The 72089-nt window shown below is 45.7% G+C and overlaps 1 protein-coding gene, 1 long non-coding RNA gene and 3 pseudogenes across 2 annotated transcripts; all 5 read left to right on the forward strand.

Annotated features, from left to right (window-relative positions):
* Nucleotides 1-15344: 15344 nt before the first annotated feature.
* Nucleotides 15345-16902, forward strand: LOC123135436 (transcription termination factor MTERF8, chloroplastic-like). Its single transcript, XM_044554512.1, has one exon. The coding sequence runs from the start codon at nt 15498-15500 to the stop codon at nt 16647-16649; it is 1152 nt and encodes a 383-aa protein (XP_044410447.1). The 5' UTR covers nt 15345-15497; the 3' UTR covers nt 16650-16902.
* A 1941-nt stretch (nt 16903-18843) lies between these two features.
* LOC123135437 (7-deoxyloganetin glucosyltransferase-like) lies at nt 18844-20558 on the forward strand (annotated as a pseudogene).
* Nucleotides 20559-24670: 4112 nt separating this feature from the next.
* LOC123138642 (7-deoxyloganetin glucosyltransferase-like) lies at nt 24671-26236 on the forward strand (annotated as a pseudogene).
* Nucleotides 26237-34244: 8008 nt separating this feature from the next.
* On the forward strand, nt 34245-35603 carry LOC123133174 (uncharacterized). Its single transcript, XR_006465179.1, has 3 exons — nt 34245-34449; nt 35119-35317; nt 35396-35603. It is a non-coding gene; the product is annotated as an uncharacterized lncRNA (long non-coding RNA).
* A 9629-nt stretch (nt 35604-45232) lies between these two features.
* Nucleotides 45233-46807, forward strand: LOC123135438 (transcription termination factor MTERF4, chloroplastic-like; annotated as a pseudogene).
* The last annotated feature ends 25282 nt before the right edge of the window (nt 46808-72089 follow it).

The raw sequence follows: 72089 nt of genomic DNA on the forward strand, positions 1-72089 counted from the left end.
TTTATATCCGGGGTAGTACACCGTTTTGGCGTCCCCCACAACATCATCACTGATAACGGCACGAATTTCACGGCCGATGAGGTTAAACTTTGGTGCAAAAATATGGGCATCAAGCTCGACTACGCTTCAGTCTATCACCCCCAAACTAACGGCCAAGTCGAGCGAGCAAATGGTCTAATCATGAGCGGCATCAAACCTAGATTAGTGCGGTCCCTCAAGGAATCTAACACGCACTGGGTAGAGGAGCTCGACTCCGTACTCTGGGGGTTGCGGACCACGCCAAACCGAACTACCGGATTCACACCATTTTTTATGGTGTACGGCGCAGAGGCAGTTCTGCCCTGCGATATAATTCATGACTCACCTCGCGTGCGCATGTACGAAGAAAGAGAAGCCAAGCTGGATCGGCAGGACGGTTTGGACGCCTTAGAGGAGGAGCGGGACGTGGCAAAAGCTCGTTCCGCATTTTATCAACAGCAGGCTCGAAGATATCAAAGTAGAGAAGTACGGGCCAAATCTTACAATGTTGGCGAACTTGTTCTACGCCTGCCGGACAAGAAAAGGACAAACTTAAGCCCAAGTGGGAAGGTCCCTTCATCATCGACCAAGTCCTAACCGGCGGAGCATACCGTCTATGCAACGCATCTGACAACCGACTCGAGCCGAACCCATGGAACGTAGCCCGTCTCCGAAGATTCTACGCCTAACGCCGGACTCAGAGTTCGTCTCACTCCTCCGTCCACCTTTTTACATTTTCACTGTCTCTTGTCCCCCTCCTTCTTCCCACTTTTTTTTTCTGAATACCTTGGATAGGCTGATTTGCGCATTGTTCGCACACAGTTGATGTGCTCCTAGCACTCATTATACATGGGGGCTTCTTTAACAGAAGCTTAATTATACGGGCTTCATGCCCAACACATGTGTCATACTTCCGCATGTACCTTTTTTCACCATTATATGCATCGATATGACTTAAGTTTTGGCCAAGCTGGGTTGCCTGGCTCCTGTGCTTACCCCTACGTTCCCGATTGTTCGGCTAGGAGGTAAAGGGAGCACCTCTGCGATTGTTACTGCCGGGTCAGCCGGATGTGTACCTCAGACTGGGTGAAGCCGAAAGCTAGCGTTCTTAAGAGAATATTCGGTCGGTGACTTGAAAGATGATTTATTACTTATTTATTTGCCCCCAGATGCTTTCTCTGCTATTTTCGCAGTCCGGACATGCACTTTAGGGCATGCCTCCCAGGGAAAGGAACCCTTAACGGAACTATTCTCCCTGGAAGATGTTTCTTACTAACCATGTAATATAACATAGCTAGTTGGGCACTTGTCTGATAAAGCAATTATGACCCCGACGCCTTGTCTCCATGCATGCCCCGGTTCTTCTATAACCGTAAGGGTATTCGGACACACTCCGGACTGTTGGGTCCCGAGGTTGAAGCGAAAAGGTCCGCAAAGACAAACGATCTACAATCCGGCTAGAAGGCATTTTACATGTCATTTCAAATTACATCGTCAAACTGACTGATTGTACTCCTCTTCAATCCCATCTAACAGGCTGTCTAATTTACAGTCCTGTTGGGAATATTTCGCGGCCAGTTCTACTTGGCCGTACATCAAGCTCACAGGGATCTCCTTCCCATCAGGCCCCGCAGGTCCGACCTCGGCCATGTGGTTTGGGTCAGCCTTCGGGTACCGCGTCTTCACCATGGCCCAGGCCTCCCTGGCGCCCTGACGGCAGGCCGATATCTTCCACAGACGGAGGCGTCGCCGTGCTCCCTGAAGCTTCTCAGCAAGCCCTCCAAGGCCCTCGGGTAGGGAGACGGATGGCCATAAAGCCTGAACGACGCCACTCATCGCCTGCCGAACACGTTCGAGCAGTTGCACCAGCTCGGGAAGTTGGTCACCCGTTGAACCAGGCATTTCCTCCGCAGGGCGACCTGTGAGCACACCTAAAGACACATTTCTGTCAATCGACTTCCTCGCCGAATTCTTCTTTTCAAAGGAATTTGCTCAAGCACTTACTATAAATGCCGCGACGAAGCCGCTGATTCTCCTTCACGGAGCCAGACAGCTGGGCCCGAACACCTTTCAGCTCTTCTCCTAGCTGGGTGTGGGCATCTTGGAGCTTGTTTCTCTCCTGCTGCACCTTCATAAGCACCCTCTCGCCGGCCTTTAGCTGACGCAGTAGCTGTTGCTTGTCCGGATCTAGTCCGGCGCCCTCTGCAATATTATTGTCAGATTTACGCACACGCCACACTTTGTTAACTACTTATCTTTTCGAAGTACGTATTACCAGCGGGGGTCTCTGTGGCTCCCCCTGTGGTGGCTAGTGCGGCCTCAAGTTGGGCCTTGCACTCTTGGAGCTCCTTGGACAGGTGGGTATTCTTCTCCGTAAGATCCTGCATAATAAATGATCCTTAAATCAGTTATTTTAACTATTTTAAGTCTCGGGAGCTACTAGCATATATAACTATTAAAATTACTTACCCGTATGTCCTTCACATACTGCTCCGTGGCTCTGGTTAAACCATCTTGAGCAGCACGGAGGTGCGCGTTTCCCGCATCAAAGGCATTCAACGCCTCCGGGGAGAAACACGCGTCACGAAGAACTGTCCGGCGACGCCTGTGATTCATGGCGCTCTCCACCTCAGACCGGGTGGCGGACAGCCTGTCGGCATCCTCCGTCGGAGGAGCATCCGGCTCTTGCCTTGTGTTCGCCTCCACTTCCGGACCACGCGATGGAGCATGGCTGGCGGAGGCTTGATTGGCAACCTCTCCGGATACTGTCCGACGAGCGCTCTTTCTCCTGGAAAAAGTTATGAGCATTAATATAGGGATCCTTCCCTTAAAAACAACGGTGCGCCGTACCGTTGCGGCGATGTTTCGATTCGCGTCGCACTCCTCTTCCGCCTGGCCGAACTAACCCTTGCTGGTCAGCCGCCGCAGGTTCGGCTTCCCGCCTTAAAGGCACCTCCTGCGATGCACCATCAGTATAGGATGGTCAGAATTGAGCACGGATCAAATGATGGTGTCAAGACCTCGGTCGTAGTCACCTGGGAGGCCGGGAACAAACCGGGGTAGTCAGCCGTAATGGCGACTAGAGCATTGTCCATGCTAAGTTGGTGGAACACCCCGTCAATCAGCTCCACCTTTATGTCCGGATCCTCTTCGGAGGTCGGATCAAGGGATCGTTCCGGATCCTCGGGCTGTGGAGTTAGGCTTCGTATGCCCTCCACGTCCCGGCGCAGCTCCTGCGTCGAAATCACAAAGTAAAATACTTGACTTTGGAAGTATGGATCGGGTAGATAAACGTCCGCTTACCCAGCTCCGAGGGTTGTTCATAGAGAATCCGTTCAATGGATTCATGCGGAGAAAGTCCTCCTCCTCCCCCTTGTACATGCCGGACAGGATCTTTGCCAGATCGGCTGCCGAGCTCGGCCCTTTGCGGCCATGACGTGTGGCGTCGTCTTCCCCGTTGAAATCCCACATAGGGTGGCCCCTATATTGGAGTGGCTGCACCCCTCGCATAATGCACGTGGCCATGATTCCAATCATGGTCAATCCGGAGTGGGCCAGTAACCTAATCCGGCCCATCAGATAATGGACGCTCCCATCCTCCTCCCGTTGAGGGCTCCGCGGGCGCCAACTCAGGCGTTTCTTCAAGAGAGCATTGCTGAACTCCGGGAGGCCGATCCGAACTGGATCCGGCAGAGGGGCATCCTCCATGTAGAACCATTCCGAAGGCCAGTCTTCAGACGCCTTCTTCGGGGTGCCGGATAGATATCCGGTCCCAGCGATGCGCCATATTTCGGCTCCGCCCACTTGATATATCGACCCCTCATAGGAACGGGGTACGAGGCAAAACAATCTCTTCCATAGCGCAAAATGGGGCTCGATGCCCAGGAACAGCTCGCAAAGAGCTACAAAGCCCGCGATGTGCAAAATGGAGGCAGGTGTGAGGTGGTGAAGCTGGAGTCCGTAGAACTCCAGGAGCCCCCGGAGAAACGGGTGTATGGGAAATCCGAGTCCCCTTATTAGATAAGGGACGAAGCATACCCGCTCTCCTTTGGAAGGGTTGGGGACGCTCTCCGCCTGCTTTCCACCCTTGAAGGTGGCCAGTCCGGCTCGAACCGGAACCATGAAAGCTGGGGGAAGATATCCCTCGGTTTGGAGCGCCACTAACTCACTGTGTGGAACGGAGCATCTCCCCCAATCTCCTGGCTTAGGGCTGGAAGCGCGAGAGGAGGAGCCGCGTCGACTATCCATGATGGAATGGGTTTTTGTCAGAGGCGCTTCGATGAGGACTTGCGGATGGAGGATGGTGTGAGCTGGATCTAGATCCTCGCCTCTCTTATAGGCGGCTCATTCGCATGGCTAGGGGGTAAAATGTAAAAATACCCTAGCTTTTCGCATTCATACGACACGTGGAAGAAGGCCATTATTGGGCGTAGAAGCCAAGGAGCGCAACATTTATAAGGAAGCCGGACACTATTCGACAGGAACATGAAGTTCGGAGGAAGAACCCGCCTTGCAATGCCGAAGACAACATGCGCGCCGGACTCGTCGTCGCTGAAGCCCGGTTCGGGGGCTACTGAGGGAGTTCCGGACTAGGGGGTGTCCGGATAACCGAACTATCATCATCGGCCAGACTCCAAGACGATGAAGATACAAGATTGAAGACTTCGTCCCGTGTCCGGATGGGACTTTCCTTGGTGTGGAAGTCAAGCTTGGCGATACGGATATGTAGATTTCCTACCATTGTAACCGACTCTGTATAACCCTAGCCCTCTCCGGTGTCTATATAAACCAGATGGCTTTAGTCCTTAGGACGAACAACAATCATACCATAGGCTAGCTTCTAGGGTTTAGCCTCCTTGATCTCGTGGTAGATCCACTCTTGTAACACACATCATCAATATTAATCAAGCAGGACGTAGGGTTTTACCTCCATCAAGAGGGCACGAACCTGGGTAAAACATCGTGTCCCTTGTCTCCTGTTACCATCCGCCTAGACGCACAGTTCGGGACCCCCTACCCGAGATCCGCCTGTTTTGACACCGACACTTACCTATCAAAAAAAAGGTAATTTCACCACTTAATTTTGATGAATCTATGGTGGAAATGAGGTGAGGAGGAGGAGGCAGCCGAAAGCTTGGAGAAGGAGGTGGAGGGAATGAAGTGGGGAAAATGAGTGAGTAGGTATGTGGCTGTCCAAAATATCTTGTTGGGGTCCCAGGTTACTAATGGTGCACCACCAGCAAATGCGCCATTAGTAACCCTGGTTACTAATGGCGCACCTGCAGGTGGTGCTCCATTAGTATTTTTGCAGAAAAGTAAAAAAAAATACTAATGGCGCACTATGGAAAAGTGCGCCATTAGTAGTTTAAACTAGTAATGGCGCACTGTGACATGGTGCACCATTAGTAGTTTTGCAAAAAAGTAAAAAAAAATATACTAATGGCGTACTGTCTGCCCGGTGCGCCATTACTAGTTAGAACTAGTAATGGCGCACTTCGTCCTGATGCGCCATTAGTATGTATGGAAAAATGGGGAAAAAATTAATACTAGTGGCGCACCGAGTGTATGGTGCGCCATTAGTGTCTTCCACACTAATGGCGCATCGACAATAGGTGCACCATTAGTATATAGTAGTGGCGCACTACTTACCTGGTGCGCCATTATTATCAATCCTATCTATAGCCCTTTTCGTAGTAGTGTAAATGATAAAAAAGAAATTTTTGATGTGGAATGCTACCTAGCATAATTCATAATGTAATTTTTTTATTGTGGCATGAATGTTCAGATCCAAATGATTCAAAATAAAATCTTATAAAACATAAAAATAATAATGCTTCAAAGCATACTAACAAATAATCATGTCCTATCAAAATAGCATAGCCAAAGAAAGCTTATCCCTACAAAATCATATAGTTAGGCCATGCTTCATTTTCATTACACAAAATACTCCCATCATGCATAACCCCGATGACGAGCCGAGCAATTGTTTCATACTTTTTAACGCGCTTCAGATTTTTTAACTCTTACGCAATACATGAGCGCAAGCCATGGACATAGCACTATGGTGGTATATGGTGGTCGTGAGGACAAAAAGGAAGAAGATAGTCTCACATCAACTAGGCGTATTAACGGACTATATGGAGATGTCCATTAATAGATATCAATGTGAGTGAGTAGGGATTGCCATGCAACGGATGCACTAGAGCTATAAATATATGAAAGCTCAACAAAAGAAACTAAGTGGGTGTGCATCCAACTTGCTTGCTCACGAAGACCTAGGGCACTTTGAGGAAGCCCATCATTGGAATATAGAAGCCAAGTTCTATAATGAAAAGTTCCCACTAGTATATGAAAGTGACAACATATGAGACTCTCTATCATGAAGATCATGGTGCTATTTTGAAGCACAAGTGTGGAAAAAGAGATAGTAGTAATTGTCCCTTCTCTCTTTTTCTCTCTTTTTATTTCTCTTTTTTTCCTTCTTTTTTTCTTTTTTCTTTTTTTTCTTTTTTCCTTTTTTTTCTTTTTGGTGGGCTTCTTTGGCCTCTTTTATTTTTATAAAGTCCGAAGCCTCATCCCGACTTGTGGGGGAATCATAGTCTTCATCATCCTTTCCTCACTAGGACAATGCTCTAATAATGAAGATCATCACACTTTTATGGATTTACAACTCAAGAATTACAACTCAACGCTAGAACAAGATATGACTCTATATGAATGCCTCCGGCGGTGTACCGGGATATGCAATGAATCAAGAGCGACATGTAAGAAGATTATGAAGGTGGCTTTGCCACAAATACGATGTCAACTACATGATCATGCAAAGAGCGATATGGCAATGATGAAACGTGTCATAATAAACTAAACGGTGGAAAGTTGCATGGCAATATATCTCGGAATGGCTATGGAAATGCCATAATAGGTAGGTATGGTGGCTGTTTTGAGGAAGGTAAATAAAGGGTTCATACTACCGGCGAAAGTTGTGCGGTAATAATAAAGGCTAGCAAAGTAAAAGGATAAGTGTGCATATGTCCATGGACTCGCATTAGTCAAAAAAGAACTCATATACTTATTGCAAAAGTCTACTTCGACCTCGAAGCAAAGTACTACTACGCATGCCCCAAGAGGGATAGATTGGTAGGAAAAGACCGTCGCTTGTCCCCGACTGCCACTCATAAGGAAGACACTCAAAAGAGCACCTCATGCAACAAATTTGTCACACAACTTTTACCATACGTGCATGCTACGGAACTTGCCAACTTCAACAAAAGTATTTCTCAATTTCATAATTATCCACTAGCATGACCCTAATATTACTGCCTTTATATCTCAAAACAATTATCAAGCAACAAATTGATCATAGCATCCAATTCAATTTATATGATAGTTTTTATTATACCCAACTTGGATGCTCATCATTCTAGGACCAAATTTGTAACCAAAGCAAATACCATGCTGTTCTAAAAGACTCTCAAAATAATATAAGTGAAGCATGAGAGACTAGCAATTTCTATAAAATTAAGCCACCACCATGCTCTAAAAGATATAAGTGAAGTACTAGAGCAAAAACTATCAAGCTCAAAAGATATAAGTGAAGCACATATAGTATTCTAGCAAATTCTAATAAAATAGGCTTCGCCAAAAAGGTGTGTACAGCAAGGATGATTGTGGTAAACTTAAAAGCAAAGACTAACATAATACACGACGCTCCAAGCAAAATACATATCATGTGGCGAATAAAAATATAGTTCCAAGTAAAGTTACCAATGAACGAAGACGAAAGAGGGGATGCCTTCCCGGGGCATCCCCAAGCTTAGGCTTTTGGCTATCCTTGAATATCTTGGGGTGCCTTGGGCATCCCCAAGCTTAGGCTCTTGCCACTCCTTATTCCATAATCCATAAAAGCTTTACCCAAAACTTGAAAACTTCACAACACAAAACTCAACAGGAAATCTTATAAGCTCCGTTAGTGAAAGAAAACAAAACCACCACATAAGGTACTGCAATGAACTCATTCTTTATTTATTTTGGTGTTAAACCTACTGTATTCCAACTTCCTTATGGTTTATAAACTAATTTACTAGCCATAGATGTATTGAAATAAGCAAACAACACACGAAAAACAGAATCTGTCAAAAACAGAACAGTCTGAAGAAATCTGTAACTAACGCAAACTTCTGGAACTCTAAAAATCCTACCAAAATAGTAAGTACTGGAAAAATTGTTTATTGATCAGCAGAAAAAAGAATCAATGCAAAAGCACGTTTCTGTGATTTATTGATTGTTTTCTCATGAGCGCAAAGTTTCCGTTTTTCAGCAGAATCAAATCAACTATCATCGTAGGTTATCCTACAGGTTCTACTTGGCACAAACACTAATTAAAAGATAAAACAAATCTAAACAGAGAGTAGATGCAAGATTTATTCCTAAACAGGAGCAAAAACAAAAAACATAAAGAAAAATTGGGTTGCCTCCCAACTAGCGCTATCGTTTAACGCCCCTAGCTAGGCATAAAAAGTGAAGATATATCTAACGAGTGTCATCTTTGGTACTAAATTCATAAGTAGCACGCATGATAGATTCATAAGGTAATTTTACTTTCTTTCTTGGAAAGTGCTCCATGCCTTTCTTTAAGGGAAATTGGAATCTAATGTTCCCTTCCTTCATATCAATAATCGCACCAATCGTTCTAAGGAAAGATCTACCAAGAATAATAGGGCAAGAAAGATTGCAATCTATATCAAGAACGATAAAATCTACAGGCACCAAATTTCTGTTTGCAACAATAAAGAACATCATTGATCCTTCCCATAGGCTTTTTAATGGTGGAATCCGCAAGGTGCAAATTTAAAGAGCAATCTTCAAGATCATGGAAACCTAGAATATCACATAAAGTTTTCGGAATCGTGGAAACACTAGCACCCAAATCACACAAAGCAAAACACTCATAATCTTTAATTCTAATCTTTATAGTAGGTTCCCACTCATCATTAAGTTTTCTAGGTATATAAACTTCCAAATTAAGTTTTTCATCATAAGATTGCATCAAGGCATCAACAATATGTTTGCTAAAAGCTTTGTTTTGACTATAAGCATGAGGAAAATTAACAACGGATTGCAACAAGGAAATACAACCTTTTAAAGAGCAATTATCATAGTCAAATTCCTTGAAATCCGAGATAGTGGGTTCAACATTATTAGAAGTTGAGGATTCTCCAATCTCACTTTTACCAAATTTAGCATTAAGATCTAAAGACTCCGAATTCTTGGGACGCCTTCTAGGCAAGGTTAATTCATCATCAGTCCCATAATCATCAAAATTCATATTGCAAAATATAGATCTAATCGGAGACGCATTAATAACTTTAAGATCCTCATCATTATTTTCACGGAAACTAGAAGAACACGCTTTTATAAAGCTATCTTTCTTAGCACGCAATCTAGCGGTTCTTTCCTTGCACTCGTCAATGGAAATTCTCATTACTTTGAGAGACTCATTGATATCCTGCTTAGGAGGGGAAGATCTAATTTTAAGAGAATCAACGTCAAGCAAAAGTCTATCAACGTTCCTAGCCAAAACATCAACTTTGAGCAATTTTTCTTCAAGCAAAGCATTAAAATTCTTTTGAGAAATCGTGAATTCTTTCACACTATTCTCAAAATCAGAGGGCATCTTATTAAAATTACCATAAGAATTATTGTAGGAATTTCCATAATTATTAGAGGAATTACTAGGCAACGGTCTAGCATTAAAATTTCCTCTATAAGCATTGTTTCCAAAACTATTCCTACCAACAAAATTCACATCCATAGATTCATTATTATTCTCAATCAAAGAAGACAAAGGCACATCATTGGGATCAAGAGGAGTATTTTTAGTAGCAAACATCTTCATAAGTTCATCCATCTTTTCACTCAAAACATTGATTTCTTCTATAGCATGCACTTTTTTACTAGAAGATCTTTCGGTGTGCCATTGAGAATAATTAGCCATAATATTATCAAGAAGTTTTGTAGCATCTCCTAATGCGATTTCCATAAAGGTGCCTCCCGCGGTCGAATCTAAAAGATTTCTAGAAGCAAAGTTCAAACCGGCATAAAATTTTTGTATGATCATCCATAAATTCAAACCATGAGTAGGGCAATTGCGAAGCATCAATTTCATTCTTTCCCAAGATTGGGCAACATGCTCATGATTAAGTTGTCTAAAATTCATAATATCGTTCCTAAGAGTGATGATCTTAGCGGGAGGAAAATACTTAGAGATAAAAGCATCTTTGCACTTGTTCCAAGAATCAATACTATTTTTAGGCAAAGACGAAAACCAAACTTTAGCATGATCTCTAAGTGAAAACGGAAATAACTTCAATTTGACAATATTGTTATCCGTATCTTTCTTCTTTTGCATATCACACAAATCAAAAAAATTGTTTAGATGAGTAGCGGCATCTTCACTAGGAAGGCCGGCGAATTGATCTTTCATAACAAGATTCAGCAAAGCAGCATTGATTTCACAAGACTCAACATCATTAAGAGGAGCAATCGGAGTACTAAGGAAATCATTATTATTGGTATTCGAGAAATCACACAGGTAATCCAACACACAAGCAAACAGAAAAAACGGCAAGCAAAAAGAGAGGAGGAGATTGGGAAAGAGAGGGCGAATAAAACGACAAGGGTGAAGTGGGGGAGAGGAAAACGAGAGGCAAATGGCAAATAATGTAAATGCGAGGGAGATGGGTTTGTGATGGGTACTTGGTATGTTTTGACTTGAGCGAAGACCTCCCCGGCAACGGCGCCAGAAATCCTTCTTGCTACGTCTTGAGCTAGCGTTGGTTTTCCCCGAAGAGGAGAGGGTGATGCAGCAAGTGTAGCGTAAGTATTTCCCTCAGTTTTGAGAACCAAGGTATCAATCCAGTAGGAGGCTCCTCAAAAGTCCCACGCACCTACACAAACAAACTGAGAACCCGCAACCGACGCAATAAAGGGGTTGTCAATCCCTTCACAGCCACTTGCGAAAGTGAGATCTGATAGAGATAGTATGATAAGATAAATATATTTTTGGTATTTTATAATATAGATGCAAAAAGTAAAGATGCAAATAAAAGTAGATTGAAAGCAAATATGATAAGAGATAGACCCGGGGGCCATAGGTTTCACTAGAGGCTTCTCTCAAGATAGCATAAGTATTACGGCGGGTGAACAAATTACTATCGAGCAATTGATAGAAAAGCGAATAATTATGAGATTATCTAGGCATGATCATGTATATAGGCATCACGTCCATAACAAGTAGACCGACTCCTGCCTGCATCTACTACTATTACTCCACACATCGACCGACTCCTGCCTGCATCTAGAGTATTAAGTTCATAAGAACAGAGTAACGCATTAAGCAAGATGACATGATGTAGAGGGATAAACTCATGCAATATGATATAAACCCCATCTTGTTATCCTCGATGGCAACAATACAATACGTGTCTTGCAACCCTTTCTGTCAGTGGGTAAGAACACCGCAAGATGGAACCCAAAGCTAAGCACTTCTCCCATGGCAAGAAAGACCAGTCTAGTAGGCCAAACCAAACTGATAATTCGAAGAGACTTGCAAAGATAACTCAATCATGCATAAAAGAATTCAGAGGAGATTCAAATATTATTCATAGATAAACTTGATCATAAACCCACAATTCATCGGATCTCGACAAACACACCGCGAAAGAGATTACATCGAATAGATCTCCACAAGAGAGGGGGAGAACATTGTATTGAGATCCAAAAAGAGAGAAGAAGCCATCTAGCTAATAACTATGGACCCGTAGGTCTGTGGTAAACTACTCACAACTCATCGGAGGGGCAAGGATGTTGATGTAGAAGCCCTCCGTGGTCGATTCCCCCTCCGGCAGAGTGCCGGCGAATGCTCCAAGATGGGATCTCGCGGATACAGAAGGTTACGGCGGTGGAAATTGTGTTTTGTGGTGCTCCTGGATGTTTTCGACGTACGTAGGTATATATAGGAGGAAGAAGTACGTCGGTGGCCGCCCGAGGGGCCCACGATACAAGGGGCGCGCCCTACAGGGGGGGCGGCCTCCTATCTCGTGGCTTCCTCGGCAGCTTCTTGACTTGCACTCCAAGCTCTCCGGATCACGTTCGTTCCAAAAATCACGCTCCCGAAGGTTTCATTCCGTTTGGACTCCGTTTGATATTCCTTTTCTTCGAAATACTGAAATAGGCAAAAAAAACAACAATATGGGCTGGGCCTTAGGTTAGTAGGTTAGTCCCAAAAATGGTATAAATGTGTAAAATAAAGCCCATAAACATCAAAAGGGGTAATATAATAGCATGGAACAATAAAAAATTATAGATACGTTGAAGACGTATCAAACGTCTACTAGTGTGAGGGAGTATTTGGTACTACTAGTAGTAAGTGTTGAGTTTCCAATCAAAGCTTTTATTATATGCCTAAAATACAGTCTGCTTAGCCGCTGACAGTGGCATTTATGCAGAGCAAGCATTTGTGTTTCTGTTACTTGTAAAGTGGTGATCAACTTGGGAGTTTGCAAGATATATTCAACATCTGTGGTGGAGCTGTTTTTTGCTACTTGTAAATGCCATATATGTGGTAGATAGGAGGTATCAGATATATTCGACACTTATCTGACACCAATTCCTGAACTAAATTTTACACTACTTAAATATGAAATATGTGGACCAACTGATTTACTGAATGTTGTAGATGGATGGTCCAGGAGAAAATGTGATTATTCTCTAAAAGGTGCGGTGATTTCTTCTTTTTCTAAGAGATGGACCAAATGTGGTGGTTGGGACCTTGCATGATTCTCAAGGCTCTGTTAATTGATGTGCTTCAGCAACAAGCGTGATATGCCATCGTAAGTTTTATTGAGAGAATCCTGTTTTGACTTTTGCAAGGTACTCCCTCTATAAAGATATATGCCATCGTAAGTTTTATTGAGAGAAGTCTATGCCGCTCGACAAAGCGTCGGGGCTGGATGAATTCACGGGCCGGTTTTATGCTGCGTGCTGGAGCATTATTCGTCAGGATTTCATGCGGGCTTTGGGAGCGTTTTACCAGGCGGACATGAGAGGTTTGGCAGTGCTCAACAAGGCAATTGTGACCCTGCTGCCAAAGAAGGAAGGAGCCGTGGATATCAAGGACTTTAGGCCAGTTAGTTTGGTGCACAGGGTGATCAAAATCTTCGACAAAGACTTGGCTTCACGTCTCGCCGCCGAGCTACCACTCCTTGTGGGAAATCACCAAAGTGCTTTCGTCAAGGGACGATCAATTCAAGACAATTTCATGCTGGTTCAATGCACTGCGCGGCGTCTCCATGCCCTTCGAGAGCCGGCAGTTATGCTCAAACTAGATATCTCAAAGGCTTTCGACTCGATGCAATGGCCATTCTTATTGGAAGTGCTTACTGCCATGGGCTTTGGCGCTCGTTGGGTGGACTGGATCTGTGGGCTGCTTGTGTCTTCATCCACTAGAATCATGGTAAATGGGATGGCAGGAAGACCAATCTCAAATCAGATGGGCTGAGGCAGGGCGATCCAATATCTCCTATGCTCTTTATCATGATCATGGAGCGGTTGCATCACATGTTTGAGCTTGCGGCTTCGAGGGGCATGCTTGCTCCCCTAGCGCGATCCGGGATGAAGCATCGGCTCTCAATGTTCGCCGATGACGTGGTTTTCTTCACCAAACCAAACAAGCTTGATCTTCGCACTTGTGCGCTGCTGCTTCAAACTTTCGGAGAAGCCTCGGGGCTCAAGTTAAACCTCGGAAAAACAGCAGCATTCCTGATTGGACGCACGACTGAAACGATGGAAATGGTGGAACGGACCTTTGACTGCCCTAGAGGATCCTTCCCTTGCAAGTATTTGGGGCTGCCCCTCACCCTCAGAAAGCAGTCCGCAGTGCAACTTTCTTATCTTGTGGATCAATTAGCGGATGCGCTGCCCAAGTGGAAGGCATCTAAGGTGCCCAAGAGTGGAAGATTATTGCTGATTCAATTGGTCCTATGTGCAATGCCGCTGCACGATGCTTGCTCTTGATCTGCCAAAGAAAACAATCGTTGCGTTGAACAAAATCTGCCGTGGTTTTCTGTGGGCTGCGGGCGCATCTGCGCATGGTGGAAGTTGCGTTGTAGCTTGGGAAAGAGTTTGCTCGCCAAAGTGGGCGGGAGGACTTGGCATCCCGAATCTGCAGTGGCTGAATGTTGCCCTGCAAGCACGCTGGCCGTGGTTGCAGCAGTTCGACAAGGAACGCCCTCGGCAGAATTCCAAATATAAGTTCCGAATGTTGCACATCAGTTAGCTCTCTCTGCGATGAGGCCAGTTGTGGGCAGTGGCCAGAGCATAAGATTTTGGGAAGATCGATGGCTTGATGGGTTCCGTGTCGCTGATATTGCCCCCAACATCTATGCCCGCGTGCGGCCCCGAACGAGGAAAACCTGTTCGGTTGCCACAACACTTCATGAGAATGCCTGGGCGAGGGACGTGAACCCGGAGCTAAGCCTTGCGGCATTGGATGAATACCTCGCATTATGGACGAGGGTTGCCGGCATAGCACTGGATCAGACAAGGCAGGATGATATGGTTTGGTCCTGGGAGACGAACGACATATACTCAGCGCGATCAGCTTACGCGGCAAAGTTTTGGGGGAAGGGAGGTGGATCAAACAGCTAAATTTACATGGAAAGCTAGGGCGCCGCTGCGTTGCCGTTTCTTTGTGTGGCTTGCTACGCAGAATAGATGCTGGACCTCTGATCGTCTGGCGAGGAGAGACCTTGACCACCAAGATAGTTGCCCGCTGTGCAACTAGGAGGAGGAGAGCATCGATCACCTTTTCATCCGGTGCGTTTTTGCCAGACAGATTTGGGCTGCGATCTTCCAAGACATGGACAAACCCGGCTGGATGCCCACGATGAGCGACACACTCGCTGCTTGGTGCGCGGCACAGAACTCAAATGAGACCCATAAGAGAGTGCTCAATGCTTTTCGTGTCTTAGCCATGTGGGAGATTTGGAAGCATCGCAATGCAATTGTTTTTTAGGGTGCTTCTCCATCTATACCACATGTGCTTCTCCATCTGTATGTTCTTTCAGCATTGCTAAACCCGTTTGCTAGCTATGTAGTATAAAAATATATAGTCCCTCCATTTTAAAATAAGTGTGGCTGATTTAGTACAAAGTCGGGGAGTATAATAATGCAGCAAATCTGGATGTTGTTTAAAATTACAGATCATGTCAAAGCAGTACAAATGTTACACAATGCATTCTAAGTAGTAGTACGTTTTAGAGGGGCATTCTCTCCCTCTCTCTAAAAAAAGAAAAAAGAAAAGAAGAGACCAGACACCAGAGCAGACCACGCAAATCCTCTCGCACTCGCACCAGGCCGGCTTTCCTCATCCCTCGCCGGCCGCCGCTGCCAAATCTCGCTGGCCTCTCCGCCGCCGCGCCATGCTCCGCCTACGGTGCTCCATCCTCACCCACCTCCTCTCATCTCGTCCACCCACCTCCCCCGTATCCCCTCTCCACCGCCTCCTCTCTGCGGCCGTCTCCCCCAACCCTGCCTCCGCCTTCGCCGTCGACGACTACCTCGTCCGTACCTGCGGCCTCACCCGAGCACAGGCCCTCAAGGCCTCCGCCAAGCTCTCCCACCTCAAGTCCCCTTCCAAGCCCGACGCCGTCCTCGCCTTCCTCGCCGGCCTCGGCCTCTCCGCCGCCGATGTCGCTGCCGTGGTTGCCAAGGACCCGCAGCTCCTCTGCGCCAAAGTGGAGGAAACCCTGGTCCCCAATGTCGCGGAGCTCACCGGCCTGGATCTCTCGCCTTCTGAGATCGCACGCCTCCTCTCGCTTGGCCCCGACAGATTCCGTTGTAGATCCATCGTCTCCAAGCTGCAGTACTGCTTGCCCCTCTTCGGCTCCTCCGAGAACCTCTTTCGAGCCCTCAAGAGTGGCTCCGTTCTCTCCTCCGACCACGAGCGGGTGGTCAAGCCCAATGTCGCCTTCCTGCGGGAGTGCGGGCTAGGTGCTTGTGATATTGTCAAGCTCTACGTACTTACACCATCGCCGCTCAACATCAGCACGGAACGCCTCCGGACAGCAGTGGCATGTGTTGAAGGTCTTGGTGTATCCCGTGGATCTCCGATGTTCAGACATGCACTACAAGCTGTTGCATTCCTCAACGAGGAGAAAATCACCACCAAGGTAGAGCACTTGAAGGAAACATTCAGGTGGTCGGATGCCGAGGTGGGCATTGCTGTTTCTAAGGCTCCATCGCTGCTGACGAAGAATAAGGAATCGCTGCAGCGCAGGTCCGAGTTCCTCATCTCTGAGCTGGGGTTGGAACCGGCATACGTTGCTTATCGTCCGGCAATGCTCACTTACAGCTTGGAGGGCCGGATCAGACCCCGGTACTATGTCGTAAAGTTTCTCAAGGAAAATGGATTGCTCAAGCGTGACCCTAGCTACTTTACCGTTTTCAAGGAGTCCGAGAAGGCATTCAAGAAGATGTTCATACACCCTCATAAGGAAGCTGCACCACACCTTGAAAAAGACTACGATGCTGCTTGCAAAGGGGAGGTGCCCACTAATTTCAGATTCACATAAGCCAAGGACGTGCTCTGATGTAACTGTGTGCTGGTTGTCCGCTGCTGTATGTCTGTTAGATGCTGGGTTGGTGGTTGTTAACGAGTGATGAAGCTGATAATTTGATCCCTGAATACTGATATGTAATGTCACCACTCAGCCGAGAAGAAACCATGGATTGGTTATGAACTTTTTCGTCCTCATTCATGTTTTAAACACATGTAATGGAACTAAGTAAGTGTGAGATCAGGCCATGGAGGAGGGCTCACTTGTACAGGTTATCTGCTAAACATCGAACTCTCACATCGAGGAGGGTTGGCATCATTTAAGTTTAAGTAAGTAAACCTACATGACCCTGTTCCTTTTTATATGCCAGTAATGTTACCAAGACAATGGAGAAGCACTTGCCGCTAGTAAACTTAGGTGTATTATCCTGCTCTGCACGATTGCCATTTTTTTTTTTTTGAAATGGCCATAAATTATGTGTTTATTGTGGATGGCAGCTTAAGATTTTTGGTTCATTATTGTGTTTTGGTCCTGTGGGTAATTCTTTGTGCCAAGCACCACCAGAAGGTTCACTAGCAGCTAGGGAGTGTTTCTTACTTCTATGTCTGAGCTAGCTCTTCTTTAGTTTGGCTAAAACTGAATGATTAATTTATTGCTTTGGTTGGTGTGATCGTGAATATAGTCCCCAAACAGTTGGTATCATGTACATCCATACTCTGAATACATGGTCTGAATTTCTGCAGAGACTGCAGGTTCTGAATTACTTGCCTGTGTGTTCATGCATCTGCACCAAACAGTTGGTATTCTTGTTTGTACGAAAAGCTTCACATAATATGCTAGCTTTTGGGGGCACACTACTTCCAACTGGCAACATAATCTGTACCTGAATTAGTTTCTGCCATCTTGGGTGTTCATCTGGATAAAGATATCATTGAAGTTCAGTGACGGATAGTAAAATTTGATACTTGTGTCTGTATGATTTTCGCAAGGGAAAATTAAGGTTTTGAACTATGTTTGATCTGAAAAGACAAAGAATTTCAGTACTTTATTTAACTTCCAAAGTAACTGCCAAAGCATGCTAGAATTATTTTAACTTCTAGTTGTCAAGTAGATAAGTTGTAGTTATCATGATCTGGTATTTTCTTTGTAACAAAGAAAGCATTGCATGCTGTCTGTACTTAAACCTTTCATATGTCCACTTATCTCAAGATTAGGTGTTTGGTACATGTCATTTTGCCCTGTTAATGCTCTGCTTATTTTACTTGTCGATGCAGGGTTATGGAAAGGCTCCTGGGTGTAAGAATTACTTTTGTTGGAGATGGACGTTAAAGGTATATTATTATTCAACTGTTGAACTATTTTTTATTTTCAGCAAGACACAAACCTGTTGAGGTTTTTACAGTGATTTTTCTTCTTAGGTTTCATCAAGATTTCGTTGCCTTGTTGGGAATGATAAATGGATATTTTGTGGTGCTCCATGCAGTAAATGTGTAAGCCCTCAGATCAACACCCAGATTGGCACGCCAACCCCGCATAAACTGGCGAGAGATCTTAGAGCAATGATGTCAGATATCTGGAGCACAGAATACCCGCGGCGGGTTGGCTGCCACTTGAACCCAACAATACCTTACCATTTCAAAGAACCCCGGCTGTAGCAGCCATGACGGTTCGAAATGGAACCGCCTGGACCGCGGAGGGGGCCCTTCCCCTGACGAGAAAAACATGGGAACATGATCAGAACCAATCGTAGTGACCAGCCTCAGAGAGCACAGTGGGAACATAATCTCCCACTGGATAGATACCAGGATCCGATCCAGCACACTCCGGATAGGGTCCACCTGTTTGTTGGTCCATGTGAATCTAGCCCCTACAGGGCTATCTCACGTAGGGCCATATCCGCTATGCAATCATTGAACATGCGCATCCGGAGCTGGTCGATATTAGTAGAGCTCTTCTCAGCCTCCTGCGGATAAGGTTGAAATCCCCAGCGACTACGATCGACGTAGTGCAGCGTTCTACCTTATCTTTCAGCTGTCCAAGAAGTCACCGACCGCCCATGATCAGCCGGGCCATAGACAATGATTACCTCCCAGGTGAGGTTCACACGTCGATCGGTAATGGACATACTGAGGAAAAATTCCACTCGCTCCATATCCTCAACCGAGATAGAGTAGTGTCAAAAACGTCTTACATCATTATATAGAGCAGTTATATACTTACTAACGTACCTAGCATTTGGTGCGAGTAATAGATCCATGCCAATCGGTCGACGTAATCACTTGCGTATGTCCTTCATATCACGACACCAATTCAAAGACGTGGTCAGTATGTTTGCCCTATAAATAATGTATGGTAAAGATCGGCAGAGCCATGCCAAGCCAACGCATAGCATCATCATCAGCAATAGGAACACTAGCTACTGTCCACGATAGCCCATAGTCGTCTCCGCCGGAAATGGGTTCTTCTCCAGCACCGGCGGGCGAGAGAGCACACGCCGTGTGCCTGCCGGCGGCCGCGCAGGGGCACATCATCCCCATGCTCGACGTGGCCAAGATGCTCCACGCCCGCGGCTTTCACGTCACCTTCGTCAACACCGAGTACAACCATGCACGGCTCGTCCGCGCGCGGGGTGCGGCAGCGGTGGTCGGCGTCCCGGGGTTCCGCTTCGCCACCATCCCTGACGGCTTGCCGCCGTCGGACGGCGACGTCACGTAGGACGTCACGTCGCTGTGTAAGTCCCTCACGGAGACTTGCCTCGGGCCCTTCCGCCGCCTCCTCGCGGAGCTCAATGACCCCGCCACGGGCGTGGCCTGCGTCGTCGCCGACATCATTATGGACTTCTCCATGGAAGCGGCCGGGGAGCTCGGCGTCCCCTATGTCCAGTTCTGGACGTCCAGTGCCGTCAGCTACGTCGGTGTCCGCCAGTACCGTCTCCTCTTCGAAACGTGGCCTCGCACCGATCAAAGATGTCAAGCAGCTGACAAACGAGTATCTTGACACGCCCGTGGAAGACGTGCCGGGCCTGCGGAACATGAGGTTCAGGGACTTCCCGACCTTCATACGCAGCCCGATCTCGGATGACTACATGCTGCATTTCGCGCTCGGCATTGCAGAGCGCGCGGTCGGCGCGTCGGCGATGATCGTCAATACCTTCGACGACCTTGAGGGAGAGGCGGTGGCGGCCATGGAGGCGCTCGGCCTGCCCAAGGTCTACACCATCGGCCCGCTCCCGCTACTCGTGCCGAGCTTAGACATCAGCATGAGCTTGTGGAAGCAGGAGGAGGAGTGCCTGCGGTGGCTCGACGACAAGAAGCCCGACTCGGTCGTGTACGTCAACTTTGGCAGCATCACCGTCATGACCAACGAGCAGCTGGTAGAGTTTGCCTGGGGGCTGGCCAAGAGCGGCAAACATTTCCTTTGGATCACCCGGCCCGACCTCGTCAAGGGCGACACTGCAGTGCTCCCCCCCAGAATTCTCGGTCGAGACGGCGGAGCGTGGGCTCGTGGCCTCCTGGTGCCTGCAGCAGCAGGTGCTGAACCACCCGGCCGTCGACTCGACGATGGAGAGCATGTGCGGTGGCGTTCCTATCATCAGCTGGCCATTCTTCGCGAACCAGCAGACCAACTGCCGGTACCAGTGCAACGAATGGGGAGTCGGCATGGAGATCGACACCGACGTCCGGTGCGACGCCGTTGCAAACCTTATCATGGAGCTCATGGAGGGGGAGAATGAAAAGGTGATGAAGAAGAAGGCACAGGAGTGGAGGGAGAAAGCGGTCAAGGCGACCAAGCCCGGCGGCTCGTCTCACGACAACTTTGATGCGCTGATTCGTGATGTGCTAGCTCCTAGCCGCCATGGGCATAACTTTGATGCGTATTTATTTTAATAAGTTATTAAAGAAATAATAGTGCGCTGATTCTAAACCGGTACCTCGCACATGGACGAAACGACCACTTACCACCGCGCCAAGGCATGTGAAGTACTCTCTCCTTTTTAAAATAAGTCTCTTTCATTTTAAAATAAGTGTCACAAATTTAGTACAATTTTAGCAAATAATTGTACTAAGTCAGCGACACTTTTTTTGTTGCGGAAAAGCTACACTTTTTTGGGGATAGAGGGAGTAGTAATGATAGCATATACACCTTATTTGAACATATTCAAAAGCTAGAAACCAGTCGGTTTTCATAAATACTAAACGGTAAAAATATTTTTTTGCGGGTAACGGTAAAAATAACTTGACATGCTCACATTTGACCTGTGTTTGAAAGGTGTAGAAGTCTTGCTCAACATCTGATTTGTGTTTAAGAAGATGAATTCATGAAAATCAGTTAGTATCATCCGCATTGCCACCATAATACTTGTAGCCAGTGGAGGATGCAAGAAGAGGACCTATGGATTGACCCAAACTTGTGGGCATGCACATGATGCAAAGGCATGGTAAGCATGCTGTCATAAGACCCATGTCGCCCAACCATCGCCAGCTTACTTTCCCTGAGGTTGATGTCGGAGAGGCAATGCAGCGATGAAGTCGCGCCTGCGCTAATGCAACAGTGAACCTGGAATCCAAAGAGGCCCAAGACTCTCTCTCTCTCTCTCTCTCTCTCTCTCTCTCTCTTGCGGCAAAGATCCTGTATCTTACTCCCTTCGTTCCAAAATAGATAACCTAATTTTGTACTAACTTTAATTTTAATACAAAGTTAGTGCAAAGTTGGTTCATCTATTTTGAAACAGAGGCAGTCTGTATAGTTGATCCCTACTACTTCCATTTATCTTTTACATGTACACGTGCTATCTCATCAAGGAGCATGGGAATAAAATAACAAGGAGAAAACAAGGCCACTGGAGGAGCTAGTATCAAAGATTAGTCACCGGGCCTCAGAGTCGCTGCAATTTTGTCTTAGTCAGACGGTTTGGTAGCAGGCCAAAGGGTGAGATACTAAAAGTTAAAGGCCTCTTTGATTCGTAGGATTTTCAAAACGTAGGAATATGAGAAGTATAGGGTTGAAGTGGCAATGCTCACTTGAATCCTATACGATTAGCAATGAGTGTTTGATGCCATAGGAAAAACAAAGGAATTGTAAATATTATCCAAGTGGAGTCCGATGGGCAGAGTTTAGTCAGAGCCTGAAATCCACTGAGTATGATCTCACACCGGAAGGAATCCTGTTTAGAGAAATCTAGTTGCTTTTCCTTTGCACCTCGTGAATGTAATAAATTACCCCATGCATTAGCTGCATTCGGGTCTAGATTGCCTGCTGCTGGATAGCGATGGGCTGAGGACTTACCTGACAATGTAAACATCCTTGAGGGCCAGCCGGAGCGCTGAGCGAGTGTGATGTATGGAATCATTGTGTTCCATTAAAAAACAAAAAGGGACCATCTCAATTCTCAACATGCATGAGGGAGAAACATTTTTTTAGATGGGAAAAAACATTATTAGTTGATCCCCACAAATTTTGATTATCTCAAGATGTACATATGCCAAATGCATGACACCTCATCATAGCCCCACAACAATGTGCATGGAATTTTTATATTATATTATATACTTATATTTAATTTAAAAATTAACTATAAAATAATCAAATACAATATATGATATGCATTTTCAATTTTAGTTCATACCCCCTCCATCCCATAATATAAGATGTTATTGCATCCAATACGTGAGTAAATCAGATGCAATAACGTCTTATTATGGAATGGAAGGATTATATTATGAATTCAAGTATTTATGTTTCATACAATCAACTCTAATTAAAAATATTCCAATCAATTTTTGCAGCAACACGCGGGGTGTCATCTAGTTACTCCAAAAGGTAGTTGACCCTTTAAAAGAGGTCGGCCAGGAGCTGAGGACAGGCCGGCTATGCGCTGAAAGGCAGTGAAGATGTTGAAAAAAATCAGAGCATGTATCGGCAAACAGCGCACACGGTTCTGTATCGGCAAATGGCGACCTCAATCTTGATGATGCCCATAGGTCAGCCTGTCTGGTTTGGGGTCTTCATCAATATTAAGTTCTTTTTGCGGGGGCATCAATTTAAGGTTAAGTAGTTGTTCAGATGAAGTTCAAGCAATGATGGAATATAGCTGCAAGAGGCGTCTAAAACGAAAATGCCTAGGAATCACATATATGCTAAATAGAATTATTTGTACATTTTTAGCAACAACCAAGTTCAACATGAATGGTGGCTATGTACAATGATCAAAAGTTGCGAACAAAGCGAATATCCATTCCTGAGCCCAGTCTCATCTGCACCCGGTGAAGAGAAAATTCACAAAAAATACAAAACAAAATGAAAATTCCATTTTTCTGGCATGGAAGATAATTCGGTGCGCTCTAAATTTCAGATCATTTGGATATATGAGTAACTCTCAGCAAAAAAGACAAATTGGGTCAGAACAATACATGAACATAAAACCTTTCACAGATCTCAATTTTGTCTTTTTTGCCGGGAGCTACTCAATTGTCCAAATGAACTAAAATTTGGAGCGCATCTCACACACCAAAACACGATTGTTTTTTTGATTTTTATTGTTTTTTTCTATTTTCTGTTCATCCTGGGTGTAGCTGAGCTTGGGCACCGAATTGCATCGTCCCAAACAAAGTGCGTATCTAGAATAACTCGATTTGTTTTATGAAAAACCTCATCGTGAGGGCAAGGGTTCTTGCGTTGCATTAAGAAGAAAAGAGATGGTCCAGTATATATGAACAGAATATTGAAAATGAAGAAATCTTTCCAAAGCTTCAAACATTTTTGTGAAGCATGAACATTTTTTTGTAAAATGTGAACAATTTATGAAACGTCGTACAATTTTTGAAAAATGCAAAAAAGAAAATTAAAATAAATGCAAACAAAATTTGAACATTTCAACAATTTTCTAAATTTTACAATTAAAAGAAACAAAAAAGAAGAAAACGAAAAAAAGCAGAAAAAAATACAAACTGAAAAGGAAAAAATGTTTGGGAATCTTCTAGAATGGTCCCTAAACCAGTATAATCAAGCTAGGAAGCTCGAGAAGGTTCCCAAAACCGTAATTGCCCAGTTCGCGTACTACAGGAGATGGCCGGCCCAATTGATCGCGCACCTGTGCGTTTCGTCGACCATGGATGAATAGGGTTTTCCTCGATGCAGAGAGCATCAAATATTATTTCCGGACTCATGCTTCCTGTGTCTCTCACGTGCCATCTGATCTGGGCTGGCCTGGAGGATATTCACCGCCAGGGCCGGTCCTGAGATTTTGGGGGCCCGGGGCGAAACTAAAACTAGGGGCCCTTAGTAGAAACAATAAATAATAGTAATGAATTTATACATATATACTTGTCAAGTAATTATACATATTACCTTTCAAAAGTAATCATTGCCCGATGCAAATTCACTTATGACGAGGTTGAATTCAATCTCTTCCAATAATTTCTTCTCGACACATATTGTTGCCAAACCATTTGAATTTATGATTCATTATTGACCTCTCAACAATTTTAAATCTGAAAATCTAGTGTCAGCCGATGTGACAGTCACAAGCACTGTAAATAAGATGTTATATACAACAGAGACATTAGGATAACAATCAAATTCTGTGACATGGTAAAAAATATTCATAGAATTACACCGTCCAGCAAAGTGAATTTCACAATTTTAACTCACAAAAGGGTAAGACTGAATGTTCATCAAAACTAGCAGATTGTGCGTGTGCCCCTAATGAAAAAACTGTACTCTTAGGACCACTTACATTATTTTCACTTGTATTGATGCCAACAGTTATCTCTTCCTCAGATTAAGAATTTCCTTTAATATGCTTCTCTTCCTCCACAACAACTATCACCAACTTATTATTTGGGTACGTCGAAGCACTAGTACTGCTCTTGAAAAATTATTAATAGCTTCTCTTTGTGATTGTATCGGTTAATCCACACATTGTATTCACTTTTCACCATAGTGAAAATATATGCGAGGGGATAAATTACTTATAATCAGTAATATACGTACAGAGAGTAGGCATTAGGGAACGGCAACATACCTGGGATTGCGCGATGTGTACTGGTTCGCGTCTAGATCTAGAGTTCGACGAAGCAGCTTGTCCAGCGTCTGAAGGCAGGAGAGCAGAGCGCTGTTGTGTACTAGGTACCGGCTAGAGTCTCGCGATCCAGGAATAGAAATTCACGAGAGGACGAACTGGCGATCGGAATTAGGAGAAAACGAGCTAAAGAAAACGAACGGCGCAGAATTAGAGGACTGGTACGTGATGGAATAGGAAGGAATCGATTTCACCGAAACAAAAGGAATAGAGTCTGCCGGCGTCCACGCCTGGTTGCCTTTCTAGCCACGGCCCACGACCCATAGATTTTTTTCGCACTAGCCCAGAGGCCTTGTACTGGAGAGGGGCCCCTCGATTATGGGGGCCCGGGGTGGCCGCCCCCCCTGCCCCCCTTCAGGGCCGGGCCTGTGTCCAGCTGTGGGCAACCAGCGCCGCCAGCTTTGTCGCTCTCCGGCACTGCCGCCTCCTCTTCGACCGTGGCCTCGCACCAATCAAGGACTTCAAGCAGCTGACGAACGAGTACCTTGACACGCCAGTGGAAGACTTGCCGGGCCTGCGTAACATGAGGTTCAGGGACTTCCCGACCTTCATACGCAGTTCGACCCCGGACGACTACATGTTGCATTTCACGCTCGGGATCATAGAGCACGCGGTCGGCGCATCGGCACTGATCATCAACACCTTCGATGATCCTCGAGGGAGAGGCGGTGGCGGCCATGGAGGCGCTCGGCCTGCCCAAGGTCTACACCATTGGCCCGCTCCCGCTGCTGGCGCCGAGCTCAAACATCAGCATGAGCTTGTGGAAGCAGGAGGAGGAGTGCCTGCCGTGGCTCGACGACAAGGAGCCTGGCTCCGTTGTGTACGTGAACTTTGGCACCACCACCATAATGACCAATGAGCAGCTGGTAGAGTTCGCCTGGGGCCTAGCCTTGAGTGGCAAGCATTTCCTCTGGATCATCCGTCCTGACCTCATCAGGGGCGACAGCGCGGTGCTCCCCCCGGAGTTCTTGGTCGAAACCGCCGAGTGTGGTCTCATTGCCCCATGGTGCCCACAACAGCAGGTGTTAAATCACCCGGCAGTGGGCGTGTTCCTGACACATTGCGGCTGGAACTCAACACTGGATAGCATGTGCGGCGGCGTGCCCGTCATCAGCTGGCCATTCTTCGCGGACCACCAGACCATCTGCCGGTACCAATGCACTGAATGGGGCATTGGCATGGAGATCGACAACAATGTTCGGCGTGACGCCGTCGCAGGACTTATCACGGAGGTCATGGAGGGGCAGAATGGCAAGGTGATGAAGAAGAAGGCGCGGGAGTGGAGGGAGAAAGCGGTCAAGGCGACCAAGCCCGGCGGCTCGTCTCACCGCAACTTCGAAGAGTTGATCCATGAGGTGCTAGCTCCTACTCCTTGCCACTCTGCGTAAAGGAATAATGGTGTACCTGCTCCAATGTGTTCTTTTCTCAATCCCGGTTTTCAGAGGAGGCCGGAAAATCCCTTCTTTTGGAGGAGGCAGGAAGAAGCGGTTTTAAGAATATCTCGGTAATCTTAGTAATTACCGCCCAATAAAATGGAATAAATTTTGAATTCAAAAACCTTGGTGCCAAAAATAAATGTAATTGGCCCATAGTTTTGGAATTAGTAGTTCTTGTCCTGGTGACCCGCCCACTTTGTTACTTCCCACAAGTTGATTCTAACCCGGTACCGGGTGTATGGACGAAAATGGCCACTACCACCGCGCCAAGGCCTGTGAAGTAGCAACGATTGCATACACACACCTTATTTAAACCTATTCAGAGCTCAAATCAAAATTTGGTTGAAATTTGTTGGACGGTAACAGTAATTCTCAAAAGGGAATGCAAAAGCGGGAAACCAGACAGTTTTCGTAAATACCGACCGGTAAAAAAAACTGGACATGCTCCATGAGATAACTTATAAGGAGGACACACCATCGTGTTTTTAGCTACATCAGGGAGAGATGTGTGAGTGGGATTAATTATCCCGGTTTCAACGAGGTGTCAATGTTTTCGCTTAGCAATCCCATCTTGTTGGGGCGTGTGCATATGCCGCATCAAATAGTGTTGTGTTCATGGAGACGATGATACCCCCCCCCCCCCCCCCAACCTCACTAATCGGATTGGATATCATGACCTTTTGTAATGAGATGCGTTTGGCCTGTGTTTGGAACGTGTATAGGACTTGCTCAACATCTGATTTCCGTTTGAAAGGTTTATGCAAGAGGGGGGTCCCTGTTGGACAGGACAAGTGGTACTCTCTCCATTCCCTTATACAAGGTCACTATGAAAAATACATTTTACATCTATACAAGGTCACTAACAGTAATCGAGGAAAAAATTAATGATGTCTTCTTGTACTGGCAACTTGTTTAATCCTTGCATTCATGTAGTCATAATGACACTGTGCTACTTTCTTCTCATTCCTTCTTTGCATGCATGCAGGCGTATTAATGATCCCAGTTAGGCTGGTCGTAATGAGGAGTATCATATACTAGTATCGCGCATATGATACTAGTGTATGATACTACTTCCGTAATGCATAGTATTATAAATTAGTATGTTAGGTTGCCTTATTAATTGCCATGCATGACACAAAGCAGTCCAACATTTAATATAATACGGTACCATGATATGATACTACATCCTTTCTTTCCTCATTTAATTGTGTGCCACATCATCCAAAAAGTCTAGTTGGCATGCATGATACCACTTATAATACTCCCATTACGATCAGTCTAACGAAGAGAAAGTAGTCTTGTAAAGCAGTCATTAAATTTTACGTTGATACATGTAATTTGAGTTTGTGGCCATGTTTTTTTGCGAGAAAACTTCCAACCTATTCATCTAGAATCATGGCAATACAACGAACACTTGAAATAAAAAAATGCATCCAGATCCGTAGACCACCTAGCGACGACTATAAGCACTGAAGCGAGCCGAAGGCACGCCGCCGTCATCGCCCCTCCGTCGGCGGACTCGGGCACAACTTGTTGTAGTAGACAGTCGGGAAGTCGTCGTGCTAAGGCCCCATTGGAGCAGCACCCCAGAACAGCAACCGCCTTGATGAAAAATAACGTAGATCGAAGGATCCAAACCGAAGACACACGAACGTAGACGGACAACGACGAGATCCGAGCAAATCCACCGAACAACCACTACGCTGCTAGGACGAGCCACCGACGCACCACTATCGCCAATCCCTTATCGAAGCTGGTCTGACCTTGTCGATGATAGCCAAAAAGACTTCGTGCATGTGCCCCTAAGGGCTGTCACTCCAGAGTTGTAGTCATCACTATTGAACTCTTTTATGGATCCAAAGTATCTGACACCAAAAATCCCCATCTTGCACTCACGGCGTGAAATTTAACCTCGCCGCCCTAAGCAGACAACAAAAATATGTCAGAGCTCCACCAAATCCATCCTGGTAGACCAACTCAAAGATGAAGTGTCACCATCTGCCACAGCATCGCCCGTACGAGGACTAAAAAGCCCAAACCTAAACTACTAGACCGAGGTATCAGGACTCCCCTCCCCGTCGTTGGTTGCAGAGCGGCGGACACATGCGAGGAGAATCCACGAGCTCATCGGAGGGAACGAGCCTTCGCCCTATCCGCCACCGCGTGAGGGGGAGGAATAGATTGCTCGTAGTTTTGTAACCAAATTAACTAAATCCTAACTTTGTGCCGAGTTGTTAGCGGTATATTGTACACCTGTTTCTGAGTAATATAAAACACCCTTTTTCACCGAAAAAAAGAAGTCAACTAGTCACGTGTGATGACTATATATAGTCAACTAGTCAATTGGTGTGCTATAGTTTTCGAGAGAAGTGCTTTACACCCCCAACTCTAGCCCTAGTTTAATATACACCCCCTCCCCAATTCTAATACCGTCTAATCTACAAACCATGAACTCTCAAAATTGACTAGAATTCAATCCTCCCCTTTGGTTAACCGATTTTGACCCGCTGGTTGGGTGAACAGTGCATTATAAAACTTGGAAATTTTATTTAATATTTTTAATTTATGTTTCACCTGGTGAAAAAATGATTTTTTTCGAAAAAATAAAAAAAATTTGCCCCCTCATCTGCACTGGGTGAACAGTAAATAAAAAATTATAAAAATAAAAGAATACTTAAAAATAAAAAAAATCCGATTCTTTTGCATGGAAGATGTCTCAATGTGTCAGGTCCGTGCTAATTTTAATCGCGTTCATACATACATTTGAGTAGCTCTCAGCAAAAAAAATCGGCCCAAACAGTAAACTATTACAAAGACTCCACATTTGTTTTTTTACCGAGAGCTACTCAGATGTCCAAACAACCTCAAATTTGGCACGAACATGACGCATTTAAACACCATTCATGAAACAACCCAAATTTTTAGTATTTTTTTTTAATTTACTGTTCACCTAGTGAAAAAAAATTCACATCTTTTTTTAAACTTACTGTTCACCCAGTGAAAAATAAGAACTATATTTTTGATTTTTTTTAATTTACTATTCACCCAGTCATCGGGTCAAAACCGGTCAACAGGGAGGGAAGGGTTGAATTCTGGCCGATTTTGAGAGTGGGGGTTGTAGATTAAACTATATTAAAGTTGGCGGGAGTATATTAGACTAGAGCCACAGTTGGGGGTGTAATATGTACTTCTCTCATAGTTTTCTGCTCTCAACCCTAAGTTAGAGCTCAAAGCATATATCTTCCAGACTTAATTAGTAGACTTTGTTTTAATTTTCAACTTGAACCAGAGCTGAAATTTAACACACAAATTAACTAGGGCAAGAACGTGATGTTTCTAGTGGTTTTTTCCCGTTGAGTGAATGAATGAATTGGTGGCAAAAGCTAATACAACATGGGTTTTAACTTCTGTAGGCAAATCTAATGCTTACTTTTTGGAGCCAATCAACTAGCTACCCTGTAGAATAGGCATGTTCTTTCAGCATTGCTAAACCCGTTGACTTGTTGATTATGACAATACCTCATAAAAATTGGAACGTACTTTCACATTTTAAAAGCATAGATGACAAGAACATCCATCCTACTATTTCTACGGTGACCATTACTTGCGTTATTATTTTATCTCCTTCCAGTTGCAGGGTTCTTACAACGGGAACTTTTAGCATTGGCAGTTGCAACGGCAAGTTGATGCAAGCACATCAAGGCATTTTTGCAACAAACTATATGATGTGTACAACAATAATACAACTCAACAGTTTCTGCATATCCTGTTGCCAAGTGATTTTGAGCATCCACATATGTGCTGAATCCTTGTGTTGTAAGTACAACAACTATTCCTTGAAACTGCTAGGAAAATTAGGAAACAACCACTGTGAATATATAGATAATACATAGATGCCAACTCAATGAAAAAAAAGTAAACTTCGGTCTTAGAACGGTAAAAAATAATTCTCCAAAGAGGTAGATTTTTCCAACTCCTTTTTTTTAAATGATTGTGGTTTCAGTCAAGTTGCGCAATTTTTTTTTGTTACATCTAAGATACGATCATGAAACTTGGGCTGCACTAGCCTCCCTGTTTTAGCAACTACCGTGGCTCCTCTTCCCTCACGCCTGCCGTTCCACCCTGATTCTCAATCGCACCTAGCACCCCACCATCCTCCTACTCCTTATTGTGTCACATGACTGGCTTTGCTCCTTATCAATTGTCCAACATAAACACCATGTTGGCAGCTGCGCTGGCTTCTCCCCATGTCACTGGCCACCCCATCCCTTGATCCCATCGGCTGGTCTGTTGGCTTCTCCCCATGTCACCGGCCCTCACCCCTTGATCCCAACTATTTTTACTTAGTATGGCCCGGTCCTCCTACCATCATGTTTGTCACTGTTGCTAGAATTAATTTATCAGTCATCGAGTGCTTCATCTGTATTATCCACATTGTCTTTTTAAGGTGAATGTGTCAATATTTGTAATTTGATTCATTTGACGGTTGTTTCTGTTTTGATTATGAACTTGGATGTTGGAGTATTTTGAACTCGATAATCTCATTCTCATATTATCATGTTGTTACGTTCTCCAACTTATTCTTCCTCGTCCTCAAAGCGGTAAAAAGAAAGAAGCAAAAAACATGACGTGGCATGAGACTGACAGGTGGGACTGTGGGAGCCCACCTGTTTTTTTAGGGAAAGGAGCTCACCTGGGTTGGGTCGAAGTCGCACCAGATCAACCCTAAAAAAAAGTCAAACCAGATCAGAGACCAAACCGATGCTTTCCCATTCCCTCGTCGTCGCCGTCGCCTCCGTTGCCGCACTTCCGCTGTCTCCGTGGGTGGTGAGGGAGTCCTGGATAAAGGGTCTCCGGACAGCCGGACTGTTGGACTATGAAGATACAAGATTGAAGACTTCGTCCCGTGTCCGGATGGGACACTCCTTGGCGTGGAAGGCAAGTTTGGCGATTCGGATGTAGATCTCCTCCTCTGTAAACCGACCCTGTGTAACCCTAGCCCCCCTCCGGTGTCTATATAAACCGGAGGGTTTAGTCCGTAGGACAACAACAATCATACCATAGGCTAGCTTCTAGGGTTTAGCCTCTCTGATCTCGTGGTAGATCAACTCTTGTAATACTCATATCATCAAGATCAATCAAGCAGGAAGTAGGGTATTACCTCCATCGAGAGGGCCCGAACCTGGGTAAACACCGTGTCCCCAGCCTCCTGTTACCATTAGCCTTAGACGCACAGTTCGGGACCCCCTACCCGAGATCCGCCGGTTTTGACACCAACATTGGTGCTTTCACTGAGAGTTCCTCTGTGTCGTCGCGATAAGGCTTGATGGCTTCTCCAACCTTCAACAACACCGTCCTAGGTGAGACTTTTCTCCCCGGACAGATCTTCGTGTTCGGCGGCTTCACACTGCGGGCTAACTCGCTTGGCCATCTGGAGCAGATCGATAGCTACGCCCCTGGCCATCAGGTCAGGTTTGGAAACCTCAACTACACTGCCGACATCCGCGGAGACTTGATCTTTGATGGAATCGGGCCCGTGTCAGGAGTGCCGAACAGTCATGACGTGCATGACCTAGATCTGCAGTCGGACAGTATTCAGAACATCGCGCCTGCTACAGCTCCGGACTTCGTTCCAGAGCAGGTCGTGCCTTCCGAGGACGGGTGGATGGACCCCGCCCCGAAGGCCGTACACTCATCGGTGTTGGAGCCGAACACAGACTCCTCTCCTCAGGAAATCTGTACCTCCGGACCCCCAGACTCATCCCCGGTAGTGTGCTCCGGACCGCGCGCGCTCGTGCCCATCGAATCTAACTAGGCTCCGGTCATGGAGTTCGCCGCCGCGGATATCTTTCAGCACTCACCCTTCGGAGACGTGCTGAATTCATTAAGGTCTCTCTCTTTGTTAGGAGACACCTGGCCGAACTATGTCCGACTCAAATGGGACACTACTAGGAAAAGGCCTACTAATGGCGCACCTAATTTGGCCATTAATGGCGCATCAGTGGTGCGCCATTAGTGCCACGTCATTAGTATATTTTACTAATGGCACACCACTGGTGCGCCATTAGTATCTGGTATACTAATGGCGTACCACAGGATGCGCCATTAGTATATACAACAGTGCGCCATTAGTATGCCTCCCAGGGGGCCATGTATACCCAGGTGCTTTGGCATACTAATGGCGCACAACAGCAAGATGCGCCATTAGTAACTTCGGCATACTAATGGCGCACTGTCTAATGATGCGCCATTAGTATCCTTTGGCATACTAATGGCGCACCATGGTGTGATGCGCCATTAGTATGAATATTAGGTTTTTTTATTTTTTTATTTTCTGTTTTTTGCACAGGTTACAAAATGTATAATTGGACAAAATATAGACAGCACACATCAACAACAGATTCATCGAATACAATAGAAGATTAGTCTCTGAATACAATTCATCATATTAGTCTCCGAATTGAAAAGACCGAACAAAGATAGAACATTATATTACAAGTCTCGAGACCGCGAGTAGCGAGTTTGTCTTCACATTACAAGTCGATATCGATCATCTAAACTACCATCACATAAAAGAGAGCTGCGGTCATCACGATGAGCATCATCACGATGAAACTCGTCTTCATCCGGTTCCTCCAACGCTCCCTCCCCTCTCCCGCTAGATAGCGGGCGTATCTAGATTCGGCCTCGGCCCTAGTGGTGTACCCTTTGTAACTGTTACCGCTGAATCGGTGAACCTGTCTCCGACACTCCTCCCAGTCATCGTAGACTCCGGGAACCTTACCCTTGTACACGACATACGTCGGCATCGCTATGCACTAGCCAAACGAAACGTTAGTACCAATTCACAGACAATACATAAGCAATATATAAGTATGCAACAGAACGATCGGAAGAGAAAAGCAAGACATTAATAGCATGGATTACATCTAAGTTGAACGACTCTCGAAACCAAAGAGACATACTACAAGTTCATTAAAGTTTAATTACAACATGAGCCAATCGATGTTTCAGAACTAGACACAGCATCACTGCTTTCGACTCGACTCAAGGGACCGGAGCGTGGATGAAGCCGCCGTCTATCGTGGGAGTCATGAAAGAACGGGCGTTGTCAGCCTGCATTTGTAGCATTGTGTCGATGTCACTGTTGGACGGTTGATTTCTGAGGTAGAACTGCCCCGAGGTACGAAGGACATCTTGATGGATGATTTCCGCAAACTACGACTGGATGCGAAAGAATTCTTGTCGGAGGTCCGCGTCCTGGATTGCCGACACGCTCTTTGCCCAATCTTTGAGTTTACTCGGTAGCAGAAGTTGATGATGGTCCCGTACAATCGTCCGCATGTGATGGATGGCGTAGTAGGCACCCTTCTGACCGCCAGGCGGCTGCTTGACACAGCAAAACGTCGTATTGTGGGAGAACACGTGCTTGTCATACTTACGAATAGACATGCTGAAGGTGCCTCCAGATTTGGCGTGTTCGGTCTCTCGCCTTCTCAGATCGCGCGCCTCATCTTCCTCACCGGTGTCACTTTCCGCTGCAGATCCATCGTATCCACGCTGGAGTACTTCTTGCCCCTCTTCGGGTCCTACGACAACCTCCTTCCAGCCCTCAAGGGTGGCTCTGTTCTCTCGTCCAACCTCGAGCGGGTGGTCAAGCCCAATGTCGCCTTCCTGCGCAAGTGCGGACTAGGTGCTTGTGATATTGCCAGGCTCTGCATACCTACGCCATCGCTGCTCAGCATCAGCCCGGAACGCATCCGGACATCAGTCGCGTGCGTCGAAGGTCTTCTTGGTGTACCCCGTGGATCTCCAATGTTCAGACATACGTTACAAGCTGTTGCATTCCTCAGCGAGGAGAAAATCACCACCAAAGTGGAGCACTTGAAGAAAACGTTCAAGTGGTCGGATGCTGAGGTGGGCATTGCTGTTTCTAAGGCTCCAACAGTGCTACATAGGACTAAGGAATCGCTGCAGCGCAGGTCCGAGTTCCTCATCTCCGAGGTGGGGTTGGAACCGGCATATATTGCTTGTTGTCCGGTATTACTCATGTACAGCTTGGAGGGCCGGCTCAGACCCCGATACTACGTCGTTAGATTTCTCAAGGTAAATGGATTGCTAGATCACGACCGGGACTACTATGCTGCAGTCATGATCAGCGAGAAGGTATTCGTCGAGAAGTTCATATGCCCTCATAAGGATGCTGCACCGCATCTCGCTGAAGATTATGCAACAGCTTGCAGAGGGGAGGTTCCAGCTAGATTCAGTTTTACATGAACCAAGACTAATAAGAAAATTGGTATGTTCATTATGTCATTCGGTAGAGAAGAAAGCATTGCACTGCTATGAACTTATCCTTCCTCATGTTGTCATATTGCACACATCTTGGAACTAGGAGAGTATGAGATCAGGGCATTCTGCAAATGCTTTGAAGTATCAATGAGTAGTATTTCTGCACATTCTCTGTTTGTATGTTCTGAAATGGCCATTTCAGTTTTGAATGCAACCCTCTATCTATCTTTCCATGAAAGAATGTTCTCATTTTGGCCATGAAGATGATATGAAGTCTCAACCTTTCCTTTGCATGAAATTTTTGGACCCCTTTTTCTGTGGGAAACAATTTTGGGTCTGTTGGTGGCCAGTTGGCTACAGTTTGCTGATCACTGCCAATGATGCAGTTTTGATCTAGTTTGTTGGTTGCTTGCTCTAGTTCATCTAAGCTAAATACCTTTTCCTTCGTGCAGTAATTTTGTTTATGAGATATTAACTATTGTTGAAGACGGCCATTATTTACTAGTAGTTTGTATCAGTTTATTTATTTATTTGTCTCGTGTATGGCCGATTCTTTTCTTGGGCCATCTGATCTCCAAACTGGCTAGTTGAGTAGTAGGATAGTAGCGTTTCTGTTGATTGCCAATTTGTATACACTACGCAACAGATATTTCAAGTGCCCTGGTATTCGTACCAGAGAAGCAAACCGATGCTTGTATGGTATGGTGCTGAAAAGCAGAGGGCAAAGGAGATGGTCGATGCTAATACCTGCGAAGAGATGTGATTTAAAGATCAACTGTGTGTCCCTTCTCTGGTACTTGTTGAAATTGTAGAAACAAGATTAATGAAATCTAGGTGAGGGGAACGGGTCGAATGATGAAGTGACTTACCACCAGGTGAGAAGATGTTGAAAAGGGCTGGGCAATAGAAGCATGCTAATTTACTGAATGTGGATGGTGCTTTCTTTCTTCCAGGTGAAGATGTGTTGAAACCGGATGTAGATGGTGCTTTTTTTCTTCTTCCAGGAAACGAGACGAAACATGGCGGCAATGGCTTGGCTGTACTATACATTATTCTGAAGGTTCTGTTAGTTTTTGACACCCTGAAGCTTCAGCAACAAGTATGGCCTGACAATGCATGAGTTTTATTCAGGGAAGCTCCTACTTTTCTCTTTTTTGCATCTTGCAAGTAAAGTAATCTTTCTAGTATTGTACTATAGCTTTGAATAAACTAGCAGCATCTGGTGCTTTAATCAATTTTCTACTTTTTTGGTGCATCTTCACTTGGATGTAAACAATCTGAACGAGTCACTCATGCATGTAAAAAGTAGGCGGTATGTAAATTTTGTACTCTGAAGTCTGAACTCTGAATTTCAATCAGAGCTGAACGTAGCCATGAACCTTTCAAACTTCATGTGTGAACTCTGAAACTTATTATAGAAAGTTGCCAGCAGCTAATAGGCTAAACTTTTATTTACGATTTGACTTCAGTCTCTTCAGAGCCACAACTATTATACAGAGAAGAGTATCAACATTTTCCATTATCATGGCAGCATATGTATGACAAGAGTTCTTTTATGTTTTCAGAATGTTGGGACTGGTCTTAACTAATTATGATGAGAAATCACTTTCTTATCTTAAATACATCAGTGATTGTAGGATTTTGATTCTCCTGTTGTTTTCATAAATGTCGAATTTAGTCTATTAAATAGGCATGTTTTCATACAGGTTCACCAAAAGGGAAATGCCATTTTTACAGTGTTGGGGGATAAAAATGTTTTACATTGAAGTGTAAAGCGTACATTTAGTATCTATTGTATTGAAGGCACGCTGATGAAATCCAAGTGCAAATGCTAGTTGATTAGCATCATTCTTATTTCTGCAATTTATTTCTCCAACATTTATGCATATCCATTTCGAGTAGATAAATAAACTTCACTAGTGAACTTACTGCATGAAGGCAATGTGCTGAAAGTTGATAATGAAATACAGCTCCTGAATTAATCCCGAAAATTATAACAATTATTTCTATGGAGCAGAGACGGAAAGACCACCGCAGCCGTGAGGACGACCAGGAGAGCAGCACCAACTGGAGGATGATGTAGTACTGCTTCTGTTGCCAGATCAAACTCAGCAAGGTTGTATACCAACTGAACTTTTACACGAAGAGGAGAGCCTGATAATGAGAGATTCAGGGGATTGAACAGGACTATAAATCGATGAGTCCAAATAAACAGGGGCTGGGTTTGAACATGCACAGGTATGGTGCCACGTACGGGGATTCAGCACAAGATAGTTCAAACTACAACCACATCAAAGTGCTCTTTCTTTCTTCTGGTCGTTGCTAGCTCCTGATGAAACTGATACTTTCCATTCCTTGATGGCACGGTTTTGAAATTTTCCATCCTCATGTCATGTTGACACCACATGTTGGAATAGAGATATTACGAGATCAGGCAAATCTAAAAATGCTATTTAGTAGGTGGTTCCTTGCAAGAATTTCAGTATTTTTCACTAGGCGCATTGTGAAGTTATCATTTCTCAGCTGTCCCAGGAAATGAGAAAAGTGGGGTAGCTTTCCTCATCAATATCAAGAAATGAATAGACAATATTTTCCGGTCTAGTAAATAATTAGAGGCAACTTGGGATGGCACCGGCTGGGGGCTCTTCACTCGGAAGGAGGGTCAGCAAAGTTTGAGCTGAAAAGGCGGGTTTGAGGAGCGTGTGTGTGTGTGGACTTTTACTGCAGGGCATGTAGACTGTTTGCCAGCTCAATATAAGTTGTGAAATGACCTCGGCTGATTGTTGTTTCAGAAATCTCTTCCTAGTTGGGAAAGGAAGATGGCGACTGTTGGAGTTGCTGGGACACTTTGGGGGATCCAGAAGGCCAAAAAATATGGCATGTTTCGAGCTGCGATCCCAGCTCACTTGCCTCTCATGTTTGCTACGTGCTGGATTGGCAACCGCTGGAGCTTGGTACAAGCGAGGCGACGGAGGGAAAAAGGGAGGCACCGCAACAGGGCTTAATTTTGCTTGCAGAATGAACAATTTTGCTTCCAGAATTGCAGAATAGGCTTAATTGCAGATTCTGGAAGCATGGCAATTCAGGTTACTTTGAATCTCGGAATCATCCTCCCTGACTTACACCCAAGTGAACAAGCTATCTATAGTAAGTGAAAGTTTGTTTCTGAATCTATCAGGCCTTAATAATTGTTCAAGTCTGATTTTTATGTTCTCTTGTAAATTCTAATGGCAGCTGCAATTTTTGACAAGCAAATTTCATCAGTACTGCTGTACTGGTAGTACTGGTACTGTTCTTTCTCTATAGAAATGTGGGCAATGTTATTTACTAACTGAACTTTGCAAAGCACAAACAAAAAAGAGACCATATTGATCAACGTGCCATTCTGTAGAGATTATCGTACATTTCATCCCCTCAAATACAAGTTTTTTGTTGTTCTTCAGGTGAGAAGATGAGAAGATGTGGAGTTCTTCCTCAAGCAAAAAGTGGCTGGGCAATAGGAGCATACTGATTTACTGAATGTGGATGGTGCTTTCTTTCTTCCAGGTGAAGATGTGCTGAAACTGCATGTTGATGGTGCTTTTTCTTCTTCTTCCAGGAAACGGGAGGAACCATGGCGGCAATGGCTTTGCTGTACTATACATGATTCTGAAGGCTGAGTAAGTTGATGATGCCCTGAAGCTTCAGTGACAAGTACGGCCTGATCATGGCGAGAGTTTTATTCAGGTAAGCTCCTACTTTTCTCTTTTTTGAGTCTTGCAAGTTAAGTAATCCTTCTAGTATTGTACTATAGATTTGAATAAACTAGCAGCATCTGGTGCTTCAATCAATTTTGTATATTTTGTTGGATCTTCACTTGGATGTAAACAATTTGAACGAGTCATGCATGTATGTAAACAGTAAGCGTTATGTAAATTTTGTACTCTGAACTCTGAATTTGAATCCCTGAATCTTTCAGACTCCATGTGTGAACTTTCAAACTTATTATACCCAAGTCAAGTGTGAAGCTGTACAGTAAGTGCTTAAAAATCTTCCAGGAGTCAAGTTAACTTGAATCAGAGCTGAAAATGTGTGATTTGCTTCAGACACTTCAGAGCCACAACTATTTTATCAGTATTTTCCATTATCACAGCGGCATCTGTATGACACGAGTTCTTATGTTTTCAGAACGTTGGGACTGGGCTTAACTAATTATGTTGATAAATCACTTATCTTAAACTAGATCAGTGATTAGAGGACTTTGAGCGAAAAGCTCTTGCGTCTTTTTCATAAATGCCCAATTTTGTATTATTAAAATGTGTGTATTTTCGTACTTGTTCGCTGAAAGTATTGGAGGCATGTGATGAAAACCAAGTGCTAATGCTAGCTGACTGCATCATTCTTATGTCTGGAGTTTATATCTCCAACATTTACGCATATTCATTTACAGTAGAACTTCAGTAGTGAACTTACTACATGAAGGCAATGTGCTGACAGTTAATAATAAAATACAGCTCCCGAATTAATCCCGAAAATTGAAATGAGGCCATGATGAGCGAGATGAGACCACGGTGACCGTGAGGATGACCAGGAGAAGAGCATCAACTGGGGGATGATGTTGTACTGGTAATTCAGAGCCTTATAATCAGAGATTCATTCAGGGTGCTCATGACTATAAATTGACGAGTCAAAATAAACAGGGGCTGGATTTGAACATGGAGAGGTTCAAACTAGAACGGGGATTCAGTTCAACTAAATTATCAGAGACAGGATGGTCCAAACTAGAACCACATCAAAGTTCTCTTCCTCTTTCGTTCCTTTGGTTGTTGCTAGGTCCTGATGAGACTGATACTTTGGTTCCTTGATGGCACGGATTCGAACGTTCCATGGGATGAGAGGCAGGAGTCTTCTCTTTTCTGGGTGGCTGTATTGGTACCGCTCTTCTCTTTTGTATCTCTTGCGCGCCGTGTCTCTACTACGTCTACGTACCGGGTGGTTCATCTCGGGTTAATTTTCTGTTACTGATGTACAGAATGAACAACTTTGCTTCCAGAATTGCAGAATTCTGGAACCATGGCAATTCAGGTTACTCTGAATCTTCCTCCCTGACTTACACCCAAGTGAACAAGCTATCTATATTAAGTGATTTTTTTTTTCTGAATCTATCGGGCCATAATTGGTGAAGTCTGATTTTTATGTTCTCCTCTAATGGCAGCTGCAATTTTTTACAGGCAAATTTCATCAGTAATGTTGTACTAGTAATGTTCTTTCTCTATAGAAATTTGTACAAGTCAATGCATGCATAAACAGTATGCATTAAATTTTATACTCTGAACCCTGAATTTGAATAAGATGTGGACGTTAACCAGATTTGTTTTCTCTCTCTTGTATTCTTGGATGGCCTAACGGCTATTGCTTTTCCTTGGGGCATGTGGTCTCAAAACTGAATTGTGCAGTTGTAGTCTAGCAATTATGTAATGGACATTTCAAAGGCCTTGGAATTTGAACAGGGGAGGCGAATTGATGCTTGTATGTCACAATGCTGAAAAGCAGAGGGCATTTAGTACAATAGTATAAAGGAACTTATGTTAATGATAGTATGAGCAGATTGAACTGCTGATGGTGATGTCTTTCTTCCAGGAGAAGATGTGCTGACTGCTGGTTGCTATGGATCTGCATCTACGTGACTCCGAAGGCTCCATTGGAGGATCAACCCTGGTTCAGGGCCAGGCTCAGGGCATATCGCAGCGTAAGCGGAGGCGGATCTCAGTCAATGGTACTCTAGTTGATGATGCCATGAAGCTTCCTTCAGTTACAGGTATGACCTGACGGCAGCGGCGTGAGTTTTGTGTTTCTCTTTTTGGATTCCGCAGGCTGTGCAATCCTTCCTTGTAGTATTGTGCTACAGATTCTAATACCTGCCAACCATGTACAACTTTTGTAGCCAAAGCAAGGTGGTTGTTTATGGATGATGTTTTTACATAGAGAGCTAATTAAAATGATGTTTCCCGCGCTCCATGATTAGACGATTGCCTTGTTGGCCCTTAAAAGCATAATTGGTCGAATTACTGATCTGAATGAGCTGCTCCTCTTGTTTTACTTTATTCTATTTTCCTTTATGTGAAAATCTCTACCAGTCTGTGTTGTCGTTAAAGAAGATGCACTAATACATTGTTTTACCAGGCATTCAAACTTACTGCAGATGATCTGTTTTATATTCACCTGAACCCTAGTGGCCTGCAACACCTTGAGCAAAAGTTGGGAGTGCAGGATTGTGAGCCGAGATGTTTATATGCCTCAAGCTTATGAAAAAGTTTGTTGATCAGCAGCATGGTAACTGGCTGCAGAGTTAAGTGAGGAGCACACAAGTGTTTTTTGCTACTTCCGTAGAGATTTCAACATCAGAAGGCCAATTTGGCTCCCGGGCTCAGCTGCACCCACGCCTACGAAAAAAACAAAATAAATACTAAAAAAATTCCAAAAAAAGTTTGTGTCGTAGATAATTTGATGCGTGAGGTCCACTAAAAAATTCAACTCGTTTGGACATTTGAGCATCTCTCGGCAAAAAAGACAAAATCGGGGTCTGTAAAAAAGTTTACTGTTCACGAACTGTTTTGACCCGATTTGTCTTTCTTGCCGAGAGCTGCTCAAATGTCCAAATGAGTTGCAATTTGTAGCGGACCTCATGCAACAAATTATCCACTACACATTTTTAGTATTTGTTTTGAAATTTTTTTCTGAGCAGGAGCATCTGAGCTTGGGCTCAGATACGGATTTTTGTTTCAACACGGACTACATACTGATGCATATAGACATATTTTAAAGTGTAGATTCACTCATTTTGCTCCGTATGTAGTACGTATTAGAATCTCTAAAAAGTCATATATTTAGAAACGCAGAGAGTAGTTGACAGCTTCTTCTCTAGTGTCAAAAACCATTTTGGGACGGAGGTCTCATATCTTATTGCTTGTTCTATGCAAATCCATTTTCCTCATAGTGAAACTTTAGGGGGTATATATACCCCTTGCAACTTTTCCCTACATTTTGTTTCTACTCCTTTTTCACAACCCTAAACCATATAGATGCAGAGAAAAGATGCAGCCATCGCTGGTTCCGCAACAAACCTAGGCTTTTGCCTGGAGACAACAATCCAAACAAGGGGGACACACCTCAACGACGCCTCCAAGGAGGGGTACGATGCCCACGGGCCCCGTCACTGCCAGCACCAACCGAAGATATGCAGGATTTTTATCCGCAACGCCGCACACATCCCACCCATCCGATAGGAAAACGACCATATTGTACACGTTGTGGCACACCCACTGGCGGAGCTTCTGCAAGGCCAAGTGGGCCGTGGCCCGCCCAGGTCCGGAGCAATTTTTTTATATATATATATATATGCTTCATACCCAGCCGGCCAGCCTAGCCCACAACCAGTACGCAGGTGCAGCCCACAGCCGATACACACATAAGCCTCTGCCTCGCAGACACGCACAGCCGCACGTCCAAAAAAAAGCACACAACGGAGCTGCCGCTAACCGCCGTCTCATAGCGCAGCCGCGGGCCTGCCTCCGGCCGGCGCCGCCCACGGGCACGGCGCACATCAGTTCCTATCTCCACTTCATCCAACGCTCCACCGGCCACAACCACTCCTTAGCCGACCCACGAGCGGACGTGCACACGCAGCCGCGAGCAGGTTAGCCGGCGACGGTGGCGGTGCGAGGGCGAGGCAGTGAACTGCCAACTGGGAAAATCCTTCTCTGAATCCTTACAAGCTGCGAAGGTAAATCGATTCAAATCATCCCAATTTTATTCCCCTGAACAGAACCTAGGTCATCGTTCATTCCCCTGAACAGAACCTAGATCCCCAAAATTCCCAATTGGCCGAATATTTCACTGAAGATCATACTGGTTTAGTGTCAAGTGTCCACAGAACACAGTGGATGGTTTCTAATTTAGTAGGCAAGTTTCGTTTCCAGAATTGAGCAATTGGGCTTGCTGTAGCATAAATAATTCATTCCATTGTGTTTACAGGTTACAAGTTGGGGTCTAGGCAGCCATGGGCAAGGCCAGTCAGCAAAAAATTGATTTGGTTTTCAAAACAAAAAGAGATGATGACATGATTGGATTTGAGGAAGATCCTTCACCAATGGCAGATCAACCTTTGCCAATGCTTGAAATTGAACAGCCACACCCAGAGAGCCAAGATGAAGGTCTTCATGCAAACGAACCTATAACATTCCGAGGTGTCAAGTTCTTGCAGCGAGACCCAGGATTACGCCCGCAAATTTGGCAATATCCACCCGAACAAAGAGATAGTGTGCGGAGAGCATATTTGCTGTTAGGTTCTATGCAACCTGAGCTACAGATCTATAAACCTTCTGGTGAAAAAGGGCATCCAAAGAAGTGGTTTCTACTTCTCAAGTCTTCCAAAAACTGCTCTATCATCATAAACACCGTTGACTCATCTTCAAAGCGACATGATCAGCTCCATCAAGCCCAACTAGTTGAACTTGAAAATGCAATTGCTAATGCCAATATTGAGACAGGACAAGGGGCAAATCAGATTCATACCCTTAAGCGACCAGGGGACACAAGGTGGGGTTCTCATTTTGGTTCAGTTTACAGCCTTATGAAGATGTTTGGTGTTGTTTTTTCTGTCATCCAAGATATAGCAGCCGATAGATCAATTGGCTCATTGCGTGCAGATGCCGACACTTGTTTCGGCTACTTGTCCTCCTTCGAGTTCATATTTAACTTATGTTTGATGAAGGAGATATTTGAGATAACCGAATTGCTTAGCCAAGCTTTACAGAAGAAGTCACAAGATATTGTGAATGCTGTTCATTTAGTCTCCTCAACTAAAGAGTGTCTCCAACAACTAAGATCAGATGATGGCTACCAAGAATTTATTGTCACAGTTGTTGAGTTCTGTACAAACCACTCCATTGTCATTCCTGACTTTGAGGAAGCTTACATCATGCGTGGTGGCCGTACCCACCATCAACCCAATCAGCTGACCAAGGAGCATTACTTTCGATTCAAAATATTCTATGCAACACTGGACACTCAACTATTTGAACTAAATCATAGGTTCAATGAGAAGGTAATGGATCTTCTAACCACTAGTGCCACCTTGATTCCTAGAAACAAATTTAGAGGATTTAAAGCTAGTGATATATGTGACATGGTGAAAAAGTACTACCCAGCAGACTTCCCCCAACAAGATATCTATGGATTACAACTACAACTAAAACATTTTGTTTTGGATGCTTCCAAGGATGAATATATGAGAAATATATCAAACTTGATTGATCTTTGTCGATACCTTGTGGAGTCAGGAAGACATGTTGTCTTCAATTTGATTGAAAGATTACTCCGCTTGCTCATTACCCTTCCAGTTTCTACGGCGAGTGCTGAGCGTGCATTTTCCAGTATGAAGATCATTAAAACAAGGTTGCACAATACAATGGAGGATGACTTTCTTGCCAATAACTTGTTAGTTAACATAGAGGGTGAACTTCTGGAGAAGTACAGCTATGAAGATATCATTGAAGATTTCAAATGCGTGAAGGAACGGAATGCTGATTTGTAGTATGTAACTCCACACAACTTTGCCTGATGGTCAAATGGTATGGCTTATTTTCGTTTGGAGTAGTATATATGGTCAAATGTTATGGCTTATTTTGGTCTCGGTAGTATATATGTATATATATGCATCTGCTCATCTTGTATTCAATGTGAACAGAAGGTGTAGTGACTATATCTATTGAAATAGTATATATGCTTTAGAATTTGAAGAATATTGTGCTCTTCGGCCCGCCCAACTTTTTTTTTCAAGCTCCGCCACTGGGCACACCGCCGCTGCTGCAACACCTCCTCATCATGTCGATGGTGTAACGAAACATCGACACCCTGTACAGCCGAGGAACCACATTCCATCTCCACCTCTTGCGCGATCGAGATCTAGCAGTACCAGCCTAGGCTCCATCACCAGCACGCCAAGGCCGCCGATACTGGAAGCATCACCTGATCACACCACTCCGAGCGGGCAGGGACCCAGATCGACCCCGGATGGATCCAACTCCAATCAGCACCGCCGCCAGCAATTCCCGGACCGTAGCCTCCCGCCCGCCGCTCCGACGACACGTTCACCAATGGACCGCATAACAGCCAGTGCCCCGTCGTCGCTCGCGCAAAGTCACCTAGTCGAACGCCGCTACCCCTCTGCATAGCCCAACCATGTCGCCTCCCACATCGGCGTCTTCTCGAGGACCATCGCGCACCACCCTCTCCTTTGCTAGCTCCCAATCATGCTCCACTGCTCCGTGCTCCCCTCGTCGTGCACTGCCACACCAAAGGACTCCCCACGCTACCCACTTGACGCCACTCCCCCCAACCGAGGGCGCGTCGAACCCACACCCTTCGTCTTTGACGGGCCGAGTGCCGCACCACCGTCGGCACTGGCCTAGGAGCACGCGAGGAGGGTATTGAGTGGCTAGGGTTGCCCCTCCGGTGTCGCGGGCAAGAGCGGATTGGGAGAGAGATGGGAAAGGGGTTGATTTTTGACCAGTCAACCCAAATTAAAATCATGAATGTATTTTCACATTTTTGAATCTATTTTTTTCTATGGTGTACGCCTTTGAAGGTGTGACACACTTTGTTGAACTCAAATGAGAATGACTACATCGGGAACATAATTTAGGGATACATAATTCGAATCATAAGAATTTGTAACAGAAGTGTGTGCCTCCCTTGCTGCAAATGCAATGCAAAAGGGATCGCTCACGTTATAGATAGAAATGGCATGGCAGCATGAGACTGACGGGCGGGACCCACTCAGGTTGAACAACGCTGGACTGGAGACAGGAATCACCGTCCCCGTTCCCCACCACCAAGCAGCCATCCGCTTTCCCCATTCCCTCGCCGCCGCCGCCGCCGCCGCCGCCGCGGCCAATCTCCCTCTCCGCGGGCGGCGCCGCCATGCTCCGCCTCAGGTGCTGCCTCCTCACCCAGCTCCTCTCATCTCCCTCCGCGTCTCCCGCCTCCCACCTCCGCCGCCTCTTCTCCGCCGCCGTGCCCGCCGTCTCCCCGAACCCTAGCTTCGCCGTGGAGGACTACCTCGTCTCCACCTGCGGCCTCACCCGACCACAGGCCGCCAAGGCCTCTCCAAAGCTCTCCCACCTCAAATCCCCCGACAACCCCGACGCCGTCCTCTCCTTCCTCGCTGGTCTCGGCCTCTCCACCGCCGATGTCGCCGCCCTCGTCGCCAAGGACCCGCAGTTCCTCTGCGCCAAAGTGGACAAGACCCTGGCCCCCGTCGTCGCCGGGCTCACTGGCCTCGGCCTCTCGCACTCCGACATCGCGCGCCTCGTCTCGCTCTCCCGTAAAAGCTTCCGCTATAGATCCATCGTCTCCAAGCTGCACTACTACATGCCTCTCTTTGGGTCCTCTAAGAATCTCCTCCGGGCCCTCAAGAGGAACCCCTACCTTCTCTCGTCTGACCTCGACGGCATCGTCAAGCCCAATGTCGCTTATCTGCACGAGTGCGGGCTAGGTGCTTGTGACATTGCCAAGCTATGCAGCAATCAACCGCGCCTGCTCACCACCAATCCAGAGTGCATCCAGGGCATGGTGACACGCGCTCAAAACATAGGTGTGCCCCGTGGCTCTGCGATGTTCAGGCACGCGCTGCATGCTATTGCATTCCATAGTGAGGAGGAGGTCGCAGCTAGAGTAGACTACTTGAAGAGCACATTCAGGTGGTCGGATGCTGAGGTGGGCATTGCTGTGTCTAAAGCTCCATCGGTGCTGACGAGGGCCAAGGAATCGCTGCAGCGCAGGTCCAAGTTCCTCATCTCTGAGGTGGGCTTGGAACCGGCTTACATTGCTACAGCCTAGAGGGCCGGCTCAGGCCCCGGTACTATGCTGTAAAGTTTCTCAACGAAAATGGATTGCTCAAGCGCAACCCGAGCTACAGCACAGTTTTCACGGGAACCGAAAAGACATTCAGGGAGAAGTTCATATGTCCTCATAAGGAAGCTGCACCACACCTCCAAGAAGACTATGATGCTGCTTGTAAAGGGCAACTGCCGACTAATTTCAGATTCACACGAGCCAAGAACGGACTATGATGTAATTGTCTGCTGCTGTATGACTGTTAGATGCTGGGTTGGTCGTTGCTAACGTGTGATGGAATTGATAATTTGATCCCTGAAGACTGGTATGTAATGCTATCACTCGCAGAGAAGAAACCATGGATTGGTTATGAACCTTTTTCGTCCTCATTCATGTTTTAGACACACGTATTGGAACTAAGTAAGTGTGAGGTCAGGCCATTCTGCAATGCATTTAAAATATCAGTTTTTGAGTTAGTTGCTGGTGCATTGAGACAATGAGCCACAGTATGGTATCCTTCATGTGGATAATTGGAGCATCAATCTGATGCCAGTCACAAATTTAGGTAAGTACCTACTCCGTCCCAAAATAAGTGTCGTGCCACGACACTTATTTTGGGACGGAGGGAGTAGTCTTTTTGGAAGCAGCTGTAGGAGATGTTGGCTCCTGGTGTTAGCGCTTCCTATTGAGGGCCTAGGGTCAAGTCACCTGGCTTTAGCTTAATCTATTTTTTGATTATGGTTTGTTATAAAAAATAATTTTGGTTTGCTCATATGCAGACTCATAGTGATCCATTTTTTTTGCTTTAACTAACTAATATAGATGTATTCACTCAACTATGAAAAATGTCCGGAAGTGGATTCTCCTTTAGTTGGATAAGAGGTAATGATTTGGAGCCATTGGTCATATTGGAAATACCTACTGGACTGCAGGATGAAATGCGCAGGGCTCACATCCGTACAGGTTATCTGCTAAGGAGAGATGCTCACTTTACTAAACGTCGAACTCCCACATGGAGGAGGGTTGGCATCATTTAAATTTAAGTAAGTAAACTTAGGTGCATCCATTCATTTTTATGCTAGTAATTTTATTGAGACAATGGAGAAGCACTTGCTGCTAGACAAAGAAGCCCTAATTTTGTACTGTGTGTATTTTCGATTTTTATGCTCTGCACCATGGCCATAAATTATGTGTTTGTTGTGGATGGCAGCTTAAGATTTTTAGTTCATTATTGCATTTTGGTCCTGTGGGTAATTCTTTGTGCCAAGCACCACCAGGAGGTTTACTAGCAGCTAGTTGGTGTTTCTTCCTTCTGTAACTGAGCTGCCTCTTCTTTAGTTTGGCTAAAACTGAGTGTTTATTACTCCCTCCGTTCCTAAATATAAGTCTTTTTAGAGATTTCAATATGGACTACATATGGAGCAAAATGAGTGAATCTACACTCTAAAATATGTCTATATAGATCTGTATGTAGTCCGTATTGAAATTTCTGAAAGGACATATATTTAGAAACGGAGGGAGTACTTTGGCTATTGTGATTGTGAATGTAGGAACCAAACAGTTGGATACATGGTCTGAATCTTAGCAGAGACTGCAGGTTCTTAATTACTCCCCCCTAGTATTCTTGTTTGTTCAAAATGCTGCACATAATCTGCTAGCCTTTTGGGGCAGATTACTTCCAACTGACCACATAATCTGTACTTGATTATTGGGTGTTCATCTGGAGAAGGATATCATTGAAGTTCAGTGACGGATAGTGTACCTATGATTTTTGTAAAGGGAAAATTTAAGTCATAACAGGAAAAGGAAAACAACCGGATGGGATGCCATGCAGTATAGAACCTTGCAAAATTTCAAACATAGGAATAGTATGTACCTCAGTTTACGAACCAACCTGTGCGAGGATGGTGCACATTTGTTTGTTCATGATTTGAGGCTGTAGAAGTTGGAAGTTCTCAGGTGTGTGCTTGCAGTAAGGCAAAGGATAAGTCCATGCTATACTGGCCAAGAGATGTGATTTAAAAGATCAGCTATGTGTCCCTTTCTCTGGTGCTTGTTGAAATTATAGAAACAATATGAATTAAATGCAGGCGAGGGGAACAGGTTGATCAGTAAAGCGGCTTACCACCGGGTGAGAAGATGTGGAGTTTTTTCATCAAGCAAAAAGTGGGTGGGCAATAGGAGCATACTGATTTACTGAATGTGGATGGTGCTTTCTTTCTTCCAGGTGAAGATGTGTGGAAACTGGATGTCGATGGTGCTTTTTTCTTCTTCCAGGAAACGAGATGAAACATGTAGGCAATGGCATACTACTTGCTGTATTAGAGAGTTCACTTGCAAGATCCTGTCGACGGTGGTTGGTGTCAAGACCTTGTCTGAAACTTGTCAAGAAAAGCAACTCAACAACTGGACACTTTTACTGTCGTGTACCTTGAGTAATAAGGCTATAAAAGCCAGAGATCTCCAGCCCCTAGAGCTTCATCCTCCTTGTGTATATCCCAGAGCCATATGTGTATCTTGAATACCTAGAAACCCTTTCAGCCTGAAAATTCCATTGAAAGCGGCGACTTTTCAGTCCAAGATTGTTTGCTCTGAAACTGAACCTTACAGTTGAAGCCTGAACCTGTCAAGTTTCAGCTTTAGAATGAAGATGAATGTTGCAGATCTTCCAAATGCGTTTACGTGTTCATCTCGAAATATAGAGAATGGGATCGCCCTGCTGATCGAGATCAAAAACCAACTTAAATCGGTCGAGGGTTCTGCTCGTGCTGCCCAAATCAACTTCCTGCAAAGAAAAACGTAGGTGATGGACGGTCCTTGACAATCAAAAAAACATCAACAATGGAGGTTTTCAAAATTTTATTACTCCCTCCAATCCGAATTAATTCACGCGGTCTCTATACCAATTTGTACATAGGCTTGTATAGAGGTTGCGCCAATTAATTCAGATAAGAGGGAGTAGTCGAGTTTGGCGCTGCATTGATTTTGAAATGCACCTTCCATTTTCTTGTCTTTGATATTTCAACAAATCGATATGATATCTGTGAGAAGAAACGTATTACTCCCTCTGATCCATAATAAAAATAAATAAATTAGACCACCGGGGGAGGAACCGCGCGACATTATATAAAAAGAGAATGTGAGACACAGAATTCGACCTGAAGAGGGGTTGAACTCTGGTCAGCAAGGCGAAACCACAACGCCCCCACCACTGGGCTATGAACTCATCCCTCCCTCGGATCCATATTACTCCCTCCGTCTGAAAATACTTGTCATCAAAATGGACAAAAAAGGATGTATCTAAAACTAAAATACGTCTAGATACATTCCATTTTATTCATTTTGATGACAAGTATTTCCGGACGGAGGGAGTACTTGTCACACGGTATGCGGCGCTCAGCAAGCAAACACGCCCCCATGTGCGTGCTTTGGGCCGACCCAAGTGTGGGGTGGGGCACGCCCCTATTTTTTATTGTTTTTTTAACTTCCAAAAATGTTCGAATATCCTAAATCCAAAAAGAATTGGGGGTTTGAATTTTTTTCCCCATTTAAAAAATAATATGAAAAAAGATATCAAAATTTTAAAAATACTCACAAATTAGCAAATGTTCAAGAATGTGAAGAACAAAAAATGTTCTCGGATATCAAAAATTATTCAGAAATTTGAAGAATATCCATGATTCCAAAATAATGTTCATGAATTGAAAAAAAGATTCACGAATGAAAAAATCTTTTCACAGATTTGAAGAAACTTTTCAAAAATTAAAAAAAAACTTGGATTAAAAAAAATCTCGTATTTCAAAAAATACTCTTGGATTTCCAAAAGTTGTTCGTGAATTTGCAAAATTTTAAAAAATGTTCACACCATAAAAAAATATTCCTAGATTTCAAAAATTGATTGTGAATTTGAAATAAAAAAGGAAAAGGAACAAAATAAAATAAAAAACAAACATGAAAAAATGAAACAAAAAACCTCGAAGATGGGACCTAGTTGGGCCGGCCCAACTGATGGAGCAGCACCACATTTGCGCGATTTTGTTCCACGCTCAGCCTCTCTCCTGTCAAATTTTCTCTGAAGTTCTGCTCTCTGTTTGGGGTTGATAACATTCTCATAAAAAGGTTGAATATCCAGTGGCCTTCTCTTTGTAGGAGTAAAAACCTTTGGCAGCTCAGGGCCTCTAGTCATTGGAATTTCATTATCACTGAAGATCGATCCCTCCATATCTTATATCATTCACATACAACTCAAAAGTTTTGATCTTGCTGACCACTGACATCATATGATTTTTGTCAGCATCACATCCAAGCACTCGCAGACCATCAAACAATTATTTCTGTGGCAACAACTAATACACTTCCAACCTTGTGACATCTGCATAGCCAATTGTCGGTGTCAAAACCGGCGGATCTCGGGTAGGGGGTCCCGAACTGTGCGTCTAAGGCTAATGGTAATAGGAGACTGGGGACACGATGTTTACCCAGGTTCGGGCCCTCTCGATGGAGGTAATACCCTACTTCCTGCTTGATTGATCTTGATGATATGAGTATTACAAGAGTTGATCTACCACGAGATCAGAGAGACTAAACCCTAGAAGCTAGCCTATAGTATGATTGTTGTTGTCCTACGGACTAAACCCTCCGGTTTATATAGACACTTGAGGGGGCTAGGGTTACACAGAGTCGGTTACAGAGAAAGAGATATATAATCCGGATCGCCAAGTGATACGTCCATTTTGCATCATGTTTTTATATCGATATTTATCGCGTTATGGGCTGTTATTTCACGTTATGTCACAATACTTATGGCTATTCTCTCTTATTTTACAAGGTTTACATGAAGAGGGAGAATGCGGGCAGCTGGAATTCTGGGCTGGAAAAGGAGCAAATATTGAAGGACTATTCTGCGCAACTCCAAAAGTCCTGAAACTCCATGGAATATCTTAAAATAAATAAAGAAAAATCGTCGCCAAAGATGAAGGCCAGGGGGCCCACACCCTGCTCACGAGGGTGGGGGCGCGCCCCTCCCCCCTGGGCGCGCCCCCTACCTCGTGGGCCCCCTGGTGGCTCTCCGACGCTCATCTTCTCCTATATGAAGTCTTTCGATGAGAAAAAAATAGCAAACAACCTTTCGGGACGAGACTCCGCCGCCACGAGGCGGAACCTTGGCGGAACCAATCTAGGGCTCCGGCAGAGCTGTTCTGCCGGGGACACTTCCCTCCGGGAGGGGGAAATCATCGCCATCATCATCACCAACGCTCCTCTCATCGAGAGAGGGCAATCTCCATCAACATCTTCACCAGCACCATCTCATCTCCAAACCCTAGTTTATCTCTTGTATCCAATTCTTGTCTCCAAGTCCGGGATTGGTGCTAGTAGGTTGCTAGTAGTGTTGATTACTCCTTGTAGTTGATGCTAGTTGGTTTACTTGGTGGAAGATCATATGTTCAGATCCTTTATGCATATTATTACCCCTCTGATTATGAACATGAATATGCTTTGTGAGTAGTTCGTTTGTTCCTGAGGACAAGGGAGAAGTCTTGCTATTAGTAGTCATGTGAATTTGGTACTCGTTCGATATTTTGATGAGATGTATGTTGTCTAACCTCTAGTGGTGTTATGTGAACGTCGACCACATAACACTTCACCATTATTTGGGCCTAGAGGAAGGCATTGGGAAGTAATAAGTAGATGATGGGTTGCTAGAGTGATAGAAGCGTGAACCCTAGTTTATGCGTTGCTTCGTAAGGGGCTGATTTGGATCCATATGTTTCATGCTATGGTTAGTGTCTGTGTCAAAACCGGCGGATCTCGGGTAGGGGGTCCCGAACTGTGCGTCTAGGCGGATGGTAACATGAGACAAGGGACACGATGTTTTTACCCAGGTTCGGGCCCTCTCGATGGAGGTAAAACCCTACTCTTGCTTGATTAATATTGATGATATGGGTAGTACAAGAGTGGATCTACCACGAGATCAGAGAGGCTAAACCCTAGAAGCTAGCCTATGGTATGATTGTTGTTCGTCCTACGGACTAAAACCCTCTGGTTTATATAGACACCAGATAGGGTTAGGGTTACACAAAGTCGGTTACAATGGTAGGAGATCTACATATCTGTATCGCCAAGGAAAGTCCCATCCGGACACGGGACGAAGTCTTCAATCTTGTATCTTCATAGTCCAAGAGTCCAGCCAACGGTGATAGTTCGGCTATCCAGACACCCCCTAATCCAGGACTCCCTCAGTAGCCCCTGAACCAGACTTCAATGACGACGAGTCCGGCGCGCATATTGTCTTCGGCATTGCAAGGCGGGTTCCTCCTCCGAATACTTCATAGAAGATTTTGAACACAAGGATAGTGTCCGGCTCTGCAAAACAAGTTGCACATACTACCGTAGACAGAATAACCTTTGCACAGATCTGCTGACGTATTCCGCGGCGTGACATCACACCACGGCCAGGCCTTTATACGAATCGTTTTTACTGTTCCACCTCAGCGCGTTTAGCGAGGCGGTTTCCTTGGCACGTCTTATCAGAGCGGAGATCGTGCCCCCTTATTCCGGGATTCCCATCAATACGGACGTGGGTAACCCAACCGCGCCATTGATTACGGCGCTTGGGAGATAAGCGAGTTTTACCAGGCTGGCGGGGGACGCATAGCCTTGTCCGTCCATATAAGGGGATAATGATCCACCTTTTCACCTACGCCTTCTTCCTCCTTTGCTCATCCATTTCCGCGCATCCGAGCTCCAGCGCCCAAGTCCGCACATCCCTCCTCAACCTTCTCCAACTATGTCCGGAGCGGGAGGCAAGTGGATGGCCTCCTCCGTCACGGAGGGGCACATCAAAAAGCTGCGAAAGGCCGGATACTTGTCCAGCGACATCGCGCACCGGCTTCCTGACGCGGGGCAGCTCATTCCCACCCCCAGGCCCCATGAGAGGGTGGTGTTCCTCACCCACTTCCTCCGCGGACTAGGTTTTCCACTTCACCCATTTGTCCGGGGGCTCATGTTCTACTACGGCCTGGACTTCCATGATCTGGCCCCGAATTTCATCCTCAACATCTCGGCGTTCATCGTCATGTGCGAGGCCTTCCTCTGCATCCAGCCCCACTTCGGCTTATGGCTGAAGACCTTCAATGTCAAGCCGAAGGTAGTGGGCGACTACCAAGCAGAGTGCGGAGGTGGCATGGTTGGCAAGATGGCCAAAGTCCTATGGCTCGAGGGCTCCTTTGTGGAGAACATAAAGGGGTGGCAATCGGGGTGGTTCTACATCACCGAGCCGCGCGACTCTCAATGGGCGGCGGCCCCCGAATTCCAATCTGGTTTCCCCACACGGCTCACAACATGGAAAGAGACGGGCCTGACGTGGGGTGATTCGGAAGAGTTGTCCGGACTCCAAACCTGTGTCCGAAACCTGGTGGACAATAATATCAAGCTTGTCAACGTAATCCAGGTGATGCTCATCCGCCGGATTCTCCCATGCTAACAACGGGCCTTCAAATTGTGGGAGTTCGATCCGGCACAGCACCAAACTCTGAAAAGGCTCTTCGACACTATGTACGAAGATGCCTGGAAGGTGCTGTTCAAGGGCGCCGAGGCTCCCACATCCACTACCGAAGATCACGGATTCAACTCCAACGTCAAGCCAGCGAGGTAAGTTATTTTACCCTTTAAGGGGCTCTTTTTTCATAGTTTGAGTTTATGTGGGATCTAAAACTCCCTAACCTTTGACAGGACTGGCTGAAGACGTCCGGACAGATTAACTGTCCGGCCCCCTTGCCAAAAGACCCAGCGGACGCCCAATTGACGGGGCTGCTGGCTCCGGCACCTCACATGGTGACGGAGAAGAAGGCCAAGAAGAAGGCCATGGGAACTCGAAGGAGCTCCCGGTGCCAGGTGCTGTCGGACTCATTGTCCGACGACTCTGAGGCGGAATCCTCCCCGGAGGACGAGGAGGAGGAAAAGGAAGCCTCTCCCCCAGCGAGGGGAGAGAAGAAAAGGAAGGCCGCCCCGACTGGGGAGGCCGGAGGGTCCAAAAAAGGAAGGACCCTTCCTCCGGACTTCTCCGCCAACGCCGACAACGATGAGGAGGAGTGGCCAACAAGGGCCAAGCCCCTGGCGAGATCGTAAGTGTCCGTACTCCGGAATAGCTCATGACTTTTTATTTGTCGCATAGTGTCTTCTAACACCGAATATAACCATGTAGCGCGCCCAAGGACGAGCTCGCCGCTTCATCGAGCGGCTCCCTAGATTCGTCGGATGTGAATAGCACTTCACTTCCGACCGCCTCCTCTCCTCGTGACGCAGACGACACCGCGATGGAGTCCCAAAAGGGGCCCAACAAGGAGGAGGTGGTCCTGGAGGCACCGCAAGGCGACCTCCCGGGCTCCGGGCGCAAAGGGGGCGAGACCCCAGAGGTCTCTAAGTCCGGCCCTGTGCCGGATTCTGTACCGGAACCTTTAGAGGTTCCGAAGTCCGACAAGTGGCCCCTTCGTAAGAAGTGCAAGACTGCGACGCCGGTGACCTCCGTCCATCCGGAGGCACCGGATAGCTTGCTGGAGGCGCTTAATGGCGCATCCATCGACGAGGAGCACCGCACTGTTATGAGTGTGGTGATCCAGAAAGTTCAGTCCACCAAGAGCTGGCTGACTGAAGCCTGTACCAGCCTTCTAACAGGCTTTGAGGTAAGTTTAGAATATGTAAAAATATTACCACATAGACAGTAGCCCCTGATGCTTAGTTCGGTGTTCGAAAAGAAAAGCCGGACTGAGGATCTAAAAAAAATATACGCAGGAGTCTAACATAAGTATGTCAATATGGGAATGTAGGCTGCGCTGCTGACCTCTGCCGCACTGACTGCGGAGGTCAATGCATTGAAGCAGAGCCTCGAGCGGTCCGAAAACAAGCTCGGCCTTGCCAAGAAGCAGCTCGAGGACAAGGAAGGTAAGTAATACCTTATTAAAGAAAGACCTTATAGAAAGGATTTGGTTGCAAAAATGACAGGACTAACATGGGTATTGTAGGGGCCACGAACGAGGTGGCGACCCTGAAGGAAGCGGTGTCCACGGCCGAAAGCAAAGTGGTCGCGGAGCGCACCGAGCGAGAGAAGCAGGAGGCGCGGGTGGCGGATGCGGCAAGAGCTCCAGGCTCTCGTGGAAAAACACGAGAGTTTGGAGCGTGACTCGAAGACTCGAGAGTCCGAGCTCGCCTCGGCTCTTGAGAGTGCCAAAGCCGCTAAGGCCGAAGCCCAAAAAGCCCTCCAAGAAATTGAATCATTAAAGAAGATAGCGGCGGGTAAGGCATTCTTTATGCAAAGCAAGCATGTGAAAGTGAATTACCTATTACTTACCCGAATCCGGAGCTCTCCAGGAGCATTCGTAGATCTGCCCCGTAGTGTGTCTGATGCTGCCGCGTTCTACCGCGCCAAGGAGGGGAGCTCGATGGAAAAGGTGTTCTGGTCTCAGTATGCTGAGGCCGGACATCCGGTGCCCCTAAGCGACCCGCTGAAGCAGCTGGTCGAGCTCCACAAGGTCGCCGAACAGGCCATGAAGGGCCTCATAATTCGGCTGTGGCCATTGGAAGCCATGCCTGGGAGCTACTTCGGGCTAGTGCGGCGACTGGTGGATGCCTGTCGATGGATTGAAGTCATCAAGCGCTCCGTCTGCATTGAAGGTGCCCGTCGGGCCCTTGCCCGTGCTAAAGTGCACTGGGGCAAGCTGGATGCTGAGAAGCTTGTGACAGATGGGCCACCGAAGGGCAAGGAGCATCGCAAGCCCGAAATGTACTATGAGGGCGTCATGAAGGGCGCCCGCCTTATAGTGGGTGAATGCTCCAAAGATGTAATTTTTGAATAGACTCACATTTGTTATCCTGTACGCTGAAAACTTGTTCATATGCGCTAAGCAACGCTTGTGAATTTAAAATATTACCTTCTGTGCGGCCGTTTATCAAATTTGAGAGATGGCAAGTCGTTGGCTTCAGCCCCCATGCCACGAGTGCTGGGGTGTTCGGGATAAACTTGAGCGCTCTTGTTCCCATTCTTGGGTCCATCGAGGGAGGCGCTCAACGCAACGAACAAGGCAACCGGACTATAGTGCTTGAACACTCTCACTTAGCCATAGAATTCTATAATTTTAAATTTCGGCGAAGCCCCTAGTATTCGGAAGACCGAGTTCGGGGCGCTATCCACGCCTTGGCCGGACAATGGCGACTCCTCGCTCTAAGCGGCATAAGTCTTTAGGGACCCGAGAAAACCTCTCGAACAGCGACCGGCTCTCGCCCTATCATGACGGTCAGTTTTAGCTTCTCCACTGAGGTGCTCAACCCAGCTCAACCGGGGCACAATCGCAGTGGTTCTCCCAGCGCTACCTTAGCCAATATAACAAAATGTAAGGTACCAAAACATGGGAGCCGGGCAAACCCAACTATTGACCGAAGACATGATTCGGAGCCGATGCATATAATGCTATAAGTTCGGGGTGCCGCACTTGTGGAAGTGTTCGGACTTATCACACCATATTTTTGGGGTACTTAAGCCCCTGGTGTATTGGCCGTACCAAAGTGTACGGGTGCAACATGTCATGAATGAACATATATATAGATAAAGAAAGGAGTGCAATAATAGGCAAAAGCTATGTATTGTTTATTCAAAAAGGTACTACAATGAAAGCAGAACGATACAAATAGTGCGATAAGCAAGGGATGGGACTATTTAACATGTCCCCCTCCAGGGGTAAGTTGCGGGATGGTATGTAAAACAGGTATAATGCTCGTAGTAGAGACCACCTAGACACTCGACGTAGCTTTCTGCTTCCCTGGCTATTGCATCATGAGTTCGGCAATTATAGAGCCGGACAGGGCTTCTGAAAAACGGAGTCCTGAAAGTAAGAGAAAAGAAGAAAGAAAAAGAATGACACAATCGGGAGCCCCTGGTGCGGTTGAGCCGCATTCTGGGCGTGCCGTGGTCGTGCCCCTCCCCTTATGCCCATGGTATCTCCAGAGCGTAGTTATGTATGCGTAGTACTGGCTTCGCAATTTCGCGAGGGCTGGGGTTGGGGCCGGATTGCTACGCGTGCTCGGATCGTGCCAGGCGGTCTTGTTGTAGGTTACTCCGGGCGCGCTTGGCGGTGTCCGGACGTTTAGTAGCCGGACTCGAGAATTGCCGTGAGAAGCTGCTTTGCACCTCCGCCGCGAGGGCCGCCGTATGCTCCTCCGTTCGGAGAGAGCGTTCGGTGTTTCCATTGACCGTGATTACTCCTCGAGGGCCTGGCATCTTGAGCTTGAGGTATGCGTAGTGTGGCACTGCATTGAACTTTGCAAATGCGGTTCGTCCAAGCTGTGCGTGTAGGACCTTGAAGTATGTCTAGAGGGGGGTGGTTAGACTACTTGACCAATAAAAAACTTAACCTTTTCCCAATTTTATAGTATGGCAGATTTTAGCTATTTTAGGACAAGTCAAGGAATCATCACACAATTCAAGCAAGCATGCAAAGAGTATATTGGCAGCGGAAATTAAAGCATGCAACTTGCAATAATGTAAGGGGAAGGGTTTAGAGGATTCAAACGCAATTGGGGACACGGATGTTTTTCTCGTGGTTCCGATAGGTGGTGCTATCGTACTTCCACGTTGGTGGAGACTTCAACCCACGAAGGGTAACGGTTGAGTGAGTCCACGGAGGGCTCCACCCACAAAGGGTCAACGAAGTAGCAACCTTGTCTATCCCACCATGGCCGTCGCCCACGAAGGACTTGCCTGACTAGCGGTAGATCTTCACGAAGTAGGCGATCTCCTTGCCCTTACAAACTCCTTGGTTCAACTCCACAATCTTGTCGGAGGCTCCCAAGTGACACCTAGCCAATCTAGGAGACACCACTCTCCAAGAAGTAACAAATGGTGTGTTGATGATGAACTCCTTGCTCTTGTGCTTCAAATGATAGTCTCCCCAACACTCAACTCTCTCTCATAGGTTTTGGATCTGGTGGAAAGAAGGTTTGAGTGGAAAGCAACTTGGGAAGGCTAGAGATCAAGATTCATATGATAGGAATGGAATATCTTGGCCTCAACACATGAGTAGGTGGTTCTCTCTCAGAAATGGTAAGTTGGAAGTGTAGGTTCAGTCTGATGGCTCTCTCCACGAATGAAGATGAGGTGGAGGAGTATATATAGCCTCCACACAGAATCTAACCGTTACACACAATTTACCAAACTCGGTGGGACCGAATAGTTAAACTCGGTCGGAACGAATTAGTAAACCTAGTGACCGTTAGTGATTTTCGGTGGGACTGACATGCATCTCAGTGAGACCGATATGGTTAGGGTTAGGGCATAACGTAATCTCGGTGGGACCGATTTTGGTAATTAGCTAACCAGAGAATTGGTCAGGTAAACTCGGTGGGACCGATTTGCTCTTTTCGGTGAGACCGAAATGTTACAAAAAGGAAACAGAGAGTTTACATTGCAATCTCGGTGGGACCGATCGCTCACTTCGGTTAGACCGAAACATTACGAAGGGAAACAGAGAGATTGCAACCCCATCTCGGTGAGACCGAGATCCCTATCGGTAAGACCGATTTGCTTAGGGTTTGTGGCAGTGGCTATGACTTTTGGAATCGGTGGCGCCGGATAGAAAGAATCGGTGTGACCGATTTTGGCTTTAGGTTTAGGTCATTTGTGGATGTGGGAAAGTAGTTGAGGGTTTTGGAGCGTATCACTAAGCACATGAAGCAAGAGGCTCATTAAGCAACACCTCATCCCTTCTTGATAGTATTGGCTTTTTGTATAGACTCAATGTGATCTTGGATCACTAAAATGTGAAATGAAGAGTCTTGAGCTTTTGAGCTTGAGCCAATCCTTTGTCCTTAGTATTTTGAGGGATCCACTTTCATCATCCATGCCATGCCATTCATTGAGCTTTCCTAAAATAATAGTCTTGGAATAGCATTAGCTCAATGAGCTATATGTTGTTATGAATTACCAAAACCACCTAGGGATAGTTGCACTTTCAATCTCCCCCTTTTTGGTAATTGATGACAACATATAGATCAAAGCTTCGACAAATGATAATAAGATTTAAATAACATCGTCGCTTTGAGAAGTATGTGATAAGCAAGAGCTCCCCCTAAATTTGTGCATAGTTTTTGATTTGCTTTGGACTGCAAATGCACAATGAATTAGGCTCATGGGTTACTCTTCCATGTCACATACATCTTGGTGGAGCGCTCAAAATAATAAACAATGAATACATGCACTCATCACCAAGCAAAGTGAGTGATCACATAAGATAGATAGGATAATATCAAGCATGCATAAGTGTAGCTTATGATCAAACACATGATCATCAATGTCTCACAAACATAGTATCTCAACCAAAAGCAAACAAAGTTTGAAAAGCCACCAAATAAAGCAAGAGAGAACAAAAGCAACTCTCTCTCTCTCTCTCTCTCGAAGCCTATGATTTATACATTTTTCTCCCCCTTTGGCAACAAGTTACCAAAAAGTTCATAGAAAATGCATAGTGCTAGATCGACTCTCAGGCTTGATCTTCTGGTGGTGGTGTAGAGATGGCTCCTTGGACGAAGACTTCAGTTGATGTAGATGGAGCTGGAGCTGATGAAGGTGCTGGAGCTGGTGGCACTGACGCTGTAGCTGGTGCAGATGAAGTTGCTCTTGTGTCAGAAACTGGCACAACTGATGACCTCTGGGCTCTAGGCACTCTGGCAAACACATTGGTTGTTGTCTTGCCCTTCCGCTCCTGCATGTCCTCTTGTAGCTCCTCCACTGCAGTCTGAATCTCAGTTATTTTCACATCTAAGTTATAGAACGTTTGTTCTATGATTCTCTCCAGGCTCTCCTGGTTTTGAGTTAGGGTGTCCAATCCCTTCTCAATCCTCAGAGTTGATGCTATTAAGTAACCAAGCTGCTCCTGCTTGTTCTTCAAGAAATATTCAGATGCCTCCTCTTGAGTTGGCATCTTGACAGCCTTCTCCCTTTTTGCCTTCTCCTTCTTCTCTTGAGCTTGAACTGATTGTGGATCATCTTCATTCATGACAACCTCATTGTCCTCAAAGTCTGGATAAAGTGGAAAGTGTTCCTTATCCAACTGATATTTTCCTGTGCCCATCTTTGAGTTTATCAGTTCTTGAATCTGAGGTGCATATCCACATCTCCTCTTCTGATCTGTTGCAGTCCTCTTGATAGTTTCAATGATCAGGCTCATGACTTTAAACTTCTGTGGCACATCAAACACATGCAACATGTTGATGGCATGCCCTCTGATCATGTTGTGGTCACCAGACTTGGGCAACAAAGTGTGCCTCAGAATCCAATTTATAGTTGGCAACCCTGACAGCAGATAGTGAACTGATCCAAACTTGTGAGTTGCTAATGCCTTGTTTGGAATCTCCTTGTACATGTGAGCCATTGAATTGTGATCCTTTTTCTTCTTGGCATAGATGTCTAAGTCATCCTCATTCTCCTCTGGGGCATTTATCAGCTTTGCCCACTCCTCAACAGTTGATTGGTACCTTGTACCTTCAGACATCCAAACAATTCTCCCATCTGGATAAAAATGTGCTGTGGAGTAAAACTGCATGATAAGCTCATCATTCCAATTTGTGAGCTTTTGCCCGACAAAATCTGCAACTCCACAACTCACAAAGCTGTCTTGCACTCCAGGATAGTGCTCTTCATTCTCCTTGATGAAGTTCCAGTCGACCCACCTCATGTCACAGACAATGGGCTTCTTGTCCAACATAATGGTCTCATAAAAGTCCTGCTGTTCCTTTGTGTGGAACCTGTAATCAACAGCAGTTCTTCTCCTTGAAGCATATGGATCTTCCATTCTCCATTTCCTCAGCCCTGAATCCTTCCTGATTCTCATGTTCTCAGCCACAGGATGGGCATCATTGTGGTCTGGTATCTTGGGCTTGAGCTTCCTCAGAACTTGTCCTTCTTCATCTTCCTCATCAACCTCAGGCACTGGGGCCTTGTTCTTCTCAATAGCTAGAATACTCCTAGAATTCCTCTTTGGTGCAGACTTGGTCTTGGGGGGCAGCTTTGGGTGCTTCCTTGGGCTTAGATGTGGCAGCCCCTGATCTGATTGCATCACCCATTAGCTTTGGTGCCTTTGGTGCTGGTGCAGCAGGCTCTTCCTCTTCCATCATAGAAGGCTTCCCAATTACTCTGGCCATGGTCATCTTGACCCTTTCCTTCCTCTTCTTGCTTTCAGCAACTAGCTCTTTGGGATCAGGATTTTCAGGTAGTTGAGTTGATGTTCTGGCCTTAGACATTGGTTGTCTTCCTGCAGTCCTTTTGGTCTTCATGACCCTTTCCTTCTTGACCACCTCTTTCTTTGAAGTTGCCTCATCTTCCTCAGCCCTGTAATCTTCATCCTCTGAATCTGAATTTCTTTTCCTCCTTTGCCTAGTAGCAGCCTTAGGCAAGTTGCTAGGAGTACTTCTGCTCCCTTCATCTGAAGTTGAGGGACTAGTGCCCTCACTCAAGTCTATCTGCTCTTCTGACCTGTTATGGCTGTCACTTTGATCAGACATACTGCAAAAGCTGACTGCTGACCCTGTGAAGAGTTTATAGATGAGATAGAAAAGATGAGCATCACAAAATGCAGAGGTTTTTGCAAAAGAATGACTCAAAAGTTCAGTTTTAGTTTTCCACAAAAAGCATTTCGGATCCACCGATTTTCAAACTTGGTGATACTGAAGCAGTTTTTGGAACCTAAACTGATAATCTCGGTTGGACCGAGTTTCAGTTCGGTGGCACCGAGACTGCTAGGGTTTCACTGAATCCTCAAATCGGTTGCACCGATTAGTAATTCTCGGTCAGACCGAGAGTCACTTGTGCAATGGCATAAGCCAAATCGGTGAGACCGAGTTTTTCAACTCGGTGGGTCCGAGATGGTTTCGGCGGAAACCTAAACCTAAAAATTCGAATCACAACTAATCTATGAACTACTTTGGCTGGATAGATGAGTTGCAATCATGGCAAGATTCAATGTGAAAACAATGTTCTAGGAATCAGACGTGGATAGCACAAAGATCAAGTCCATACCCTAACTTGACGGTGGATTTGCTACGGCGGCAATGGCGGAGACGAAATCCGTTGACGGCGGCGAAGACCAGCGACAGGAGGCTGCTGGCGGCGAGGAGACGATCCGGAGACCACGATGGCAGAGCGAGCTGATGCGCAGGCGAAGGGTTTCGGAGAAATTTCCAAAATTTTGCTCGTGACTATATATAGCCCGACCCTGTCGGTGTGACCGAGTGGAACAACTCGGTGGCACCGAGATGCATAACTGTGTTCAGTTACAGCAAATCGGTGAGACCGAAAAGTTCAAATCGGTTGCACCGAGATTGAAAGCTCAAATCAACTTGATGATCTCAGTAGGACCGAAATGGTAGGATCGGTCAGACCGAGAATCATTAAGAGGTTTTGGAATTTAAGTCTATGACGAATCGGGGACTCCGAGTGCTCCTCACACAGAGTGGTTCGAATCTGACTTGATCAAATTTTGTGATGTAGCATGAATAGAGTTTGAGACGAGAAAAGCATAGATAGCTAAAGAAGGTTCTTAGGCATTCTTGTCCATCCACTTGGCCAAAAGAGGAAAATCCAAACAAACAAAACAACAAGTGGATGTCCTTGAATGAGTAAAATATGCACCAACATGCTCACACAATAAGATGGCAATTGAAATATGTGGCAAAGCATGCACAACCAATTCTAGCATCTATCAAACAATTGGCGATGACTAGGTCATCTATATATGAGTATATTGACTTAGGAGTCAAATGAGAACATTTGATCATAGGTCGATGAAGTGGGGTTACCACTTTTACATAATGCATTAATGTGTTCACACCATTAGAGTTGCTTTGACTCAATTCTTAGAGTTAAGCTCCCCCTAGATGTGAGATCCCCCCTTAGAGGGATGAACTAACCTTGGGTTTTGTCGATGATGACTTCATGTAGGTGTTGAAGATGTAGATGCTCAATGTTGATGTAGATCATTTGGAGCAATCCTTTGGAGTGAGTTGCACTTTCAACTTGCCTACATGGGTTAGTCCCACAAGGAACAAACAAGAATATCTATAGACAAAGAGTGATGCACACACAAGATGATGTCCATGAAAACATTTGGTTACCTTGTCCCTTGCCTTACCAACATGAGGGTTTGTGACTCCTTAAACTAGTGCAAGATGTGAAAGTTGATTGCACTTGTTCTTGCCAAAATGATATGAGTGAAGAATGTTGGCGGAGTCACCCTCAAGAACTCTCTAGTTCTTCTTCTTCGGGATCCACATCATCTTGATGGGAATCCTTGGAGTTGTAGTTGTACTTGATGAAGTAGAACTTGACATAGTCTTGGGGACCCACTCGAACGAGGCTTTAGGTGCTTCTTCAAATGCATCAATCTCTTCTTGAAGCTTGTCCTTGCCTTTGTTCTTGTGGTCTTGTGGTGGAAGATCATCTTGAGCTTGTGTCCCCTTGAAGGAAGTAGGATCATACTTCTCTTGTTGAGGAACAAACTTTGTCTTGGTGTATTGATCTTCTTCCCACTCAACTCCATTGGCATTGAACTTTCGTTCAAAACCAACACCTTGATTCTTCCGGTGCCTTCCTTGCTTGCGTACAATTTCCTCGAATTGCTTACTTCCGGCAAGGCTCTTGTAAACACCTTTCTCTATAATCCCCTTCAATAAACTATTTTCTTGCTCAAGAGTAACTTGGCTAAGAGAATCATTAGTGGAATCAAGAGAACTACTAGAAGCAACAACATTGGATTTGACATTATTATTGTTACTACTAGAGGAAGTATCTTTCTTGTACATGTTACTAGACTTGACTTGAGGCATGTAAGTAGATAAGAGTAAATGCTTGGCAATGTAAGAAGAACTTTTCTTGCGGAGATCATCATTGATTGCCTTTAAGAACTTATGCTCTTGCTCAAGATTGAGCTTTTCAAAGCGTAACTTCTCATGAGCCCTTAAAAGTTCTCGATGATCTTCGAAGATAGTTTCATGAGCCAACTTAAGAGTGTTTAGTTCTTTAGTTAGAAGCTCAATTTTCTCCTTATCATTGTCATTCGTTTGATTAGCATGATTAATTGACGTTTCATCATAGTATTCATCACTAGAGTTGTCAACAAGTAAATCATCATCACCTAGCAAGTCATCTTCATCACTATTAAAATCAACATACTTGGGATGTGTTACCTTTGGACCTTTGGCCATGAAGCATCTTCCAATTCCTTCATTTGGTGAATCAAATATGTCGTAGGAGTTGGTTGACACAAGTGCTAAACCGGCAACACCTTCATCTTGAGTATATTCGGAGTCGGAGTGATAGCTTCTCTCGGAGTGATGGTCGGAGTCGGAGCCGGAAACCCATTCACCAACATGAGCTTGATGTCTTCGTTTTGTGTAGCTCCTTGATGACTTGTCCTTCCTTTCCGAATCCTTGCTTCTCCGTGAGGTTCTGCATTCATAACGATCATCTCTACTCCTCCTCTCTCTTGGTGGTGATTCTTCTCTTTTGCTTCTTCTTTTTGGAGAATCTTCTCTTCTTTTGTAGGGTGTCGTACACTCATTGGAGTAGTGTCCGGGTCTCCCACAATTGTAGCAATTGCACTCTCGACTAGAAGATCTTTTGTCATTGTAAGACCTTGACTTGGAGCTTCTTTCTTTGCTTCTACTTTTCTAGAACTTGTTGAAGTTCTTCACCATTAAGCTCAATTCTTCATTGAAGGTTGGTTTCTCACTTGATGATGTGGGGGCTTCACTTGAGGCTTTGTAAGCACCACTTGACTTGTTGTGAAGTTCCTCCTTGTCCTTGAGCGACATCTCATGAGCAACAATCCTTCCAATGACTTCTGTTGGCTTGAGATCTTTGTAGTTTGGCATCATTTGGATCAATGTGCACACGGTATCATACTTTCCATCCAATGCTCTTAGGATCTTCTTGATGATGAATTTGTCGGTCATCTCTTCACTCCCTAAGCCGGCAATCTCATTTGTGATAAGAGCAAGCCTAGAGTACATTTCAGCAACACCTTCACCATCCTTCATTTTGAACTTGTCAAGCTGACTTTGGAGCACATCCAACTTGGATTCCTTGACAGACTCGGTACCTTCGTGCATATCAATCGAAGTGTCCCATATTTCCTTTGCATTCTCAAGACGGTTGATTTTGTTGAATTCTTTGGGGCACAATCCGTTGAAGATGATGTCACATGCTTGAGCATTGTATTGTAGCATCTTCAATTCTTTCACATTAGCTTCACGGTTCGGTTCTCTCCCATCGAAAAATCCACCTTGCAAGCCAATACAAATAATTGCCCAAACGGCGGGGTTATGTCCAAGAATATGCATTTTCATCTTATGCTTCCAACTAGCAAAATTAGTACCATCAAAGTAAGGACCTCTACGGTGATAGTTTCCCTCGCTAGACGCCATACTCTCCTAGGTTGTGAAACCAAGGCTATGACCACCAAAAGCAATGGAAATCAATGCAAATGGAGACCAAAGCTCTGATACCACTTGTAGGACCTTGAAGTATGTCTAGAGGGGGGGTGATTAGACTACTTGACCAATTAAAAACTTAACCTTTTCCCAATTTTATAGTTTGGCAGATTTTAGCTATTTTAGGACAAGTCAAGCAATCATCACACAATTCAAGCAAGCATGCAAAGAGTATATTGGCAGCGGAAATTAAAGCATGCAACTTTCAAGAATGTAAGGGGAAGGGTTTAGAGGATTCAAACGCAATTGGAGACACGGATGTTTTTCTCGTGGTTCCGATAGGTGGTGCTATCGTACTTCCACGTTGGTGGAGACTTCAACCCACGAAGGGTAACGGTTGCATGAGTCCACGGAGGGCTCCACCCACGAAGGGTCCACGAAGTAGCAACCTTGTCTTTCCCACCATGGCTGTCGCCCATGAAGGACTTGCCTCACTAGCGGTAGATCTTCACGAAGTAGGCAATCTCATTGCCCTTACAAACTCCTTGGTTCAACTCCACAATCTTGTCGGAGGCTCCCAAGTGACACCTAGCCAATCTAGGAGACACCACTCTCCAAGAAGTAACAAATGGTGTGTTGATGATGAACTCCTTGCTCTTGTGCTTCAAATGATAGTCTCCCCAACACTCAACTCTCTCTCATAGGTTTTGGATCTGGTGGAAAGAAGGTTTGAGTGGAAAGCAACTTGGGAAGGCTAGAGATCAAGATTCATATGATAGGAATGAAATATCTTGGCCTCAACACATGAGTAGGTGGTTCTCTCTCAGAATGGTAAGTTGGAAGTGTAGGTTCAGTCTGATGGCTCTCTCCACGAATGAAGATGAGGTGGAGGGGTATATATAGCCTCCACACAAAATCTAACCGTTACACACAATTTACCAAACTCGGTGGGACCGAATAGTTAAACTCGGTCGGACCGAATTAGTAAACCTAGTGACCGTTAGTGATTTTCGGTGGGACTGACATGCATCTCGATGAGACCGATATGGTTAGGGTTAGGGCATAACGTAATCTCGGTGAGACCGATTACACAAACTCGGTGAGACCGATTTTGGTAATTAGCTAACCAGAGAGTTGGTCAGGTAAACTCGATGGGATCGATTTGCTCTTTTCGGTGAGACCGAAATGTTACAAAAAGGAAACAGAGAGTTTACATTGCAATCTTGATGGGACCGATCGCTCACTTCGGTTAGACCGAAACATTACGAAGGGAAACAGAGAGATTGCAACCCCATCTCGGTGAGACCGAGATCCCTATCGGTAAGACCGATTTGCTTAGGGTTTGTGGCAGTGGCTATGACTTTTGGAATCGGTGGCGCCGGATAGAAAGAATCGGTGTGACCGATTTTGGCTTTAGGTTTAGGTCATTTGTGGATGTGGGAAAGTAGTTGAGGGTTTTGGAGCGTATCACTAAGCACATGAAGCAAGAGGCTCATTAAGCAACACCACATCCCTTCTTGATAATATTGGCTTTTCCTATAGACTCAATGTGATCTTGGATCACTAAAATGTAAAATGAAGAGTCTTGAGCTTTTGAGCTTGAGCCAATCCTTTGTCCTTAGTATTTTGAGGGATCCACTTCCATCATCCATGCCATGCCATTCATTGAGCTTTCCTGAAATAATAGTCTTGGAATAGCATTAGCTCAATGAGCTATATGTTGTTATGAATTACCAAAACCACCTAGGGATAGTTGCACTTTCAGTGCGTGAGAGCCGCTGCGGAATGGGACTATGTCGAAGATTAACTCTTTGCTTCGGAAGTTATCCGGGGATCCGAAGACCACTTCGAGTGTAACTGAGCCTGTACAATTGGCCTCTACACCCGGTATGACGCCTTTAAAGGTCGTCTTTGTGGGTTTAATCCTTGAGGGGTCTATGCCCATTTTGTGCACTGTATCCTGATAGAGCAGGTTCAGGCTGCTACCGCCGTCCATCAAGACTCTAGTGAGGTGAAATCCGTCAATGATTGGGTCAAGAACCGATGCGGCGAATCCACGGTGGCGGATGCTAGTGGGGTGGTCCCTTCGATCAATGGTGATCGGGCAGGAGGACCATGGGTTGAACTTTGGGGCGACTGGCTCCATCGCATGTACGTCCCTTAGCGCATGCTTCCGCTCCCTTTTGGGTATGTGGGTTGCGTATATCATGTTCACCGTCCGCACTTGTGGGGGGAAACCCTTCTGTCCTCTATTGTTCGGCGGCCGAGGCTCCTCCTCGTCATCGCTATGCAGCCCCTTGTCATTGAGTTTGGCATTTAACTTGCCTGCCTGTTTGAAGACCCAACAATCCCTGTTGGTGTGGTTGGCTGGTTTTTCGGGGGTGCCATGTATTTGGCACGAGCGAATCGAGTATTCGGTCCAGATTGGACGGGCCCTGAGTATTTCTTTTGAACGGCTTTTTTCGCTGACCGGGTTTAGAGCCTTTGAATCCGGCATTGACTGCCGTATCCTCAGCATTATCGCTATTAATGCGGCACTTGTGCTTGCTGCGACGCGACCTGCCATTGCTGTCCTTGGTATCCGAACTACCAGGGTTTTTGGTCAAGTTGTTACTACGAGCTAGCCAGCTGTCCTCTCCCGCGCAAAAGCGGGTCATGAGCGTTGTGAGGGCTGCCATGGATTTTGGCTTTTCCTGTCCTAGGTGCCGGGAAGCCACTCGTCGCGGATGTTATGTTTGAAGGATGCAAGGGCCTCTGCATCCGGACAGTCAACGATTTGATTTTTCTTGGTTAGGAACCGTGTCCAGAATTGTCTGGCCGATTCTTCTGGCTGCTGAATTATGTGGCTGAGGTCATCGGTGTCTGGTGGTCGCACATATGTGCCCTGGAAGTTATCAAGGAATGCGGCTTCCAGGTCCTCCCAACAACCAATTGATTCTGCTGGCAAGCTGTTAAGCCAATGCCGAGATGGTCCTTTAAGCTTGAGTGGGAGGTATTTGATGGCGTGTAGATCATCACCGCGGGCCATGTGGATATAGAGGAGGTAGTCCTCGATCCAAACCGCAGGATCTGTTGTGCCATCGTATGATTCGATGTTTACGGGTTTGAAACCCTCGGGGATTTGATGATCCATCACTTCGTCTATGAAGCATAGTGGGTGTGCGGCGCCTCTGTATTGGGCTATATCACGACGCAGCTCAAATGAGCTTTGTCTACTGTGTTCGGCCCGGCCGGAGTTGCTGTATCCGGCGTGACGGTTATCATCACGTGTCGTGGGGCGCCCACGCGATCCATAGATCGATCTTGTTTGCCTTACCTTGTCCTCCAATATGTCTCGCAGGTCTGGCGCGTTTCCCCGTGCCTTGGTACTTTTCGAGCGGCACCGGGGTGCGGCTTGAATAGAGGGTCTAGAGGCCTCTCTGTCGCGGCCACGGGGTGGCCGGTCGGCCGCATCATGCGCTGGTGATGTAGGTTTGGGTGTTGCTTCCTCTAATCGGGGTAGCAGCCTGCGTTTTGGGTATCTCTTGGAGGGGCGTTCGAGTTCGTACACTTCGGCTGCGAGGACTTCAGTCCATCTGTCAGCTAGCAAGTCTTGGTCAGCTCTAAGTTGCTGCTGCTTTTTCTTGAGGCTACTTGTCGTGGCCATAAGCCTGCGTTTGAAACGCTCCTGTTCGGCGGAATCCTCAGGCACGACAAATTCGTCGTCGTCGAGGCATGCCTCATCTTCAGAGGGAGGCATATAATTATCGTCCTCCACCTCCCTGTCTGCCACTCTATCATGAGGGCTGGCTTCTCCCTCCTCCTGTGCTGAATCCTGCTGGAGGAGGTTGTCTTCGGCACTGTCCGGGGTGTTATTATCTCCCGTGCCGGAATCACCATTTTTCCTGTGGCGGGATTTAGAGCGGCGCCGCTGACGCCGGCGCTTGGGCTGTTTCTTGGAGGGGTCATCCTCCGCTGTTCCATCGCCGTTCCCATCTTTTGGGATGTCCACCATGTATATGTCGTATGACGAGGTGGCCTTCCAGTGCCCTGTAGGCGCTGGTTCTTGGTTGTCTCCAGCATTGTCGTCCATACCGTCGATGTCTTCGGAGTCGAAGTCGAGCATGTCGGTTAAATCATCGACAGTTGCTACAAAGTGGGTGATGGGTGGGCGTTGAATTTCTTTGTCGTCCGCATCCCAACCTTCCTGACCGTAGTCCGGCCAGGGCTCTCCGGATAAAGAGAGAGACTTTAGTGAATTCAGGATGTCGCCAAAGGGCGAGTGCTGAAAGATGTCCGCGGCAGTGAACTCCATAACCGGCGCCCAATTGGATTCGATTGGCAGGGGCGTGGGGGGTTCGGAGTCCGGAGAGGAGTCCAGCACCTTGGAGTCATGGTCTTCGTAAAGGACAGGGATGGAGTTCGGCTCAATCACCGTGGAGATTGTAGCCCCCGAGGCGGTTTCCAACCACTCGTCCTCGATCGGCGGAGTCGGCTCCGAGCTAAGGGTCGGAGCGGACGCTGGTGCGGCCTCCAGGGCACTGTTCGGCGGCAGAGCTAGATCGTGCCCATCGAGACAGTGCGGCTCGCTTGGCTGTGGCTCGAATCCGTCGAAGATCAAGTCTCCGTGGATGTCGGCCATGTAGTTCAAACTCCCGAATCTGACCTGATGGCCAGGGGCGTAGCTTTCGATCTGCTCCAGATGGCCAAGTGAATTGGCCCATAGTGCAAAGCCGCCGAATACGAAGATCTGTCCGGGGAGAAAAGTCTCGCCCTGGACCGCGTCGTTGTTGATGATCGAAGGAGCCATCGGGCCTAAGGATGACGACACAGAGGAACTCTCAATGAAAGCACCAATGTCGGTGTCAAAACCGGAGGATCTCGGGTAGGGGTCCCGAACTGTGCATCTAGGCGGATGGTAACAGGAGACAAGGGACACGATGTTTTTACCCAGGTTCGGGCCCTCTCGATGAAGGTAAAACCCTACTCCTGCTTGATTAATATTGATGATATGGGTAGTACAAGAGTGGATCTACCACGAGATCAGAGAGGCTAAACGCTAGAAGCTAGCCTATGGTATGATTGTTGTTCGTCCTACGGACTAAAACCCTCCAGTTTATATAGACACCGGATAGGGTTAGGGTTACACAGAGTCGGTTACAATGGTAGGAGATCTTCATATCCGTATCGCGAAGCTTGCCTTCCACGCCAAGGAAAGTCCCATCCGGACACGGGATGAAGTCTTCAATCTTGTATCTTCATAGTCCAGGAGTCCGGCCAACGGTGATAGTTCGGCTATCCGAACACCCCCTAATCTAGGCCTCCCTCAGTTAGATTTACCTTAATACTTTTGTTGTAGTTGCGGATGCTTGCAATAGAGGTTAATCATAAGTGGGATGCTTGTTCAAGTAAGAACAGCACCCAAGCACCGGTCCACCCACATATCAAATTATCAAAGTACCGAACGCGAATCATATGAGCGTGATGAAAACTATCTCGACGATATTCCCATGTGTCCTCGGGAGCGCTTTTCCTATTATAAGAGTTTCTTCCGGCTTGTCCTTTGCTACAAAAAGGATTGGGCCACCTTGCTGCACCTTATTTACTTTTGTTACTTGTTGCTCGTTACAATTTATCTTATCACAAAACTATCTGTTACCACTTATTTCAGTACTTGCAGAGAATACCTTGCTGAAAACCGCTTATCATTTCCTTCTGCTCCTTGTTGGGTTCGACACTCTTACTTATCGAAAGGACTACGATAGATCCCCTATACTTGTGGGTCATCAAGACTCTTTTCTGGCGCCGTTGCCGGGGTGTGTAGCGCCTTTGGTAGGTGGAATTTGCTAAGGAAAAATTTATATAGTGTGCTGAAATTTTCTGTCACTTGTTACTATGGAAAGTAATTCTATGAGGGGCTTGTTCGGGGTATCTTCACCCCTTCCAGTAGAGCAAAGAGTTGCTCCTCAACCTACTGAATCTATTGAAAATGAAACTCCTTTTGAATTTCCTTCGGGTATCATGGAAAAACCGTTGGCTAATACTTTTATAGGAGATGGAACAAAGCATCCTGACGAGCATCTTCGCTATGTGGATGATATTTGTGGACTATTTAAGCTTGCAGGTATACCCGATGATGTTGTTAAGAAGAAGGCTTTTCCTTTATCTTTGAAGGAAGATGCATTGACATGGTATAGGCTATGTGATGATACGAGATCATGGAACTATAAAAGAATGAAAAGTGAATTTCATCAAAAGTATTACCCTATGCATCTTGTTCATCGTGATCGCAATTATATATATAATTTTTGGCCTCGCGAA

This window comes from Triticum aestivum, chromosome 6B (assembly GCF_018294505.1).
Source record: "Triticum aestivum cultivar Chinese Spring chromosome 6B, IWGSC CS RefSeq v2.1, whole genome shotgun sequence".
Classification (NCBI taxonomy): domain Eukaryota; kingdom Viridiplantae; phylum Streptophyta; class Magnoliopsida; order Poales; family Poaceae; genus Triticum; species Triticum aestivum.

Coding starts and splice junctions, on each gene's coding strand:
- LOC123135436 (XM_044554512.1), top strand. CDS start 15,498: ATGCTCCGCCTACGGTGCTCCATCCTCACCCACCTCCTCTCATCTCGT.